At 39.9% G+C, this 72089-nt stretch overlaps 4 protein-coding genes and 1 long non-coding RNA gene across 5 annotated transcripts; 1 reads left to right on the top strand and 4 right to left on the bottom strand.

Moving 5' to 3' along the window:
• Positions 1-12128: 12128 nt before the first annotated feature.
• LOC143890866 (uncharacterized) lies at positions 12129-15819 on the bottom strand. The gene is made up of 2 exons (XM_077395547.1): positions 12428-15819; positions 12129-12315 (listed from the first exon to the last, which is right to left on the bottom strand). The coding sequence occupies exons 1-2, from the start codon at positions 15503-15505 to the stop codon at positions 12307-12309; spliced, it is 3087 nt and encodes a 1028-aa protein (XP_077251662.1). The 5' UTR covers positions 15506-15819; the 3' UTR covers positions 12129-12306.
• Positions 15820-24613: 8794 nt separating this feature from the next.
• LOC143889889 (ACT domain-containing protein ACR4-like) lies at positions 24614-28087 on the top strand. Its single transcript, XM_077394280.1, has 7 exons — positions 24614-24718; positions 24902-24947; positions 25083-25197; positions 25282-25349; positions 26216-26818; positions 27114-27218; positions 27497-28087. Exons 1-7 carry the CDS (start codon positions 24699-24701, stop codon positions 27839-27841), a joined length of 1302 nt encoding a protein of 433 aa, XP_077250395.1. The 5' UTR covers positions 24614-24698; the 3' UTR covers positions 27842-28087.
• An 8794-nt stretch (positions 28088-36881) lies between these two features.
• On the bottom strand, positions 36882-48553 carry LOC143891370 (uncharacterized). Its single transcript, XR_013255298.1, has 3 exons — positions 48445-48553; positions 37178-37232; positions 36882-37095 (listed from the first exon to the last, which is right to left on the bottom strand). It is a non-coding gene; the product is annotated as an uncharacterized LOC143891370 (long non-coding RNA).
• An 8709-nt stretch (positions 48554-57262) lies between these two features.
• LOC143890868 (protein transport protein Sec61 subunit gamma) lies at positions 57263-57640 on the bottom strand. Its single transcript, XM_077395549.1, has 2 exons — positions 57547-57640; positions 57263-57378 (listed from the first exon to the last, which is right to left on the bottom strand). The coding sequence occupies exons 1-2, from the start codon at positions 57638-57640 to the stop codon at positions 57263-57265; spliced, it is 210 nt and encodes a 69-aa protein (XP_077251664.1).
• Positions 57641-61118: 3478 nt separating this feature from the next.
• LOC143890867 (protein transport protein Sec61 subunit gamma) lies at positions 61119-61498 on the bottom strand. The gene is made up of 2 exons (XM_077395548.1): positions 61405-61498; positions 61119-61234 (listed from the first exon to the last, which is right to left on the bottom strand). The coding sequence occupies exons 1-2, from the start codon at positions 61496-61498 to the stop codon at positions 61119-61121; spliced, it is 210 nt and encodes a 69-aa protein (XP_077251663.1).
• Positions 61499-72089: the final 10591 nt, after the last annotated feature.

Raw genomic sequence — 72089 nt, forward strand, 5'->3', positions numbered from 1 at the left:
TCAGAACGGCCCAATTGGGTCGAAAGACGTGCTCACTAATCCCCGTAGGAGGACGAGCCCCAGAAACGGCTCCGGTAGAAGCACCACCGGACTTAGAAGAGCCACCGCCCTGAGCAAAGGGGCCTATTAGCTTCACCGTAGTCTTGGGCCTCTGGGATGGGGGAGGAGTGCCCTGTGACGGGGCCGGACTCCCCAGTACAGTCGCCTTTCTCTTCTGGCGCTCCTGTTGTGCCTGTGCAGCACCCTCCTGTGCCCGTGGCTGGGCTCCTTGTCTTATCTTCTCGACGGTCGATTGTTTCTTCATTTCTGCCAGACAAGCAAGCAGTCAGAAGCAAGCATATAAAAAATAAACAGATTGCATAGACAAGTCTAGCTACATACGTTCTGGAGTCGCGGCACTCACGCCCAGCCCGACCAGAATCGCCTCTTCAGAAAACTCCTTACAACGGATGAGGCCCGATTGCTCGATCTCCTTCCGCATCAAGGCGAATGTTATCCTGTCCTCACCTTCGAGGAGCGGCTTTCGACTCAGTTTTGAGGTATCTGGAGTGTCCCACGCTAGAGGGACGGACCAGGGCTCACTGGCCTCCTGATCCACAACATAGAAGAATCTATTCTTCCACGAGTGAATCGACGAAGGAATGCCAGTGATTATCTTCCGTTCAGGGCGCTGGCTAATGTAGATCCAGCCCCCTTCTTTATGCTTCTTCAGGTGTGCACAAGCACGGAACAGTGACAAAGTCACGCTCCTCTCTAACCGACCGTGGACGAGGTATAAAAACCCAACTAATAATCTCCATGAATTCGGAGCTACCTGGGCCGGGGCTAGTCCGTAGTATCGTAGCACCGCTGAGAAAAAGGGGTGCAACGGAAATCGGAGTCCTGCCCTCAGTGACTCCTCATAAATACAGAGGTCCTGGCTCTCGTTGCAGGCTCTGTCTCCCTCTATAGCTGCCCTCAGTTCAAATCTCGGGGGCACACAGTATTTATCCCTGATATCTCCCAGCATAGACCTGGTGAGGTAGTTCTCCTCGACTAGAGCTCGCAAGTTGTATTTTGGATCGGCATCCATCCGCGCTCTAGCAATCACCTCCACCGCCCGGCCAGGAAGGAATGTTGTGGACGCTTCAGCAACGTCGCTCTCAACACTCCCTCCTGCTCGCGGGAGACTGCCAGTCAAGGGTGGAGTGGCATTCAGATCTAAGAACACTTCATCCCTATCCCCTCCGTCGTCACTATCTACAAGGTCTATCCTATCAGACGCCCTAGCCACTACAGGCTCCTGAGGCATCCTAAACTCCGAACTACTGCTAGTGGAGGACCCCGTACCGGACTCGGAATTGGAAGTACTACCAGACATAGTAAAAGGAAGGGCTGAGAGGAATACCGGTTGTGGGACCCGATCCCGCGAGAGGGGTGGTGGCGCGAGCCGCCACGCACTATCTCTTGGTCTCTCGTACCCACGCGATTGGTGTGTGCCTTTTATTATTAATTTTAATTCATCTTTTATGTGAACTTGGGATCACTAAGGCAATCCGAATTCCACACAAAAAAGACTGACAGAGTCGCCACCTAGATGTGGGATCTAGGACCCATAATTAACCAGAAATCTAGACTCGCTACCTGGTTACAAGAATGGAAGGTATGGGGATTTATCCACCACATGCACCATTCCTGCCCGATAATCGGTCTTCAATTCCAAAAGTTAACTCTTTTAAATTCATTTTTAATGGCTCATTCAACTCTCTGTTAATGTGCTATCTATGTGACATGCATCCTATGATCTAATTTCAATGTGAATCCTAAATGTGTATCTTGATTTCTTAATTGGTTTGGATTCAATCTAAGTGAAAGTTCTCCTAAAATTTTAATTTCATGGAAAATCCTAAGTGATTTGATTGTTTCAACAGTTTTAAAAGTGATTAGCCCGAGTCCTCAGATGATCTGGTATTCATCCAAAGAAGCCTACGTATCCCCGCCTCCACGAGAATCAAGGCAACGTAGTTCTCCGCGCCTATTCTAAGCTAGGATGCCTAAGACACCTAGACTTCTATCCTAGACTCGATCTAAAAGACCGAACCGGTTATTAAAGTTTCTTGTACGATTATTTAAATTTCAGTGAATTGTGGATTTTATGACACCCTATATGCCCTAACTAAATGCAGATTAGCCCTAAGCTAATGCAGGTGGTTCTTACAACCTATGTGTGACTAGGCTGTATTTCTTAAGGAAAACCAAGGGTGGACTAGCGTATCATACTCTAGTCATCACTCGGCGATGTGGATCGCCGACTGACCGGACGGAGGCGCTCCTATAACTCTAGGACAGACCCCTAACTCTAAAACAAGCACACAACAAACAAACAATCAAATAACCTATCAAAAGAAAAACCCTAACTCTAAAACTCTCTATCTAGGAGAAACTCCTAACTCTAGAAGAAGATCTTTTGAAAACAAGATTTTAAAGGTTTTTTAAGAAGGTTTAAAATAGTTATTTACAAAAAAGTTTGGCTGGACTTGGGATGTAAATCCCAAGCTGCACTACGTACCTCGGAAGAGGATCAAGCCAACGTAGTTCGAAAACGAACTCTCAAACTACGCTTCTAAAAGAAACACTCACACTTCAGATTTTTTAAGGTTTTTTTATATTTTCAAATGTTTTTGATATTTTTAAAGTTTTCAAATGTTTTTGAGTTTTAAATTTCTAATGTTTTTGGATTTTAAAGCTTTTCCAATGCTCAGGACCTTTAGATGTTTTCAATCTTAAAGGGAACACGCAAGAACAACCACAAACTAGGGCAAAGCCCTAAATCCAAAAGGGGAAACCCCGAACAAACAACTAACGTCTCAAAGAGACGAACCATAACAAGAAAGATAGCGTCCCAAGAAGAGAGAAAACGATCCAAGATCCCAAGCAAGCAAAGCTCTAATAAGACTGAGTTAGCCTCTAATTAAAGCGAAGTAATCAACAACTCTAAAGGAGAAACTCCTAACTAAAAATATTAAAGAAGGGTACAAATGAGCAAATGAGTCAAAGACTCTCTAATACTACAACTTAGAGGAGGAATGAGTCAAAGACTCCCAAATAACGCCAACAGAAGAACCAATGAGTCAAAGACTTCCTAGTAGTACAACAAAAGAACGAATGAGTCAAAGACTCTCTAAAAGAAATGGAAACATGAGTCAAAGACTCCAATAACACCAACTAAATGATAGATGAGTCAAAGACTCTCTAAAAGAAAAGGAAACACGAATTTGCACATTTGGCAGAGGTAAAACACCCAGCCGGGCCGGACAGCTACCTAGCCCTAGGGTGCAACAAATGTGCAACCCAATACCCATAAGGGTAGGGGTATGAAGCCAAGCCGAGTAGGGCGTTCTTCCAAAACCAAACGGCGCACAAAGAGGACTAACGAGAGAATGAGACCGGGCGGGTCTCCCAAACACACACAAAGATGAAGGTGCTTTAGAGATTTTAAGATGATTTTCACTTAATTTTTATTTTTTTAATGGATTTTACCAATTTTTAACCATATGAGTGATTTTACAAGTGAAGCTGTTGCAAACGAACTCGAAATGAGTTGAAACTTCTCCACCAACAAGATATGATGAGATGTAATTTACTGGAAGATTTTTACAGATTTTTACATTAAACTCATATTTAATATGGATTTAAAAATTAATTAACCAGATTGCAAAAATAACACATAAACTACTAGAAATAGATATCTAAATTCCATGAAATTTCTACAGTAGTAAGAGATAAGTGAAAATAGCATGCTGTGAGATTTCCATGAATTTAGAAAACTATTTACTATCAGTTTCGGATTTTTCAAATTTCAAACCAGATTATGAATTAACACTACAGCTCATATGAAACAAGATCCAAATCACTTGAAAATTTTACAGAAGCAAGAAGTATAGAATTTAAGACTACTGTAAAACTTTGGAGAATTTTATCTGTGATTTGACGTCAGTAACAATTCTCCCAAAATCTGATAATTTTCAAAGAATGCGTAAAATAATATACCAAACAAAATCCAAAAATTCTCACAAATTCATGGTAGAATGTATCATTATCATATTATTTTCTCACGAAATTTCATTATTTTTGGAATCTGTTTAGTATATCGTTTAGTTTTCTTTGTTAAAAATCATGCAAAAATCCGAAAATATACCAAATAATTCTAAAAAAAATTCCGAGAACGGTGTACCTACCTGTGATCGAAATCCTCGCCGAATCCGAGAGCCGAAAAACTCAAAAATTCCGCCTCCGTGCGATCGCTTCCGCTTTCTTTCTCTTTTTGCTTCTTTTTTGTTTCTTTTTCTTCTTTTCTTGTTTCTTTTCTTTTTTTTTTCTTTTCAACCCCTCATAGCAACTTTGTTAGAACACATGATAGAAAAGAAATGAGTTCTCCCTTACTCACCCTCATTGAACCATTTATAGCAAAGGAATGGGAGGGTGGTGGCCACCATTGTGGACTTATTCCATGGTAGGTGGCCACCATTGTGGACATATTCCATGGTAGGTGGCCACCATTGTGGACATTGAATTTTGACATGTGTGTGGCCCCATGCATGTTTTTTAAAGTCCTTTTGAGTAGGTAAAAGATAATCCAAATGGGTCCCATATGTGACCAAATTCCCAATTGTGCATAAAATCATATGCCCCACTCCAAAGTATGATCGGAACCGTTCATTTGATGGGCGACAATGTGATTTAATTTGTGCTCCGCTAATCAATCCTATGGGCTGATCCAAGCCATCCAATAGATCAAAATGTGAATATGTTACCCCATTTTTAAATCACTCCCATTTGATGATCCGAACCGTCCATTTGATGGGCGACAATTGATGATCTTGACCGTTCAAATGGTGGGTCGCAATGTAAATTGGTTGTGCCCCCTTAAATCATTCCTCTATGACGATCCAGACCATCCAATTGATGGGTCCCCTACCTAAGTAGGTTGTGTCCTCCTAAATCATTTCAATGGGCTGATCCGAGTAACTCAACCTGATGATCGTAACAAAATTGGTTGTTAAAACGACTTCTCTGAGATCTTGACCGTTCTCTTGATGATCATCTTTAGGTGTTGGATCGAAGTAGGTTCAAAACTCATTTTTCACTAAAACAATGCGCGGGCCACCCTGTTTGATCCAAATCTAAACAAATGCTCAAGATGGGCCCATCAATCGGATCCAAATTCTCTCTTGCTCGAATTCTTGGGAATAATCTCTCTCAACACTTAACGGAAAAGTGCGAAACATGGCGGAAATGATTGGATGGGGTTTCGCCCAAGCATAGCGAACTTCGGTCCGATCAAAATGGGGTGTCTACAGATGCCCCTCTTTGGCAGAGCGTGTGTAACACGCGAATGGCAAAGCTGAACAGACGACACATTTTGACTGACCCAAAAGCAAAGCAAATTTTTGGGTTCTCGGTTTCTAAGGGTGGTATTCACAAGGGCACACAACAAAGTAACATTAAGAGACTCATAAACAACAAGCAAATGGGAGATAACCTCTCACCGACCCGTAACTCGGCAATCACGACATCTCAATGAGATGGCTTCTCTCTAATACTCACAACTCAACTATTTAAATCAATACGCAAAGACTCTTTTAAAGCAAACACAAACATACTCTGTTAAAATAAAGCTTTTAAGAAAACGAACCCAATGAAATTACCTCAAAGAAAGCAGACCACTATCGATGCAGACGTAAATCAACCCTTCAAACAATATCAAATCAAATTACTCAAAGAGTATGTAACACTCATAGAGTCTCAAATCAAACACTCAGAGAGCTTCAAACACATAGAAATCTTTATACTCAAAGAGCCTCAACTACCCGAAGAGTCTGTAGCACTCAAAGGGCCTTAACTACTCAAAGAGTCTCAAATTAACGCAAAACATTTATACTCAAAAAGTCTCAACTACCCGAAGAGTCTGTAACACTCAAAGGGCCTTAACTACTCAAAGAGTCTCAAATTAACGCAAAACATTTATACTAAAAAAAGGTCTCAACTACCCGAAGAGTCTGTAACACTCAAAGGATCTCAACTACTCAAAGAGTCTCAAATCAACAAAGATCATTTATACTCAAAAAGTCTCAACTACCCGAAGAGTCTATAACACTCAAAGGATCTCAACTACTCAAAGAGTCTCAAATACATCACAAAAACATTTATACTCAAAGAGTCTCAACTAACACTCAAAGGATCTCAACTACTCAAAGAGTCTCAAATCAACAAAGATCATTTATACTCAAAAAGTCTCAACTACCCGAAGAGTCTGTAACACTCGAAGGGTCTCAACTACTCAAAGAGTCTCAAATCATGGCGAAACATTTATACTCAAAGAGTCTCAACTACCCGAAGAGTCTGTAACACTCAAAGGGTCTCAACTACTCAAAGAGTCTCAAATCAACACAAAAAAAACATTTATGCTCAAAGAGTCTCAACTACCCGAAGAGTCTGTAACACTCAAAGGGTCTCAACTACTCAAAGAGTCTCAAATCAACACAAAAAACATTTATACTCAAAGAGCCTCAACTACCCGAAGAGTCTGCAACACTCGAAGGGTCTCAATTACTCAAAGAGTCTCAAATCAACACAAAACACATTTATACTCAAAGAGCCTCTACTACCCGAAGAGTCTGCAACACTCGAAGGGTCTCAACTACTCAAAGAGTCTCAAAACATTTATACTCAAAGAGTCTCAACTACCCGAAGAGTCTGTAACACTCGAAGGGTCTCAACTACTCAAAGAGTCTCAAATCAACACAAAACATTTATACTCAAAGAGTCTCAACTACCCGAAGAGTCTGTAACACTCGAAGGGTCTCAACTACTCAAAGAGTCTCACATCAACAAAGGAATTGCTAAATTATCTCATAAGATCCCAGATTTATATGCCCGTGGTGTAACACGGTTCCATATAAATCCAGATTTGTATGCCCGTCATGCAACACGGATCCATACAAACCCCCTCACAGGTATGCCTGACTCCCAACTTGTTAGGTAGGGACACACTGCGGACACTTAAAAAGTCCCAAATGCCACGCTCAAAGAGTCATTCTTCTTATTATTATTATTATTATTATTTTATTTTTTTTAGAGATTGAAGCTTTACCAAAGCAACACGAACCAAATACTCGACAGGAGAGCTTGAACCAAAAGAGCATGTTCAAACTCTCTAGTCTCTATTTGAGGAGAATGTCCATTTCAAATATCAATGTGTATTTGACATCTTTTATGACGTGAGTCATAGAAGATGCCCCTAGTATGATTACTTCCATAACAAAATTCATTTGGAGAGCAACACAAGAAAAATGGGCCAAAGGCTTTCATTAATGTACACTTGGGGTTACAAACTTTTCTGATGAACACTTGGGCTTATAAGGCTCTTAAAAATACAAGAACATGGTTCTGCTCAAAATCCTGCTTCATCACTGCCATCTGCTAACGTTGGAACTGGGCTAAAAGCCTATCAATCTTCCGAACTCTGCTCTACTTTGTACTTGTTCACAAAAGCCACAAATTCTCTGCTTCTCCTGAGAGTTCTGCTTTACCCTTTATTTTTCTTGCCACCCCGGCTTGGGGAGGGATTTTAACTAAACAGGATTCTGACAACTGACCTCGACTCAACAAGGAAACACTTTGACAAACCACGAACGAGACAACTGACGAACACACGACTCGAACATTAAGAGAGACTGAAATCTGCTTCTTAGTCTGATAAGATTTTTTTTTTTTTTTTAAAATGGTAAAAGTCAACCACTCTTGGAATCTTTTGAATACCGCGTTTAAAGGTACTTCAACCCCCTTTTTGGTATTTTCGTCATGGCTATTATCCCTTTAGATTGCTCGGTTTCAACCTCTCTAACTCAAAGAGTATCAGAAGAAGTCTTGATGGCGCTTACTTAGACTTTGAGAAGGTGCCAAAGAAGCTGAAAGTTAAGCTGGCTTTTAAAGCTCTGCCATCTCCTCATGAAGTCACTGCCATGACCAAATCGCCTTTTCAGGTTTTCGATTCGGCGGACCGCATGCCTTAATTTTTGCCTGGACTGTCTGCCCTTGCAGATTTTCCATCCAGCAGGCTCAGTACCCTGATTTTTGCCTAAGCCGCCCTTTCGGGTTTTCAGCTTAGCGGGTGAATGATTCTAACTTTTGCCTAGACCGCCCTTGCGGGTTTTCAGTCTAGCGGGTCTAAGACTCCATCATTTTTCTTTATTTCTGTTTCTCTACAAACCTGGGCCTGAGTACACTAGAAGGACTTTCGGGTAGGCTTAGGTTCAAACCGGTTAGAATTTGGTATGTTTGCATGTATTTTGACCGAATCTGGATCCTCCAGACTGCCTACGTATCCCCAAAGAAATTGGGAATCAGGTCACGTGTAGTTCGGACGTAAAATCTTTTATGACGAAAGTCATAAAAGATGCCCCTGGTTTAAGTTTAACAAATAAATTTTGACTTTCTTTCGGCTCAAAGGTTCTTTTAGCAAAAGGGGGTTTCATCATTCATTCTTTTCTAGGCCCAAAGGGTTTGCAAATAGTTTAAAATATTTGGGTATGGCTTGAAGCTTAAATCGTCCAAGGATGGCCTCCTAGTGTATTTAAGCATAATATTTCTTTAATTGATCCAGGTTTGTAGGTTCATTTAATTTTTCTCCATTTTCATTGAGGAGTCTTACGGCTTTTCCAGGCAGGACTTCATCAACAATGTAAGGACCAGACCAGTTTGGCCTGAATTTTCCTCTTGGGTCAAATACCGGTGCCCTGTAGGACTTCAATACAAGATCTCCAGGCTTCAAATCTCGGACACGAACCTTCTTATTGAAAGCTCTCTCAATCCGTCTCTGATATCCCTGGATATGATACAAGGCTCTCAGCCTCTTCTCATCTATCATCTGTAGCTCATTGTGTCTGGCCTTTGCCCATTCTGACTCTGGCAGATCGGCCTCCACCATCACTCTCAAAGAGGGGATTCTTAACTCAACAGGGAGAACAGCCTCCATTCCGTACACCAAAGAATACGGAGTCACGCCTGTTGAAGACCTGATCGATGTTCTATAAGCCCATAAGGCATAAGGAAGTTTGTTCGACCAGTCCTTATATGTCTCAGTCATCTTACTGATAATGACTTTGATGTTCTTATTTGCTGCTTCAACGGCCCCATTCGTCTGCGGCCTGTAAGGAGACGACTTGTGATGCCTTATCTTGAACTCTTCACACAGGTGTAACACCTCTTTCTTGAAATGTGATCCATTATCTGAAATCAACTCGTGAGGTACTCCGTATCTGCAAATTATATTGGTACGGATGAACTTCGCAACTGTGTTCGAAGTGATGGAAGCATAAGATGCAGCCTCTATCCACTTTGTGAAATAATCAATAGCCACCAGAATGTACTCATGTCCGCTCGAGGATCTCGGATAAATCTTCCCAATGATGTCTATTCCCCATACCGAAAACGGCCACGGCGAAGTCAGGGAGTGCAACTCCGAAGGAGGAACATGAATAAGATTCGCATAGACTTGACACTTATGGCATTTTTTTACAAATGCGAAGCAGTCTGTTTCCATTGTAGGCCAATAGAATCCAAGTCTAAGGATCTTTCTAGATAGCATCTTCCCGTTCATATGAGGTCCACAAACACCCTCATGAGTCTGCTCAATAAGCTCCGCAGCTTTATCTTCATCAACACAAAGGAGTTGTATGCCATCAAATGACCTTCTATACAGCTCTTCACCGCAAATGATGAAATTCGCAGATAACTTCTGGAGAGTTTTCCTTTCCTTGCTTGAAGCTTCCGGAGGATGACCCTTGCCTGAAATGAGGTTTCTGATATCTGTGTACCAAGGCTTCCCATCTGGACATCTAGCTGAAATCTCTATAGCATTTACGTGCGCAGGTGCCCATTGCAGTCTGATGGCTAACGGTTGAACTTCCATTGTAGCGGAGATATCTAACATCGAGGCCAAAGTGGCCAAAGCATCAGCAAAATGATTTCTGGTCCTTGATAAGTGAGTAAATGTGACGCTCTTGAATTTCTGGACTAGAGATTCCAAATACATATTATAAGGGATCAATCTATCTTCTCGAGTTTTCCATTGCCCATTAATCTGGTAAATGATCAGGATGGAATCCCCGAACACATCAATATCTTGAATCTGCAAAGCTAAGGCTGCTTCAAGTCCGGCAATACAGGCTTCGTACTCTGCCATGTTGTTGGTGCACTCGAACTGCAACTTGATGGAGATAGGAATGTATTCTTTCTTCGGGGAGACCAAGACTGCACCTACTCCTTGCCCACGACTGTTTACGGCTCCATCAAAGTACATTAACCACTTGGTGCTGAGAACCTCTTCTTCTTCGATATCCATAATTTCTTCATCAGGGAATTCGGCTTTTAGAACAGCATTCTCCTCAACTGGAGCATCGGCCAATTGTTCAGCTATAACCCGCCCCTTAACTGATTTCTGAGCGACATAAGTGATGTCGAACTCAGACAATAACAATAACCACCTTGCAGTCCTTCCTGTAAGGGCAGGTTTCTCAAACAAGTACTTTAGAGGGTCCATTCGTGAAAGCAGAAGAACCTTGTTTGAAAGCAAATAATGTCTAAGCCTCTGGGTTGCCCAAACTAATGCGAGACAAGTCTTCTCCAAAACAGTGTATTTTAATTCATACTCTAGCATCTTCTTGCTGATGTAGTAAATGGGTCTTTCTTTCTTAGACTCAAGATCCTGCTGAGCAAGCATGCAACCCATCGCTGTATCCGTGATAGATAAGTACAACAGCAACGGTTGGCCTGGAATAACTGGCGAAAGAACAGGGGGCAATGATAGGCATTGCTTAACCTTTTCAAAAGCCTCCTGGCACTCTTCATTCCACTTGTTCGAGGAATTCTTCTTCAGAAGCTTGAAAATGGGTTCACACGTCATCGTCAGATGTGCTATGAACCGTCTCAGATACTGAACTTTGCCAAGGAAACCTCGGATCTGCCTTTCTGTCGTCGGCGGCTGCATTTCTTGAATCGCCTTGATCTTTTGCGGGTCCACTTCGATCCCTCTTTCGCTGACCATAAACCCCAAGAGTTTTCCTGACGTAACGCCAAATACACATTTACTCGGGTTCAGACGAAGCTGATACTTCCTGATCCGCTCAAAAAACTTTCTCAGGGCAACAGTGTGCTCAGGCCGAGTCTTCCCCTTTACGATCATGTCATCAACGTAAACTTCAACCTCTTTGTGAATCATATCATGAAGAAGAGTCGTGGCAGCTCTTTGATATGTAGCACCAGCATTTTTCAAGCCAAACGGCATCACTCTATAGCAATATGTACCCCACTGAGTGATGAACGCTGTCTTCAACATGTCTTCAGGTGCCATTTTAATCTGATTGTACCCTGAGAATCCGTCCATAAAGGATAAAAGAGCATGTCCAGCAGTGTTATCCACCAGGAGATCAATGCTTGGAAGAGGAAAGTCATCTTTAGGACTTGCTTTGTTTAAATCTCTAAAATCAACACACATTCTGACTTTCCCGTCCTTTTTGGGCACCGGTACTATGTTAGCGAGCCATTCAGGATATTCCACCACCTGGATGAATTTTACTTCTAACAATTTCTTCACTTCTTCATAGACTTTCAACTCCCATTCTGTTTTGAGCTTTCGGAGTTTTTGCTTCTTTGGCTTAGCACCAAGGATTAAGGGTAATCTGTGCTGGACGATTTCCTCACTTAATCCTGGCATATCATCGTAAGACCAAGCAAAAACTTCTTTGAACTCTTTAAGCAGGGTGATCAATTCCTCACGTTCTTCAGGAGATAAAGTTTTGCCGATCTTTATTTCCTGAATTGAGGTTTCATCACCAATGTTCACAGTTTCAACTTCCTCATCAAGTGGTTTTGCTCGGCGACTCTCCTCCTGTTGGATCATATGTCTGATTTCAGGGGGAGTTTCGTCGGCATCCTCATCAGAGGGGGAGTCTTGATTGTTATTTTTAAGATTATCAGATTTTAGAGCAGATTCAGCAGATGAAATAGAGACAGGAATGTACTCAAAAGAAGAATCCTTCATTTCATTGGAATTTGAATCATATACATCAACAGACGAATTACCCTCATCGGGGGGTACAATGAACTTTGGACTCATTTTTACAGACTCGATGGAAATGTTGACACCTGCGTCAACTGACTCAGGACTATAAAAGGAAACAGCAACAGATGCTTTATTATGAACAGACTCCAACTCAATCTCGCTTGAAAAGGAAGAAACGTCGCCGATCTCAGGTGAATGGTCATCTATGGTACCTGCATCAAAAGACTCATTAGAAGATATAGACTCTGAATCAAACCCGGAGACTGACACGTATTTATGGACGACTGACTTTTCTGAAGGGATTCGTTTGTACTGGAAAATAACCTGGGGTAGGACTTGAGAAGTCCAGTTAGTCAGAGGTTCCTCAGCCGGGGTGATAAGACGAGTTGGGTCCAGTATCAGCGGGCTCCTGCCAATCACGGCCACAGTCTGTGACCCTTCTTGAAAAAGTGAATTCAGAAGACTCGGCTCTATGTGCTCTGTCCAATCAGCCTCAGACTCTGTCTCTACAATCTGCATACCCACTGGCTCATCTTCTAGCTCAAGATCGAAGAAAATCTCAAACCCCGGAAGCATCTGCCCTGTGCTCTCATCCAACCAAAACTCTGCAAAGCCACAGAAAGGAAAGGCTGCGCCTTCTTTTCGGAATCGGCCGTTCATTTTCAAATCAATGGGTGCCATTGGTAACCCCAAGCCCCGACGACGGTTTTCTGCCCATTTCAGCATCAACTGCTTCATCTCTACAATTTCCTTCTTTGTAGGCTTGTAACCCAGTCCGAACAAACCATTGAATGTTTTGAACACAGGAAACTCGGTCAAACCCTGATGATATTTGCCTAACCCGGCGCCTGGCATATAGCCCTGTCGGCGAATCATTCTGATGACATTCGAATTCGTACTGGTCAGGAAACAAATTTCCTCATTCAAAGCCTCTTTGAAAGTGATCGTAGTCACCTCTAGTGAAAACCCCGTCAAATTGATATCTTCGGATCTTTCCCCAGTTATGTCCGGAGTGATCTGCCCTATCTCGAGATCAGGATCCCCCTTTACCGTTATCACTCTGTTCCTGCGAATGAACTTCAGTTTTTGGTGGAGAGTAGACGGAACAACCCCGACCTTGTGCATCCAAGGACGGCCAAGCAACAGTAAGAATGAAGCTTTAATATCTAAGACTTGAAATTCTACCTCAAAGTCTTCTCCGCCAATCTGTATCTCAGTGACCAAAGTCCCGATTACATCTCGGCGAGTGCCATCATATGCTAGAATACCCTGCTCGGATGGAATAAAATTCTCAGGACTGAACCCCAGGGTTGCTGCGGTGCTTAATGGGCAAACATTCAGTGCAGAGCCGTTATCAACCAACACCTCTGGCACCTTCTTCTTGTTACAGAAGACTGTGATTTTAAGAGGCTTAGTATGGTCTCGGCCCTCAGGAGGTAAATCGTCATCAGCGAATGACAATGTTTTCGCAGCTCTGGCCATGGCTACGAGACTGACAAGCTCGTCAGGTGAGGTATTAACAGAAACTTGTGCTGCATTAAGCTCTTGAAGGACTAGCTTTCTGTGCTTCGATGAGGCCATTAGTAAACCCCATACCGAGATATTAGCCTGAGTCTTTTTCAGCTGCTTTAACAGGCTCTCATCTTCTTCGTCTGCGCTCACTTTATTCTGCCTCTGATTTTCTGAGTTTCTTGCAACCCCTGCCGGGTTTTCTACACTCAATTCTGGTGGTTTGAACACTCGCCCACCTCGGGTCATGTGACGCATCTCGTTACACTGATCATCCAGCAACAGCAGTTCGTCTTCGTCCGTTCTGAAAACATAAGGTGCATTACTGACATCCTCTTCAAAGTCCTCCATCCTTAGAACATAGGTGGCTTCCTTTGCTTCTTCCAGACCAACATTCTGAAGCGCATATGACTGGGCTGAAGATGACTCAGTGAGTTCAGCATCGTCAAACGACAGCACATAAGGTTCTTTTTCTCTGAATTCTCTGAGCTCTTCATCGTCAAACTTCAAAACATATGTTTTATCAGATGTAATAGCGCAAATGAGAGTAGAGGGATCAAGGATGGGCTCATCTACAAAGATAGCGTTTGTAGTGGGAGGAGCAACAGCACGGTGGTTGGGGAGAGGATTCTGAGTGATATTCGGCCTTTCAACTGCAAGCTCATCTTTATCGATCATGTTCTGAATCGCGTGCTTCAAGGCCAAACAGTTCTCAGTCATGTGTCCCGGGCCCCTGTGATATTCACAGTATTGATCCCTTCTCCAGTTTCCGGGCAGCGGATTAGGTACAGGTTTGACATCCGGAAGTCTGATCTTCTTGTCTCTGATCAACTTCTTAAGTATCATGGGCAGTGGAAATGGTAATGGGTCAAACTGCCTGAACTGCTTCGTCACCATTGGTCTAACAACTTCATCAACAGGCTTGGCCACTGGTCTGGTATAACTGACTGCTTGTACTTCCTTCGGTTGGATCATAGGCCTCTTCCCCTCTCGGACATCAGATAGCGTTTTGGCTCGGAGGCCCTTAGCAATAGCATCCTCGATCTGGGTGCCGGTCTTAATCAAATGATCGAAATTCTGATAGTGCTGCGGCGCCATGAAGTGAAAGTACTGCGGGGACAAGCTCTTGAGGACCAACTTTATCTGGTCTTCCTCTGACATTCTATGGCTCAGTTGGGCAGACTTGCGCCTCCAGCGCCTAATGAAAGATGTGAATGTCTCCTGAGGATTCTGCTTCAACAGCTTCAGATCTCTTTTAGTGACCTCGATCCCTTCCTCCATGGAGAATTGTTCTACGAATCGGTTAGAGATTTCTTCTAATGTCCTAATCTCTTCTGGTTTCAACCTCAAAAACCATCTTTTGGCTACCCCTATAAGAGACATAGGAAACAAATGAGCCATCTGCTCTCGACTTAAGCCATGCTGCTGGGAAAGAGTGATGAACCATCTGACGTGGTTTCTCGGACACCCAGTTCCATCATATTTGTCATAGTCTGGTGCCTTGAACTTAGGCGGGAATATGGCATTAGGGGACACCAGAAATTCAGAAATATCGAATCCCTTGGACGCTTGAACCTTCATGCTCTCAATGTCACGAGCCATCTTCTCATACTTATCGAACAACTCATTCTCCTTGTTAACCGGAGGGACAAAGTATTCCCCAGCATATTGCTCATCTTCTAGATCGATCTCTACGGGAGAGATGACTGGTCTGGTGAGGTTAGGAGATGTGGCCGGAGGAGGCTGAATGGTGGGATCTTTAGAAGTAGAGACCTTTTGAGTACTCTGGTCTTTTAGATGAGTCACCTCATCTTTCAACCCTGCTATATCTCGACACATATTTCTCAACATTTCCTGTATAGTTATCATGGGGTCCACTGGATCATTAGCCATTTGGTTGACTTCAAAAGAACCTGACAACTCTGGTGAAGATGGTAAAGGTGCTGTTGGTGACACAGTGGGATCAAAATGACGAACAAGTCTAGACACTGAGGTAGGTCTAGACCAGGTAGGTTTAGCTTGGGTGCCCTTTTTTGAAGCGATGGTTGCTATCTTTCAGAATCCTGATTGGAAGTTAACATACTAGATCAATAATCATGAGATAAAGATTCTGAACAAATAGAGAAAAGAGTAATCTTGAAATACATCAACGGGTATGTTAATTTGGAAAGAATCCTCAATCTATTCCTTAAGGTGTTCTTTGGGTATAACCGTTCTTCTTTTGGGAATGAAAGAGTCAGGAACGATAAACATCCTTAATCAAAATAAGTTTCGATCTCAACAACGATCATGCACTCAAAGAATACAGGTGAGATCAAACTTTTTCATCAATGATTTCGATATGATCCAGGGGTAAAAGATATATGATAAACATTGGATCAATCAATGGCTCAGATAATAGACCATGGCCATAAGAATGACAAAAGTAGGGTCAAGGACCAGATCTAAAATCTGAATGATGGATATCAACAACAAGATGAGATCAAGATGAGATGAGATAGCATAAGATTGCTTTCAACAGATGGATCATGAATGACTAATCCTATGAGATCTTTGGAAATGAATGGGATTTACATCCTAACCCCAAAGGAAAAGTTTTTTTAATCTTCGCACATTTTATCAGTGTTACCTGAAGGCATCAATCCTAACCCTAATCTAGCGGAGTGGAGAGAGGATCTCGACTCATGACTTTGTTTGTGTACTTAGGACCGATCGTATCCATTGGAAGATGGACTACGGCCTAATTTAGACACAAATGGGTAGGATATCCTAAACTAGGCTCACACACGTGATGCACATGTGTTCGTATACTACATGCATGTGTGGGTTAATCTAGGGGTAAGGCCAAGAGTTCCCTTAGCGCGAATCCATGTTCGATATACTGTACCAGTGTCCGGCGTATCAGTACGTGAACAAGAGATCCGTTTACGTACCATAAAGGTACTAGGCTAAGGGTGGAATGCTTCTCTAGCACAGAGGCACCAGGTGATGAAATCCTAGTCAACCATGCTAGATAACACTCCGGGTTCCTAAAATAGGACGTGTGTGCATGTGAGATGCAAGGGTTTAGATGCAAGTGATGTAAGTGTGTGCAATAAGTTCGCGCAATCTATGATGCCTTCAGATTTTGTTAGAATAAGTTTGAGTAAATGTGATGAGAAAATAAAGCATACAAACTAATCTAACAGGCATAAAAGAGATAGAGTTTTCATGAGCCAGTTAAAATAGATTCAAATGAGTTATCCTTTAGAATTGTAATGAAGTTAGGTTGTCCCCAGCAGAGTCGCCAGTCTGTGGGACCCGATCCCGCGAGAGGGGTGGTGGCGCGAGCCGCCACGCACTATCTCTTGGTCTCTCGTACCCACGCGATTGGTGTGTGCCTTTTATTATTAATTTTAATTCATCTTTTATGTGAACTTGGGATCACTAAGGCAATCCGAATTCCACACAAAAAAGACTGACAGAGTCGCCACCTAGATGTGGGATCTAGGACCCATAATTAACCAGAAATCTAGACTCGCTACCTGGTTACAAGAATGGAAGGTATGGGGATTTATCCACCACATGCACCATTCCTGCCCGATAATCGGTCTTCAATTCCAAAAGTTAACTCTTTTAAATTCATTTTTAATGGCTCATTCAACTCTCTGTTAATGTGCTATCTATGTGACATGCATCCTATGATCTAATTTCAATGTGAATCCTAAATGTGTATCTTGATTTCTTAATTGGTTTGGATTCAATCTAAGTGAAAGTTCTCCTAAAATTTTAATTTCATGGAAAATCCTAAGTGATTTGATTGTTTCAACAGTTTTAAAAGTGATTAGCCCGAGTCCTCAGATGATCTGGTATTCATCCAAAGAAGCCTACGTATCCCCGCCTCCACGAGAATCAAGGCAACGTAGTTCTCCGCGCCTATTCTAAGCTAGGATGCCTAAGACACCTAGACTTCTATCCTAGACTCGATCTAAAAGACCGAACCGGTTATTAAAGTTTCTTGTACGATTATTTAAATTTCAGTGAATTGTGGATTTTATGACACCCTATATGCCCTAACTAAATGCAGATTAGCCCTAAGCTAATGCAGGTGGTTCTTACAACCTATGTGTGACTAGGCTGTATTTCTTAAGGAAAACCAAGGGTGGACTAGCGTATCATACTCTAGTCATCACTCGGCGATGTGGATCGCCGACTGACCGGACGGAGGCGCTCCTATAACTCTAGGACAGACCCCTAACTCTAAAACAAGCACACAACAAACAAACAATCAAATAACCTATCAAAAGAAAAACCCTAACTCTAAAACTCTCTATCTAGGAGAAACTCCTAACTCTAGAAGAAGATCTTTTGAAAACAAGATTTTAAAGGTTTTTTAAGAAGGTTTAAAATAGTTATTTACAAAAAAGTTTGGCTGGACTTGGGATGTAAATCCCAAGCTGCACTACGTACCTCGGAAGAGGATCAAGCCAACGTAGTTCGAAAACGAACTCTCAAACTACGCTTCTAAAAGAAACACTCACACTTCAGATTTTTTAAGGTTTTTTTATATTTTCAAATGTTTTTGATATTTTTAAAGTTTTCAAATGTTTTTGAGTTTTAAATTTCTAATGTTTTTGGATTTTAAAGCTTTTCCAATGCTCAGGACCTTTAGATGTTTTCAATCTTAAAGGGAACACGCAAGAACAACCACAAACTAGGGCAAAGCCCTAAATCCAAAAGGGGAAACCCCGAACAAACAACTAACGTCTCAAAGAGACGAACCATAACAAGAAAGATAGCGTCCCAAGAAGAGAGAAAACGATCCAAGATCCCAAGCAAGCAAAGCTCTAATAAGACTGAGTTAGCCTCTAATTAAAGCGAAGTAATCAACAACTCTAAAGGAGAAACTCCTAACTAAAAATATTAAAGAAGGGTACAAATGAGCAAATGAGTCAAAGACTCTCTAATACTACAACTTAGAGGAGGAATGAGTCAAAGACTCCCAAATAACGCCAACAGAAGAACCAATGAGTCAAAGACTTCCTAGTAGTACAACAAAAGAACGAATGAGTCAAAGACTCTCTAAAAGAAATGGAAACATGAGTCAAAGACTCCAATAACACCAACTAAATGATAGATGAGTCAAAGACTCTCTAAAAGAAAAGGAAACACGAATTTGCACATTTGGCAGAGGTAAAACACCCAGCCGGGCCGGACAGCTACCTAGCCCTAGGGTGCAACAAATGTGCAACCCAATACCCATAAGGGTAGGGGTATGAAGCCAAGCCGAGTAGGGCGTTCTTCCAAAACCAAACGGCGCACAAAGAGGACTAACGAGAGAATGAGACCGGGCGGGTCTCCCAAACACACACAAAGATGAAGGTGCTTTAGAGATTTTAAGATGATTTTCACTTAATTTTTATTTTTTTAATGGATTTTACCAATTTTTAACCATATGAGTGATTTTACAAGTGAAGCTGTTGCAAACGAACTCGAAATGAGTTGAAACTTCTCCACCAACAAGATATGATGAGATGTAATTTACTGGAAGATTTTTACAGATTTTTACATTAAACTCATATTTAATATGGATTTAAAAATTAATTAACCAGATTGCAAAAATAACACATAAACTACTAGAAATAGATATCTAAATTCCATGAAATTTCTACAGTAGTAAGAGATAAGTGAAAATAGCATGCTGTGAGATTTCCATGAATTTAGAAAACTATTTACTATCAGTTTCGGATTTTTCAAATTTCAAACCAGATTATGAATTAACACTACAGCTCATATGAAACAAGATCCAAATCACTTGAAAATTTTACAGAAGCAAGAAGTATAGAATTTAAGACTACTGTAAAACTTTGGAGAATTTTATCTGTGATTTGACGTCAGTAACAATTCTCCCAAAATCTGATAATTTTCAAAGAATGCGTAAAATAATATACCAAACAAAATCCAAAAATTCTCACAAATTCATGGTAGAATGTATCATTATCATATTATTTTCTCACGAAATTTCATTATTTTTGGAATCTGTTTAGTATATCGTTTAGTTTTCTTTGTTAAAAATCATGCAAAAATCCGAAAATATACCAAATAATTCTAAAAAAAATTCCGAGAACGGTGTACCTACCTGTGATCGAAATCCTCGCCGAATCCGAGAGCCGAAAAACTCAAAAATTCCGCCTCCGTGCGATCGCTTCCGCTTTCTTTCTCTTTTTGCTTCTTTTTTGTTTCTTTTTCTTCTTTTCTTGTTTCTTTTCTTTTTTTTTTCTTTTCAACCCCTCATAGCAACTTTGTTAGAACACATGATAGAAAAGAAATGAGTTCTCCCTTACTCACCCTCATTGAACCATTTATAGCAAAGGAATGGGAGGGTGGTGGCCACCATTGTGGACTTATTCCATGGTAGGTGGCCACCATTGTGGACATATTCCATGGTAGGTGGCCACCATTGTGGACATTGAATTTTGACATGTGTGTGGCCCCATGCATGTTTTTTAAAGTCCTTTTGAGTAGGTAAAAGATAATCCAAATGGGTCCCATATGTGACCAAATTCCCAATTGTGCATAAAATCATATGCCCCACTCCAAAGTATGATCGGAACCGTTCATTTGATGGGCGACAATGTGATTTAATTTGTGCTCCGCTAATCAATCCTATGGGCTGATCCAAGCCATCCAATAGATCAAAATGTGAATATGTTACCCCATTTTTAAATCACTCCCATTTGATGATCCGAACCGTCCATTTGATGGGCGACAATTGATGATCTTGACCGTTCAAATGGTGGGTCGCAATGTAAATTGGTTGTGCCCCCTTAAATCATTCCTCTATGACGATCCAGACCATCCAATTGATGGGTCCCCTACCTAAGTAGGTTGTGTCCTCCTAAATCATTTCAATGGGCTGATCCGAGTAACTCAACCTGATGATCGTAACAAAATTGGTTGTTAAAACGACTTCTCTGAGATCTTGACCGTTCTCTTGATGATCATCTTTAGGTGTTGGATCGAAGTAGGTTCAAAACTCATTTTTCACTAAAACAATGCGCGGGCCACCCTGTTTGATCCAAATCTAAACAAATGCTCAAGATGGGCCCATCAATCGGATCCAAATTCTCTCTTGCTCGAATTCTTGGGAATAATCTCTCTCAACACTTAACGGAAAAGTGCGAAACATGGCGGAAATGATTGGATGGGGTTTCGCCCAAGCATAGCGAACTTCGGTCCGATCAAAATGGGGTGTCTACACCGGTGAGTGGAGCTCGTAAAGATCTTGGAACGCGACTGCGAGCTACGGGCTGCGAACTGCGATCTGCGATCTGCGGACTGCGAGTTGCGAACTGAGAAGTGGAAACTCCCAGAGCAAGAAGAGGAAAAAGATGAAAAGTAAAAAGTAAAAAGTGAAGGGGGGTAAACCTCCTTATATAGTTTTTAAGAGGCGGTGGGGCAATAAATGCGATGCACGCATCTCGAGGTCATCCGGATTGCGCCACGTGTCCCCTATTTATGACGGACACATTCTCCCACCATCAATACGATCAAGCACGCGCGTAAACATTCACGTCCCAAGAATGGATCTCCGCACTCCGCACTCCGCACTCCGCACTCCGCACTCCGCATTCAGTCCGGAAAAAACCGTACTGGATATAACGCGTTCTCACAAAACGACAAAAATCAGTCCAGTCCGCACCGAACTGGCCGCAAGACGACAAAACTCAGTCCGGAAAAAACCGTACTGGATATAACGCGTTCTCACAAAACGACAAAAATCAGTCCGGTCCGCACCGAACTGGCCGCAAGACGACAAAACTCAGTCCGGAAAAAACCGTACTGGATATAACGCGTTCTCACAAAACGACAAAAATCAGTCCGGTCCGCACCGAACTGGCCGCAAGACGACAAAACTCAGTCCGGAAAAAACCGTACTGGATATAACGCGTTCTCACAAAACGACAAAAATCAGTCCGGTCAGCACCGAACTGGCCGCAAGACGACAAAAAACAGTCCGGTAAAAACCGAACAGGATACGGTGCATTCTGAAACGCGTCAAGAGCCAGTCCGGTTGAAGCCGTACTCCGAACTGCGGACTGCTATCTCCGTACTGCGACCTCCGGACTGGATACGGCGCATTCTGAAAAGCGTCAAGAGCCAGTCCGGTTGAAGCCGTACTCCGAACTGCGGACTGCAATCTCCGATCTGCGATCTCCGTACTGCGACCTCCGGACTGGATACGGCGCATTCTGAAAAGCGTCAAGAGCCAGTCCGGTTGAAGCCGTACTCCGAACTGCGGACTGCGATCTCCGTACTGCGACCTCCGGACTGGATACGGCGCATTCTGAAAAGCGTCAAGAGCCAGTCCGGTTGAAGCCGTACTCCGAACTGCGGACTGCGATCTCCGATCTGCGATCTCCGTACGGCGACCTCCGGACTGGATACGGCGCATTCTAAAAAGCGTCAAGAGCCAGTCCGGTTGAAGCCGTACTCCGAACTGCGGACTGCGATCTCCGATCTGCGAGCTCCGGACTGCGAACTCCAGGCTCTCCATTTCACCTCCGAACAGCGTCCGCCCATCCGGAAAAACAACCGACTACACTTTCCCAAGTCCCTCCATGACTTGGAAAACTGGGGGGCAACTGATGGGGTGTGAAAACACCAGCCTCTTACAGGCTGCCACCTGTCCCAGAGTAGGTGAGATCTAGCCTCTCACAGGCTGCCACCTGTCCCAGAGTAGGTGAGATCCAGCCTCTCACAGGCTGCCACCTGTCCCAGAGTAGGTGAGATCCAGCCTCTCACAGGCTGCCACCTGTCCCAGAGTAGGTGAGATCCAGCCTCTCACAGACCACCACCTGTCCAGGACACCTCAACAGATCTTCCCTATAAATAGGGGACTAAAGCTCAGACTAATGGGTAATGCTAAAAACCCTCTTCTCCCTAAAAACTCTGACATTTCCCTTCACTCTTGCTCATACTGACTTGAGTGTCGAAGGACCTGTCCGGAGTAAAATCCGGTCTGGTCTTCTGACCTCGTTTGCCTTGTGCAGGACTAAGCACTCACCACAGGACTCATACTCAACCTCCCTCGTCACTCGCTCTCAGTTCTTACGCCACTGCTGTACCTGTTACCGATTTTTGGTCTAACAGGACCTATAAGGGGACCTAACAAATTGATTCACGCCACCGCATCAACCCTCAAATTTAGGAAAATATTTAAAAGTAATTTTTTTTAACACATGTCATATTCTCATTGCAAGTCCCCTGTTGGGTGGTACTCTCGGTCTTCATATCATTTTCCTTTCCCGAAAGTAACTCAAATCGGCAGTTCAAGTTTTATTTAGAGGGACCTTCAAATATAATGATATTCGTGTAGATAAGCCATAATTATATCTTTGCTCTGTAAATCGTGAGAATAGAAAAAAATCCTAGGAAAATTCTTTCCACAAGAAATGTTTTTCCTACAATCCAAATGGGTCCTTGGAGGGATCTCATCATAAATTGAAGGTCCCTCTAAGTAAAAATTGAATGGGGTTTGTTAAATTTATTTTTTGTGTAAATAAAGTAGGAAATTTTTTATACATATATCCTTTTCAAAACAGGGCCTTAGTGAACCCTAGAATTTTCTTTCAATGGATGGATTATTTTTTCATAATATTTTTTCCCGAAGATCCGAACGGCTCCTTACACATGCATGCACCAAATCCCCTAAACTCCACATGGGCGGCCATTTTATTTTAGTTTAAAGCACTTTCAAAAATAGAGCAAGTCAGAATGCATTTGTATTGTAATTAGTTCTACTTCGGTTTGGCTGGCATTACTCTTTTGTAAATTCTTTAAAGATGCACGAAGTGTGACACCTCCAATTGTCTTTCCATTTATGCCAATGGGACATGCACATGAAAATGACTCTCTTTCCATTTATGCCAATGGGACATGCACATGAAAATCTCTCTCTCTCTCTCTCTCTCTCTCTCTCTCTCTCTCTCTCTCTCTCTCGTGTGAAGAAGACTCTTAGATATCCCAAGATCTCCTTTGATATTTGCATGTTTATTCTAATAATTAGAACCCAACCCAGATGAGTCATAGATGCCATGAACCCCTCCCACACACACACATGTTCAGATATCCTGCTATTTATTAGGTATTGTCTATAGGTGTAGTTTGAAGGATTTGAATCATATGGGATCCTTTTGCTTTTTCCCTATATTTTAAATATTGTATCTAAGGATAGTGTTGGTGTGCTGTACTCTATTGTAATATCTTTTTCATCTTAATACACTGGTAGAGGTCTTGCCTAACCCAGCTTACCTACCAAAAAGAAGAAGATAAGTTTAGATTTTATAGGTTGAACAGAAAGGAAGTTAGGATGGATTCCCATATATAGCCTAGATGGAGATTCCACTCATACTAACAAGAGATTGAAACAAACAGAGATCCCATCACTAAGACTAATCATACTAGATTAGCGCACATATTAAATCACAAAAAGTAGCTTCCAAAACCCAAAGTTCCCATCACTAAGACTAATCAAACTAGATTTGGGCATATATTAAATCACAAAAGTAGCTTCCAAAAGCCAAAGACCCCATCACTAAGACTAATCATACTTGATTTGGGCATATATTAAATCAGAGAATGGAGGTTCCAAATGCCAAAGATCCCATCAGTAAGACCAGTCATACTAGATTAGGGCACATTTTAAATTTGATTAAGGAGCTTCCAAAAGCCTAAACACACCTAAAACTACAATGAGACCAAAGGACTAAACACCATCTCAACAAACACCAATTCCACATCATAGCATGGCCCACAAATAGGCACAAAACCTTAACCCTAGAATCCAAGAATGGGGACCACCCCATCCTCCTTTCCATGTCCCTCCAAAACCCACCTCCCCTTTCGACCAACTCAAGAGCCAAACAGCCCCACCATCACACACGCGCATATATACCAATACAGGTACCAATATCTCTACATAGTCAGAGAGAGATCAGTAGAAAAAAATAGAACAAAAGAAAAAAGAACAGAGAGAAAGTGTGTGTTTTCTATCGATTGCTGGTCTAGTTCTCCAGATGTCTATGATGAATATGAAAAGCTTGTTATGCGAATGAACCCACCAAGGTAGTTATTTGTTTGTTCCTTCATTTTCTTGAATTGGGTTTTGTTTTTATGGTCTGGGTTTTCTGGGTTCTTGTTGATTTGAAATGGGTTGGGGCTGTTTGTTTGTAATTCTCAAAATTGAAGTGTTTTGTGACATGGGTCTTATTTTTTGTGTTTTTCTTTTTGGTTTGATGGGCTTTGCAGGGTTACTGTAGATAATAGTTCAAGCAGGAAAGCAACTCTGGTTAAGGTAGTTTATGATTCATTGTGTGTGTTCTGGTGTTTGAATTTATGGGTTTTTTGGGTTCTGTGTTATGGGACATTTCTTATGATATTGTAACTGAAGAATCCTTTTTTTTTTTTTTTTTTTTTTTGAATTTTACAGGTTGATAGTGCTAATAAGCATGGGAGCTTATTAGAGGTTGTGCAGGTTTTGACTGATTTGAACCTTACCATTAGCAGGGCTTACATTTCTTCAGATGGAGAATGGTTTATGGATGGTAGGTTTCTGATTTCTCATAGTTCTTATTTTATTGGTGCTCTCTCTCACTCTCTGTTGATTCTTTATTTTCTCTCTCTTGCAGTGTTTCATGTTATAGACCAAGATGGCAATAAGGTAACAGATGGCGAAGTTATCGACCGCATTCAACAGGTAAAACTGTGTACTAATCCCTTGTTTTACTTGCTGAGAATCATCAGAAATTAAGAAGTTCTTATGAGAGATACCACCAAAGAAAAAATAAGGATGTCAGTCCATCTGAGAATAATCAGAAATTAGAAGGTTCTTATGAGAGATACCACCAAAGAAAAAATAAGAAATTCTAATGTAATAGTACTTGAGGATGTTAGTCCTCAATCAGAGATGGCTTATATTATACCACTGCTCCCTGTTTCTGGTAGCTGAGGACCTTTAATAAATGTTGGGGTCGAGTCTTCTCAAAGTGATGAAATCTATGATTTGGTTTTCCAAAGTAGCTAACGCAGCCCTTAGAAATTTAATTTACTATACGGTGTCTCTCATTGAGGTATATAGCCCCATAGAAGTAATGAGTTAGATGAATTATGAATTTCTTTTGCTGATTTTGGGGTTAACTATTGTGTTTTTTTCTCTGTTCTTTTTTAAAATTTTATTTAGCATTCTGTTGTTGGGACTGGGCTGATTTTGTGTTCTTTCACCTTGCAATGAAATCTTCTTAGCTATGTAAACATCCATGACGAATCTTTGAGCACCATTTGGTTGAGGCCTTATGTTGCTAATTTAATATCTTATAATCATTTTCTTATTTATGAGATTCAATACCAAGTGTGATTCCATTTAATTTGTAGTTGTTTTTTTGTGTTGAAGTTTCTCTCTTTTTTTAAATGGCCATGTTGAAGTTTCTATATTAAAAAATATGGCTGTCCTTGAGCTCGAAGCAGTGTAAGATTTGGTTGTTGTGTGAATGTGTGTTACTTCTTGTTTGAATACCCACCAAACGACTCTATGCTAAGGTAATTTAATTTTACACCTTATTGCAGTCATTGTCTACAAGAGCATTCGGTGTCCGATCTTTGAGAAGGTCCGTGGGTGTCCAGGCCGCTATTGAACATACAACAATTGAATTGATCGGAAGGGACCGACCCGGATTGCTTTCTGAGGTTTTCGCTGTTCTTGCAGACCTCAAATGCAATGTCGTAGCGTCAGAGGTTTGGACCCATAATTCAAGAATGGCATCGGTAGTTTATGTTACCGATGAGACCACCGGGTCACCAATTGATGATCCTGACCGTCTTTCTAAGATCAAACAACTCCTCCGCTATGTACTGAAAGGGGATAGAGATAAACTTGGTGCTAAGACAGCTGTTTCTATGGGTATGACTCATACGGAAAGGAGACTTCATCAAATGATGTATGCTGACCGTGACTATGATAGGAACAATTTGAATGGGCAAGAGACTACAAGTGAGCGGAGTAAACCTTTTGTGACGGTTGAGAATTGCATCGACAAAGGGTACTCTGTTGTGAATGTCCGGTGTAAGGACAGACCTAAACTGCTCTTTGATACTGTCTGCACTTTAACAGATATGCAGTATGTTGTCTTCCATGCGACTGTCATCGCTGAAGGACCAGAAGCTTATCAGGTTTCTTTTGTTACCTTATAAATAAGCTTACATTTTTATTATTGTTGCTGACTTTGAGCAAAATTGTGGAATTTTAAAGCTAAAATATAAATGCTAATGCAGAATTCCTAAGTACTGAATTTAGAATTCAATCTCAAATAACCAACATATTCTTTTATCTCAGTTATTCCCATATGCAAACATCATGAACAAGACAAAATCTGTTATAACTTTTACAATTCAGATGCTAATCTCATTCATGACTGTGAATTAATATGTTGTCTTTGGTGATTTTTGCTCTATTTATGCAATGTAGGAATACTTCATTAGACATATAGACGGTTGCCCTGTTAATTCCGAAGCAGAGATGGAGCGATTAATTCATTGTTTGGAAGCTGCTATCGAAAGGCGAACTTCAGAGGTATAAACAGTTAGCTGATTAGTTTAGGCTACTGATATTGGCACTACCATGTTCTAATAATTGCACAAACTCAGCTTGTCTTTTCTTTGTTAAAATGGCTTCTTAGAGCTTTTTGGGAACTGTAATATCCTTTGACAGCTGTGTAAACAAGAAATGACAAGCCGAGTTTGTGCAATTATTAAAATATGCTATTGGTGCCAACATCAGTAGCTGTAGTTTGCGCTGGCTTTTCTTATCAGTATTGGCTGGTGCTAACTTTTGTGTGGTGCATAATTCAGGGATTAAGACTCGAACTCTGTAGCGAAGATCGAGTTGGGCTTCTGTCTGATGTAACCCGAATATTTAGAGAAAACGGGCTCTCAGTCACTCGGGCCGAAGTCACTACGAGGGGATCACAAGCGGTAAATGTGTTCTATGTCACAGATGCAGCAGGAAATCCAGTCAGCAGCCAAACAATCGAGGCGGTTCGGAATGAAATTGGCGAGACTATACTCCATGTGAAAGATGATGCATATTCAAAGTCCCCCTCACAAGAAAGTGGCAAGTTCTCTCTTGGTAATCTTTTCAGGTCTAGATCAGAGAAGTTCCTCTACAACTTGGGTTTGATAAGATCCTACTCTTGAGGCCAGCATTACATTTCATGGATGCTTCTAATTTCTGTAAATATTACTGTAACCAGGCTTGCTCAAGCAGGCCTTTTAGTTATAGATATGGCAATGTAAGATCATATCTGAATCGTCCGTTCAACCTCACCTCGATCTTGGATCAATAGGCCTTAAATGTACTGTAATCGCCCTGTAATCCCATATGTAAGTAACCATTCAATTGACTTATATTGTCTGAGAACCTAATGGTTGCTGTGATTACAATTTGCGTCACTCGTTTGCTTATATATCTTATCTTCCATGGAAATGGTCTACCATGGAGTTTTTCACCTTTTTTAATTTATCTGGTACGAGTGTCTGAATCCAAAAGTAAAGATTCTTGGATTCGTCGAGATATTTTAATCAATTCTCAAAGTTTAATTTTTTTTGGATAATAAAAAGGTTATAGAGGGCGAGCCTTGGCGCAACGGTAAGGTTGCTCCATTGTGACCCGGTGGTCACGGATTCAAGTCATGGAGACATCCTCTCTGCAAAGCAGGGGTGTAAGGCTGTACATCTAGCCCCCAGACCCGCGATGGCGAGAGCCTCGTGCATTGGGCCACCCTTTTAATAGTAAGGTTATAAGAAAAACAAGGTTATAGCGTTCTATTTACGAATAAGAACTTACTATTTTGATGTATAAAACTCAAAAACATGCCGTAATTATAAAGTTGTGGAAAGTAATATTAAGAAAAAAAGAAGATAAAAGACATAGGGTCAAAGGAGAATCCTATAGTATTGGAATCCGACATCTCTCCGACACGGGTACTAAGCCCGTTCAAAAGAATCTGTGTCATATGGTCCTGACTTGATTGAAGAATAGTATTAAAGTTTGAAACATGCATATGTTAGGTGTAACATATGCATGTTTATAACAACACCCTATACCTTACAAGAACACCATCTAATGACATTAAGCGAATTGACTTCGGAGAAATTATATGATGTGTGGCCGTATAAACTTGTATTTTTTTCAAAAAGTATATAGTACGGCCACTCCATATGATGATGCAAACCGTCCAGTTGTTGGGTCACATTGTAAATAGGTTGCGCCCTTAAAATCATTTCCATAGGATGATCCTAACCCTCCGAGTACTTTCTGAAAAATACGGGATTACACCGCCGCACACATCATATAATTAATTTCTCGCAAAGAGGACTACTTGTGGTCAATTGGATTACTCCTGAGACAAAAACTCATTAATTTGAAAAATATGTTTGAATTTTGATGATCTTCGTTTCGCTTTCAAGAAAAAATTCTAGTCCTTTCATGGTGGGTCTCACATGGGCCCTCATGAACGGAATGTTCTTTTTATCAGTTGTTGGATTCACGTGGTGTAAGAACCCTTCTGAGTCAGCTTGATATGACAGTTGCACCCAAAAGTCATGACTGGGGCCCAGAAATTAGGTTTTACTTGGACCAATTGTTGAGTTGAGACCGAGTTTTGATGGGTCAACTCACCTAATTTACTCTCCTAATTTTCTGCAACACAATCATATAATTTGAATCTGTTTGAATGAATGGTATTGAAGCACCACCCTTGTTTTGATAGTCACACCCCTCATAATTACTATACACCAAAGCTTAGTGTATAACCCCTCTCAACCCACAATGGGTGCACGTGCCAATCAGTTAAAAGAACTCTTTTTGTTCACTTTTACCCATAACTTTTGTCCCATTGATTCCGTGGACATGTGCACCCATTATAAACGGACGGTAGAGATTGTGTATACACTGAGTTTCAGTGTAAATTTGAAAAAATATACTGTCTCAGAGATTCTCTTCCCAACTTGTACTCCCAAGTGGATGGGTTACGAGATAACGCCCTGTGTCAGAACATGGTGAACATAAATATCCTGACCTGGAAAATGACATTCTTGTCCTTTACAAGCCAGCCATTCTTACAAAACACAGAAGGTCATTTTCGTCATTTTAATTGGAAATGAAAATGTGCGTAAGCATGATCTGAACCCTTCATTCCGCATGGGATCAAGACCACATGGGTTGCTTCAGGATGTTCTCATGGTCTCGGTCTTGACCGAAATCCGAAATTTCGGTCCGATTTCGGTCAAGACTGAAACCGAAATGACCGAAACTCCAAATTGCCGAAACGTATAAAATTTCTGTCAAAATTTCCGAAATTTCAGTAATTTCTGTGAAAGTTTTGATCAAAGTCACTGAAATTTTGTTCGGTCGAAATTTCGTCCCAAAACAACGGTATTTCGAGCGCGTGTACCAAATTTCGACCAAACTTTTGGGATTTCGGCTGAAATTTCAGTTTCGGATAAGTCCGAAATTTAAAACCATGGATGTTCCACAAGATCAATGGTACCATGTGGGACCCACTTGTCAACATTGATCCTTGGCATTCTCTACCCAGTCTTTGTTTTTTTTTTTGGCTTACCAGTCAAATTGAAAGCCATTGATTAGACAGTTGTGATCAATCCACGTGATAGGGCCCACCAAATGAAGGGTCAAGATTAGAGTTATAGAGAATCAGCACGTGCTACGAGGAGGATTTGGATTTTGGAGTATCGGTGGCACGTGATTCTGTGGCCAACTTGGCTCTGCCTCTTTTTAATTTTTGACAGAAGAAAAGGGCAAAAAGATCAAAAGCGACACGATCCACTTGTTTATTGGCGGCGTTTGCTACGGTACAGATCATGCCACGTGGACATAGATGTACGGCTAGGAACAGCTCTGATGGAAAGCGACTGATCATGTGTATTTGTGAAACGGCGTGAAGAGACTCTCTTTCCGCCTCTCCGGTGTCGCGTGAGATTCTGTCGGTGGACTTTTTGGGACTCCAAAAAGTCGCCAAAAAAGTAGGGACTGATATCCGCATCCCCTTATTTTGATAATACCAGTACCCACTTATTCACTTTGATGTCCGTGCCATGGGTGATGATAAATTCACACCCCCTGTAAGATACTTCGCCCTCCTTAAAAGCGTTAAAAGTCTGCTACAGTTAACGTTTCAAGCGGTGCGAATTATCCTGCAGTGGGTGCGAATTTATCATCGTTCCAGTCCCATTAATAGTAATTATTTTTTTATGATTCGATTTGCTATTTTTAGTCAAACAAGTAAATGGTCTGAATCACACTACTAATCATTGCTCATTATAAACGATGCCGATTGAAAGTACATGTGGGACCCACTTGTTTGATGATCCTTTGTTGGGGCACTTTTACCTAGAAAATCTCCACCGGGGCAATCTTGACCGTTTTTAACTGAAAGGTAAAGAAAATAAAATAACAATTAATCCATAGTAGACTCAACAGCTGAATGGTTTGGATCAACATGTATGTGTGATCTTGTCATGGCCTACCAGATCAACGGTTTCGATCACCAAGCACCAACCACGTATGCCACGTGTCTTTCACATCAATTTTCAAACCCTCCTCAATGACTGTTTTAGATTTTGAGAACAATCGGTTCTCAAAATCCAAAACAAACAATGTCTAAATAGAAATTTGAGTCCAATAATTAGTTTTATAGAGAATCGGTTCTCAATTTTAGCCCAGATCTCGGATCAACTAGAAAGTTATTCAATGGTGTTGAATATGTTGTTGGAGAAAATTTGTCGGGGATGAATCTTGGTGAGATGTATAAGAAAATGAGATGCTTCAAGGCGCGTAATCACTTTCCTTGAGACGATATTCACCCTCACTAGTAGTGTGAAAGGGAACCACTAATTCGCTTCCAAGATATAATGGAGCCTAGTATTTTTTACGCCAATTGTTTATTGACGCTTTGTACTAAGCGGAAACAAACCCCAAATCGCCCTTTGAATTTGACAAGTATGCAAGATACTATTGTCTGTGTTTCTAGTATGACAGAACACTAGAGAGAAAATTTAAAATGGGTAAAAATGAATTTAGAAAGGCTTTTAAAGAGTAAAAAAAATGCTTTGGAATTTCTCAAATCCACTCTCTCAATCTGGAGTTTCGGATTCCACATAAAATGGGAAGTTTTTTTTATCTTTTTATATACATTTGTGCCTTTTCACATTGAAATGCACCCTTTGGTGTCATCCGATCATGAAGGTCTACTTATTTAACAGTTAGATCGTGCCAAATCGCATTTCTACAGTCCAGATCGATTCTAAAGTGACTGTTGGTATGTGTAAAACCTCCGTCCTCCCCCGTAACCACTAGATCATCGATATATAGTGCAGATTTCACCCAATCGGGTCTTGATCTTTGGGACACAATGCGATACAATTCAACGATCCATATCGCACCCGATCATCCACTAGTCGTTACCCACGATCCGATGAACCAGGTTGCACCCGCCCAAGCACCAGCCGTTGGCTATTTTCCCAAAGCACTTTTACACCTCTTTCCAAAAGCACCCAACTTTACAAACAAAATGTACTTTTCTTTTGTAAAACCTTTTCTAAATATTTTATTTTGAAAATACTCTAGCACATATGTTGGCGGTGGAGCAAGAAAAAGGGAGTGTAAAGCCCTAAAAATCACATGTGACTATATAATTCTAATGAAAGGACAGAAGTGTGTGACAGTTTGCATCGTCTAGTGGAGAACACAATAAAAGTTAATAATCAAATAACTCGAAGGATGATTCGAAATGGAGTGACATGTGCGTTTAAGATCTTATGTGGGCAATCATTGATCTAAGATCGACGGTCTAGATTGAAGAATGAGATTAAGTGTGAAATTACTGGAGTTACCCGTTTCCAAAGTGATCAGTTAAGGGTATAAGGGTAATCAGTGCATCTCATCCCTAACGAGATATTGATGATTAGTGTAACCCTAGATTCAATTGTATCCGTTGATTAAATAGATTAAGTCAACTACAGTTCTGTTGTGGGTGTGACTCTAGGAGATCTTTATCTATAAGTAAAGGGGTTGGTCTCTGCTGTCGTCTAACCTGTCATAAGGCGATCTCCCACACGAGAGGTCAGGCAAACTAGAAAGGCAGTAGAAGATCATCCCGTTCGGTCCACCACCATGAGAGATCGAGGTAAGTTTCACAATCTTTCTTTTGTATCCTAATACTTTGCATGGTAGATCCTTTTATTAATTTGTTATAATCAGGGAATATATAGATTGAACACTATGATCCTAAGCCTAACAGTGCACACATAGTCTCTTTCACAATTGGTTCAGACGGATTTCCAAACTATGCAGGTGTATCCAAAGTTAACTAGTTGAGAATTGACTTAAGGCAAGCTACACATGTGCATTTGCCATCTTGATCGATTCAGGTGGAGTCAAGACCAGGATAATTCGATGATGTGTGTTGTTGGTGGTTTCAAAATGCCAATGGATGTTTGAAGTGGCGGCAAAAATTGTAGCTGCCAATGAAAAATCTTTAGGGTGACAGAAAAACAAGACAAGATAGAGATTATTACAATTGGAGTCTTTTTCCCACGAAATTCGAGTAAGACTCCTTGCAGTACGGAGAGAGAACTTAGGATGATTTTGAGAGAGAGAAAGTTAGGAAGCTTAAGTTATAAAAGGTATTACATACCTTGTGCAAAGATAGAGGAGAAGCATAGGGAATGGACACATAGGTAGGGGTTCGCACCTACGTTAGGCTGCTCTCGGGTTTCATCTTTTGAGGTTGAGTGCATTGAGTGTGTGAGGATTAGATTAACGGATTGCCAATTATCTCTTTTAAATCCCCACAACTTGTGCATTTAACTCTTGTTGTCCACATCTAGTGGCTTATTCATGTCACCCTTTTAACTTTTTTTTTGAATGGCCTTGTTCATGTCACCCAACTCGCTTATTGCTATATTATAATCGATATCGTGATAGGCCGCATAAAGCCTGACTTCAACAAGTGTTACTAGAATAATTACACTTCAAGACTCTCTTATGTTCCTTCGAACCATCATTTTATCCAACACACTTCGAGTTCTTTTTGGTTGGGGTTCCACACAAAAGTAAATAGCCCCACATCGGATAAGTGAAATGGATGAGGAGGGATTATAAGGGAATGGGCACCCTCCCTCTAATGGCTAGCTTTTAGAGGTGAGTTCTACCTGGTTAAGTTCCTTATAAATGGTATCAGAGCTCAGGGCGTGGTAACCCCGCATGGAGGGGCAAGATTATCCACATTGCTTCCGTGTGGAGGGGGAGATTGTTGAGGTATCACGCAAAAGCAAATAGTCCCACATCAGATAAGTGAAGATTGTTGGGGTATCACGCAAAAGCAAATAGTCCCACATCAGATAAGTGAAAATAGATGGGGATGGGTTATAAGGGAATGGGCACCCTCTCTCTAACGGGTAGCTTTTAGGGGTCAGTTCTACCCGGTTAAATTCCTTAAATTTTTCTCCTTGCCTATATCATGGCATCTCTTCGTTTCTATCTTCCTCTTTGTTTTATTCCAAAAATCCCTGAACTTTGAAAATTTTCCAAAAAAAAACCTGTGTTTTATTCATTTTTATTTGTCATCTTTTTCTTTTATGCTTCTTAATCTCCTTTCAATTGCGATTATTTTCTTTTCAAATGGGTTCTTATGGTTGATGAAATTTATTAATATCAGATCTACTGTTAGATGTACTAAATAAGCATTGATAGATTATGTAAATTAGTGTTTGCTTATAATCACCTAATTCATCTTATTAACACGGCATCATTTGTCATTGAAGACCTGTTAAATTCATCCACCCTTTTGGGGCTTTTTTGGCAGCCTTGAAAAAATATTCCATAGAATATCTATGTTTTTTCTCATCCACCCTTTTGGTGTTTTCACTTTGAGACTTTATTGGCAATCTTACAAAAGTATTCCATGGAATATTTATGGGGGGGCAGCTGTAAAAGACGTAGACCTGGCAAAAAGTGCCCTGGACCCGCAGGTCAACCCAGCCCGCCCTTAATTTACATGTCTGGGTCACTAGACCCGGTGAAATTTGACCAGGCTCAGCCCAACCCGTCAAATCTGGGTTGGGCTGTGTAAACCCACGGGCGCCCGCAAAAACCCAAATGAATGATATTTTATATTGTGTAAGCCCTTACAGTCCCATATTTTTCAGAAAGTACTGTACGGACCACATCATAGGATGATCTAAACGGTCCATGTGATGGAACACAACGTAAATAGGCTGTGCCCGAAAAATCAGTTCCATAGAATGATCCTAGCCCTCCGATTTATAGAGGTTTCCATAAATAATAATATGCAATTCCTCCATAGATTAGAGGGCAATTCCTCCATAGATTAGAGGGCTAGGACCATCCTATGGAAATGATTTTTTGTGCACAACCTATTTACCTTGCGGCCCATCACATTGATGGTTTGGATCATACTATAGTGTGGGAATAAAAACAGCAAAAAAAAAAAACTGGGTGACCAGCGGGTCCAGCCGACCCATATGGGTGGGGTCTGGGTTCACAAAATAATGACCCGTAAGATTTCGGGTCATTTGTGAGCCGGCCCATACCACCCGGACCCGTACTGGTTGGGTGAAACCCTGCCCGGCCCACCCGTTTACCAGGTCTAATAAGGTGGGAGTGAGGGTAGAATGAAAAATGCCTAGAAAACAGGAAAACAAAATTTCAATTGTAAGTAGGTATTTTTTTTTCTCACTATTATTTTTACAAAGGGATTGCTGATGGTCTCACTACTCCCATCAACAAAAATTCAATTTCTCACTCCCACCATCTCAAGTCTCTCCCTAACTATGTTTTATACTTAAGAAACCTTGAATAGGTGGGAAAGAGGGGAGCATTAAAAAGACCTAGAAATCAGGAAAACAAAAATTCAATTTTAAGTAGGCATTTTTCTCCAATACTTTTTATCAAGGATGGCTGATGCTCTCTCTACTCCCACCAACTCAACTCTCTGCCTAACCATGTTTAATACCTACGTCCCTTTTTGTTCTGAACTTAGCTAGTTGAAAATTGTAACAGCCAAATAAGGGAAGCTCAAGATAGAGAATTATGTGTCTATCACAACAATGAGGTGTCAATATCAGTTTCTCAAATAATACAGAACTAAATTGGCAACTCTGGGACTTTTTTTTTTAACGGTGAAGAAATTTATTATAAGACGACAAAGCCCCAAGACCTAGATGGTCAAATATAGTAAAACAGAGACAGAACACCACAAAGACCAGGACGGCCCTGCATTCATGACCTTCATAGTTGATCTCCAATTGAGAATTTCAGTCTTTGTATGTCTCTATGCCCACATCATTTTGATACAATCCCTCTCTATAGTGGGTTAGAACTAAAAAAGATTTATAAAAAAAGGCTACTGATATTGGCACTACTATGTTTTAATAAGCGTAGCCTGTCTTTTCTTTTTAATTGCTATGATTTAGCGACTCTTTGAATTAATTCCTGACACGTGCAGTGCACGGCACGACACGCATGTCCACACTCCTTTGGGCACTTTTAAATATATTGCTTGGAATGTTAGAGTTTGCTGACTATGGTCCAAACATGACGTGCCTCTGTCCAGCAAAGGTGTCTACATCCAAACCAGCTTGCAAATATGTCAGCTTCTGTCCTCCCACATGCCTATGGTTGTTCTACAAGAATTTCTTTTTATGAAACCACTTGGGCCAAGTTTTGGAAGAAGCGATTATCGAAAATAGACAGCTCTCAAATGCAGAGTCAATCGATATCAATCAGGTTGGGAGTCCAGTAACCAAGCAATGCATTGGATCCACATGTAGTAACCACCCAATATAGATAGGCTGGTTTTTTACCTCACTAGAAAAAAATCAATGCAAACAATTAATTACAGTGGGTTGTTCCTCTTTTACTAGAATTGAACTAAATTTTATTTGCTGAAGAGTAATAATACACTTGTGTGTGTCCCATGTAAGCGCTTGCTAGTAAGAATAGAGTCACAAAAGAACTCGGTTTTTGATTCAGAGATTGACCTTGCTAGAGGACCATTCTTTGGGTCATACTTTAAAAAAACTGGGGTGTTTCTAACAATTTTCACAACATTTGAGTATTTGAAAATGGAGGTGCATTTTTCAGCTAAAATTTGGGGTTTCTTCATGGGTATTCCTTCTACAAACTAAAAGGGTGCACAAAAGTGGATTGAAATCTGACATCATAGTACATCTAAACAAGCTACAAAAATGAATTAAATGCTAGGATCCAAATCCAATAAATAAAAATCCAGTTCTTAAAAATAGTATGGATAGAGTTGGTTACCTTGACAGTGCAAATGAAAAATTGGCTTCCGTTGGTGTTGGGTCCCGCATTCGCCGTACTAGAACTCCGGGCCCCACATGAGCCACTGTAAAAATTCAGCAGTTCAGGATCAAATGCATTACGTAAACTGATACAGAAATAGGTGAATATGATAGAGATTAACTTACGCTTGAAGTTCTCATCTTTAAATGTACGGCCACATATACTTATACCACCGGTTCCCTGAAATCATAAAGAATATTCGCAGATTATTAAGAGATGGATCTCGATGTTTGTTTATCGCCACGCATTCACTGAACTGTCAAGACATGGAGTTGTAGTTGGAACCTTAGTTAAAAAAGGAACAGAAGGGAAGGTCTCATAGGTTTCAGTCATGAGATTAGTGACTAATGTCAAATCAAAATGCATTTTTGGCTCCTCAATTTTCTGTGAAGTATTCTCAGTGTAATCAGAGGCTAACTATTATCAAATGATAAAAACACAATAAGGGAATATCAGCAAAACCATGTTCTAATAATTGCACAGACCTAGCTTGTCTTTTCTTTTTTAATTGACGTGTGAAAGCCTTTTTGGGAATTGTAATGACCTTTGACAGCTCTTTAAATAATAAAACACAAGATGGGTTAGTGCAAATATCAAAACATGGTTGTGCTGATATCATTTCCCAATCATAAACATATCCATTAAGGACTAGTACGCATGTTGTCATTGTTGTGTATTCATCCTCTTTGTTTGCTCTTCATTCTGATAGAGCCAACACAAGATCTGGCAAACGTGCAAAGTATACTAAACAAAGCCATATTGGTCATGTTGTTTGGGAGCAAGCCAGTGATGTCATAAGAGCAAAAGGAGTGTGGATTTTCATCAATTCTCTTTGTTTCTAGAAGAATCTGACATGGGTGCAGCAAAAGTTTTAGATAACAACGGTTTTAGGCCCAGGGATGCTTGTCTATCCTAGCAACCACCTTGAGTTTTGTATTTTCTTGAGCAAATGATTTGGCACAAGTACCAGAACACTGAGACACATCTAATGACTTTGGCATTTAACTTTTCAAAATTAAAAGATTGGCAAGCATTAACTGAATTGTCAGGACACAGAGTTGTATTACTTGGTGTCAGTCATGAGATTAGTAACTAATGCCAAATGAAAATGCATTCAGGACTCGTGTATTTTCTGTGAAGTATTCTCAGTGTAAACAGAGGCTAACTACTATCATATGTTAAGGCAAAATCATAAAACATATTCATTAAGAAATAGCATTTATGGTGTGCAACCATCATCTTTGTTTGCTCTCCATTCCGATAAAGCCAATACCAGATCTGGTAAATGTATAAAGGATACTAAACAAAGCTACCTTAGTCATGTTATTTGGGAGCAAGCAAGTGAAGCCAAAAGAGCAAAAGTCTTTCTGTTAGTGAAGAAAGAAACAAAAGGGAGTGGATTTTCATGAGTTCTGTGTGTTTCTAGAAGAACCTGACATGGTGCAGCAACAGTTTTAGATACCAATCTCAATCATGTTTCTAGAAGAACCTGACATGGGTGCATCAACAGTTTTAGATACCAGCAGTTTTAAGCCAGGGGATGCTTGTCAAGTGGTAGAAACCACCTTGCGTTTTGTATTTTCTTGAGCAAATGACTTGGCACAAGAACCAGAACACTGAAATACATTTAATGACTTTAACATTTCAAAATTGAAATATAGAGTAAAATCTGAGAGGATAACATGATATAAAGAAATTGTTGCCCATTTATGCCTTCGTTTACGGTAAAACTATTTATGCCTTTTTTAAAGTAATGATTTTATCACGAAATCTATACCAGTTATCATAAAGAAAGCCAATGTATTTTAGAATAATTCTCAATAGTCCCTCACCAATCCTTGAACCCCATACATTAAGGCTAGAAACTCCCAATCTTGTCAATAAATTTTAATAAACAATTACATAATAATCATCATTCAAAAAAAAAAAGACAATTACATTATAATCCCAACCTATCAGATTTATAATTAAGGACAAATTTGTTTGAAAATGTTTGTTTACACTGCCTACCACTTTGCATGTGACTGACCATTTATCACTGGATGATCTGGATCGTCCATTTGGTGGGCCCTACCATGGATGGTCCATGTTACAAAAATGACAATGATCAAACCATCCGATCAGCTGGATCAATGGTCTACAAACATAAAATTAAAAACAAACAGAGTCAATGGAAGAGGTATATCGATTGACATTTCGGATTGTCTAAACTCTAAACAGAGTGAGTTGTGTATTGTACCATACTACCATCAGTGGTAGCGAACCCACCATATGGATGGTTCAGATCATCCAAACTTAGAAACAAGCACTGTAGGGCTGCTCTTCTTTTTGGCTGAGGGATTCAGAATTAGAATTACCCAACTATTCTTTGAAGAGTCACTCCCTGGGTTATGGACAAGGACCCAAGTGTAACCTTGATCTCAACGGATAAATCTTCAGCTACTAATGGATGGAAAGTGGTGGGCACCAATCCCCGACAAAAAGTCGTTCTATACTAATGTCCACAAGCCTCTTAGGTTATCTTTTAGCAAAATTGATTAATTAGATTATAATGCATGTGTGACATGCAATTAGTGAAGATTTTAATCATGTTCGGACTAAGATTGAATAATACTATAAAGTTCCACTAAGCATATTGATGGGGACCATCATAGGACTCATATTTTAATTTTTAGGTATATTTTAGGTGCCCTTTAAGCCCCTTAAGTTATAGGAAGGGTATCATGGTCTTTTCCCACCAATATCACTGGTTTCTTTCAGTTATGAGGATTTTAAATAGGCTCCACAAATGTATTACGGAAATTTCAAGTGGGACGAAAGTTTTTGAGTCATTAGAGAGTATTTTAGTCCAAAAGTGTTGGGTTTTTGTTTATGGTTTTATATATTTCTATTTCTCGTCTTCTTTTTATATATTGTAAGCCTCATAGAACTTTTCTTTTATCCATGATAGAATCAATAAATGAAAATGATGGTTCTTTGCTACTTTGCAAAATTGTGGGTGTGAAGCCTTCATCCAAAGGTGTGATGCCTTGATCATTCATAAGGTGCGAAGCCTCGAGATTGCTAGTGTGATTCTAGCATAATTTTCGTCATCTTTGGTGAGATGCCAAGAAAACTCTTGGCGTGATTCCAAGAGATAAGTATCTTGTTTTTTCAGTAGTTGAAATCAATATTTTCTCCTATTTTATCTCTTCTTTTCCTAGTTTCCTCTACAAAGACAATCTGTCCGGGAACCAAAAATATTCTTTCTCCTTGCCAAAAAACCCTCAAAACTCTAATTTTTCTTTTTGTTTTACCCATCCTATTTCAACCTAAATCCAGTGTCCCTTAATCTTGCCTAAAACCCTTGCATGTACCTTCCTAGCATACGTTCGCACCATTCAAAATCTATCATAAACCTAGTAGAAATATTTTCCAATTTAATCACAAATTTTAGGACCAGAACCCTAATTTTTACCATCCTTTTCACCCTTATTTTCAAATATATTTTCCCAGATTCTTAAATCATACATGTTTCCCAATATCTTTGACACTCAAACGCCTTCAAGAACGAGCGATAAACTCTTCAATTCATGGTTAAAATCAGCAGAAATAACCCCTTCCATAGATTCATCCTCCATTAGTTTGCTATCAGAGCGAAGTACTGGTCCTTCATTCGATCGTGTCAATATTATATGGAATGCGGTACGGAAACGAGTACAGGGTACGATGGTAGCCCGGTACACAATACAATGAGGGTAGCCTAAGTTGGTTCACAAATTGGAGCCGTGGGTCGATTTGGAGTGCAAATTCGGGTCGCTCTGGTTCTCTCTCTCTCTCTCGATCTCTCTCTCTCTCTCTATATATATATATATATATAGAGAGAGAGAGAGAGAGGAAAAGGATTGTACGCTCGAGCGTACCAAGCTTATGGTACGCTCAAGTGCCCAATCACATTGGTCCCACATTTTTTGTGGTGAACCAAAGCATTCATTTGCAAGGCCCTATCATAGATAGGGTGTGTACCAAAAATAAGCACCATTGAATCATCCTAGCCCCTCCAAAAGTGGAGGGCAAAAATGGGCATATTTGTGGACAAACAGTGTCTGTCCATTTTGACCTCCACAAATGGATGGGTTAGGATAATCCTATGGAGCTGATTTTTGGTACACACCCCATCTATGTAAGGGCCTTTCAAATGAATGCTTTGGATCATCCTAACAAAGTGGGCCCACATGTGATTGGGCACTTGAGCGTACCATAAGCTTGGTACACTCGAGCGTACAATCCTTTTCCTCATATATATATATATATATATATATATATATATATATATATATATATATATATATATAATTCGTATAATTTTACATGAATGTCATTCAATAGAACTGTTGGTCTACGTGAGAGAGAGAGAGAGAGAGAGAGAGAGAGAGAGAGAGACAAAGAGATGGAGAAGGGAGGCGTGAATAGGAGAGGACGAATTAGTTCTCCCCCCCCCCAACACACACGATTTCAATATATATATATATATATATATATATATTGTGATATACTATATAATGACAACAATAACCTTATTGCTTCTGACACTCCCCCTCAAGCTGGAATGTAAATATCGTACATTCCAAGCTTGTTACAAGAATCCTTCAATTTTACACACCCTAATGGTTTGGTAAACATGTCTAAAAGTTGATCTGCAGATCGAGTGAACACTGTATAAATTTCACCACTCTGAATTCGATGACGAATGAAGTGACCTCAATATGCCCGGTTCGCTAATGGAATACCAGATTTATTGCAATACGAATTGAAGCCCTATTATCACAATACAATTGTGCTGGAAATGTCGATGAGAATCCAATCTCTGATAAGGAGTGAAGCTAGATTAGCTCCCCACTCGTATAGGACATAGCCCTATACTCAGCCTCGGCACTCGACTTAGAAACAACATCTTGCTTTTTACTTCTTCATGACACCAAATCAAGGAAGTAGGATTCTTCCCTAAGAGCCTTCGATTCCCGCTTTCAATTCCCGCTTTAGATTCCCGCTCTGGCAACCTTGAGCAGGATTTTTCCCTGAGAGCATAGTTATAAATTTCGTTTTGTTTCGTCCGAAATGGACGAAACATTTCGTTTTGGAACGAAAACGAAACGAAATCTGCAAAATTTCGTTTCGTCCGAAATTTCGGTCATTTCGTTCGAAATTGACCGAAATTCCGGATTTCGGACGAAATGGACGAAATTTTGAATTTGGTCCGAAATTCAAAATAACGGCTAGTTTGACTGGATTTTGTGGAATTTACGACAATGCCTCTGGAACGGTTCTTTTTGGTTTTTGACCATTTTAACCTCAAAATGTGACCGTTTATAGCTGTTGGGAGGGTATTTTAGTCATTTTTAAATGCACAATCAAATAAAAACTCTATAAATAGCATTTTCCCTATCTTCTAATCCTCCACCTTCACATAAGTGATTTTCTTTCTTTCTCTCCTTTCTCTACTTTCACTTACATTATCTATTCTATTAAATTTCCTACAAGTCTACCCTCTTCTTCAACTCAATCCAAGTCTATTTTGGAGCAAAGGGAAGGCATACATTCAACTTACCACTACAAGAAGTCAAGAACTATTTCCAAAGGCTTATTTCAAGTGAGTGAAGGCTAATTTTTTCTTCTTCTCTTCAACTCAAGTTCAACCTCAAGGTTCTCTTTATTTCTTTCAATTTCCTTTCTTTTATTTTTTACTTCATTTGTCCCCTTCTACTTCATTTTTTTGTAATTTGTTTCAATTTTCTTTCTTCTAATTCATTTTTCCCCTTCTTCTACTTCATTTCAAAATGAGTGGGTCGGGCTCGGGACCTTCTGCAGGAGCATCCTCTATTGGTTCGGCACCCGCTAGATCGAATGACCCGGCATGGTCTTACGGTACATTGGTTCCAGGTCAAAAAAATAAAGTAACTTGCATATTCTGTGGCAAAGTCATATCGGGTGGAGGTATAACCCGCTTGAAAGAACATTTAGCGGTTGTTCCTGGTGAAGTAGCATCATGCAAAAAAGTGACTGAAGATGTAAAATATCGAATGAAGCAACTTTTAGATGCAAAGAAAAAAGAAATGGCTAGGATGAGCCTATCCAAAGCAGAGGTTGAGGTTTTTATGGCACACCAGACGAAGAAGAAGAGCAGGATGAAGAAGACATTGGCATACAATTGCCTCAAGTCTCTCAACGAAGAGGTAAGGAAGTTCTTGTAGGACCGAGTGGTACAAAAAGGAAGAAGAAGAGAATCACAGGAGGGATCAGGAATTTCTTTGCACCACGAACAACTCCTGGAGCCCAGCCAAGCATTAAAAGTGCTTTGGCTACTAAAGAAACAATAGATAGAGCAGACATGGCGGTTGGCATGCTTTGCTACGATGCCAATCTCCCTTTCAACGTTGCTAATTCACCTTTCTGGCAACCTATGTTTGATGCTGTGAATGCCGTGGGTTCGGGTTATAAGGCACCTACTTATCATGCTTTAAGGGGTCCCATTTTGAAGAATACAGTGGATGAGGTAAACAACTACTTGGAGGAGATTAAGATGTCATGGAGATACACTGGCTGTAGCATTATGGCAGATGGATGGACAGACACCAAACAACGTTCCCTAATCAACTTTTTGGTGTACTGCCCTAAAGGAGTCATATTCCTCAAATCCGTTGATGCGTCTGGCATAGTGAAGAATGCCGATGAATTATACAATATCTTTGCAAAGATTGTCGGAGAGGTGAATCCGGAATATGTGATGCAATTTGTAACTGACAGTGAGCCAAGTTACAAAGCTGCTGGGAAAAGACTAGAAGCCGCGTTTGGTACATTCTTCTGGACTCCGTGCGCAGCTCATTGCTTAGATCTCATCTTGGAGCATCTGTGCAAACCGACTGTATTTCCTCACATAGCAACCACAATTGAGAGGGCTCGGACGATTACAAAGTTCATCTACAACCATGGAAGCTTCTTGAATTTGATGAGGAAGAAGTTCACAGGTGGGAAGGAGTTGTGCCACCCTGCTGCAACCAGATTTGCTACAAATTTCATTAGCATACAAAGTCTGGTGTTGAATCGGAAAGCACTTCAGCAGATGTTTGTGTCTGATGAGTATAGTTCTAGTAGATTTGTCCAACACCCACTGAGTGAAGGGGTAGTTAGTACTGTGTTGGATAAATCTTTTTGGGACCAATGCAAGTACATTCAAAACATCAGCGAGCCTTTAGTAAGAGTGCTGTGTTAGGTAGATCGGCAGGACAAACCGGCGATGGGTTACCTATATGAGGCCATGGATAAGGCCAAAGAGAACATCAAGGAGAGGTTGAAGAGAAAATCATATTACAATCCCATCAGGAGGATCATCGACCAAAGATGGGATAGGCAACTCCACAATCCCCTCCATGCAGCAGGATATTTTCTTAACCCTGCTCTCTTTTTCACTCCTACCTTCTCTAGGCACAGTGAAGTAACCAGAGGCTTGTTGGCATGCATCACTCGACTGGTACCTGATGAAGGTACACAAGACCTCATCACCAATCAGATTGAGGATTATCGAGAGGCTAAGGGTATGTTTGGAATGAAGCTTGCAATCCGCAACCGAACGAAGTTGGGACCAGGTATATTTGAGTTGTTTGTTTAATTAAGTATAATTCATTTTAACTTTCAGTTTCTCAACAAATAATGTTTTATTATTTGTTACTTTCCAGTTGCATGGTGGAAACAATTTGGAGGTGACGTGGAAGAATTACAGACCTTTGTGATCAGAATCCTCAGTCAGACCTGCAGTGCGACTGGGTGTGAAAGGGATTGGAGCACCTTCGAACACATTCACTCTGCAAAGAGAAATAGGTTGGAGCACCAGAGATTAGATGACTTGGTGTTTGTCCATTACAATCTTAAGTTTCAAGAAAGGTATACAACGTAATATAATGTTTTCAACTCTAACCTCATCACTTTAAGCTTTTAAGTTTAACCTTTGACATTAAACTTAATGTTTTCCTTTTCAGGGACTTGTTGAGGAAATCATCTACCACTAGTGACCCTTTGAGCATAGACCATCTGGATGTCATGATGGATTGGGTTGCAGAAGAAGAAGATGTCATATTCACGCCGAAAGACATTGGGTGGGAAAGTCTTGAAGCACCTACTGCTGTGGTTGGGGCCGGGGACGACGACGACGACTTTCTCATGCCTCTTGAAGAAGATGTCCCTACTGGTGGTCCAGACAGCGGCGACGGCGACGACGACGACGAAGAAGACATTGAGTATGATCATCTGGGTTATGATGACTGAGAGTTGTTGCTACTAGCTATTGTCTATGTTTCACTTTCATGTATCTCTTTTTTTCTTTTTTTTTCTATGTATCAGACTATCAGTTGGACTTGTGCAAGACTATATATGTTTAAGTAATGAATATGCCTTTTAGGACACATATTTTGGACTATTTATTAGTTTTTCATCTTTTTCTATTGATTTTATATTTTTTTGAATTTTTCTCATATTTTTTAATATATTTTTTGTGTGAACGAAAAATTCGACCGAAATGCACTGAAATGACAAAAATCCCACCGAAATTTCATTTCGGTGGCCAAAACGAAATGGCGACCGAAACGGAATTTACAACTAAGCCTGGGAGCCTTCGATTCCCGCTTTCGATTCCCGCTCTGGCAACCTTGCACCAAATTACCTCCTACAAACGTGCAATATCCAGTAATTGATCTTCTGTCCGCAGGAGATCGCGCCCAGTCTGCATCAATGAATTCTTCTACCTTTTCATGTCCATATTTTCTAAAACAAAAAGCCTTTACCTAGAGTACCCTTCAAATATTTAATGATCTGAATGATAGCTGCCGGGTGGGAAGTACGTAGAGAACTCATTGTTAAAGTATAAAAGAATAAATTATGCCTTTTCCATCAGCTTAATCTTTTGGAGTAATAATTGGTTGTTTCACATGGTATCAGCTCAAAGGTCCTGAGTTCAAACCTCCTAGATGTCAAAAATCCACATGCATGCAATGGTCAACCCACAAGTGGGGCCACATGTGCCACGTGTAGGCCAACCCAAAGAAAGAGGGGCCACACGTGAGGGGGAGTGTTACAGTATAAAAGAATAAATAGCGCCTTTCTCCATAAGCTTAAGCTTTTGGAGCAACTGGTTGTTTCACACCCATGAAGCGACTAACCATACCCACTGCAAATAAAATATCTGGTTGGGTGACAGTCGGATTGATCAACTTACCAACCAGTCTTCTGTATCAACTAGGATCATTCAGCAACTCACCCTGATCAGGAAAAAGTTTAACATCTGGATCCATAAGAGTAGCTGGAGGTTTCACCCCATTGATCCAGTCTCTTCTAAAATGTCTAACACATATTTTCTTTGTGACAAAGAAAGGCCATGACGTGAGCATGCTACCTCAATACCAAGGAAATATTTGAGTTGACCGAAAGCTTTAGTGGGAAATTCCCCTTGGAGAAAGGATTTCAAATTTTGTATCCTAGATCTGTCATCTCCTGTAATTACAATGTCATCGACATACACTATCAGAAGGATATATCCAGCTGCAGACTTGTGACTGAACACGGAATGATTGGCGGCACACTACTTCAACCCAAAATGCAAAACCGCAGTACTAAACCTTCCAAACCAAGCCCTCGGTGATTGCTTCAGACCATAAATCACCTTTTGAAGACGGCATACTGAGGAGCACATCCCTCCTGAGCAACATACCCAGCAACATACCCAGGAGGTTGCTCCATATAAACTTCCTCAAAAAGATCACCGTGGAGGAAGGCATTCTTTACATCAAGCTGCGGAGGCCATCCACGATTAATAACTAGAGAGATCAATACCCGTACTGAAGAAATTTTGACGGCAGGAGAAAATATCTCCTGATAGTCGACGCCAAATGTTTGAGCGTACCCTTTAGCAACAAGGCGAGCTTTGAGACGCTCTACATTTGGATGATACTATGACAAAGACCCAATGACACCTAACAGATCGTGCTCCAGAAGTGAGAGGAACCAACTGCGTCATTTTATTTGAGGGAAGTGTAGACATCTTTGCATCCATGGCAGCCCGCCACCCAGGATGATTTAGAGCGTTTGTAACTAATTTAGGCAAAGTAACCGAAGACATGCTATGAACAAATGAACAAAAAGATGGTTAAAGATGCTCATAAGAAACAAACTTTTAAATGGGATGTGCAACAGTACGAGATCAAGTACGGGTTGCAATGGGTGAATCTCGAGTAGGAGAGCAAATATCTGAAGGAGGACAATCTGACTGCAAAACAGGATCAGTTGGCTGAGATGGTGCCTCATTCGTAGGAGTGGGCGGAGATGTTGTCTCATTCGTAGGAAAAACAACCTTTCGATATCCCCGAGTATAAGTTTGCACTTCAGACTCAGTAGTTTTCCCTGTAGGACCTGTTGCGGCGTCAGGGACAGCTATAGATATAGGTAGAGGAGGCAAAGGAGGACCCATCATGATAGGAACTGGCATACTGGGTATGTCAACGGATAAAGGAGAAGAATCAGTCGAATACGGTTGGTCCTCAAAAAATGTGACATCTGCAGAGACAAATATGGACTATAAACACTTCAACCTTTTTGGATACGAGAGTAACCTACAAAGATACACTTCTCTGCCCGAGGCTCCAACTTGTCAAGACCAAGAGACAAATTCTGAACAAAGCACGTACAACCAAAGACACGTGGCACTAATGGAAACAGATGTCCTAAAGGATACATGACGAAAAAAATGGTATTTTCCCATATAAAATAGAGGAAGGAAGACGGTTCCCTGGGTAGCATGCTGTAAGAGCTGCATCTCCCCAATGAATCTTAGGAACTTTCATCTGAAACATAATGGTGCGAGTCATATCAAGTAGGTAGTGAATTTTCCTTTCAGCAATACCATTCTGTTGCGACGTATATGCATATGACAGCTGATGAATAATACCACGAGATGCAAGAAAATCATGAACTCCATTATCCACAGAGAAATATTCCTTAGCATTATCAGTGCGTAAACAATTAATGGAACATTTAAACTGGTTAACCACTTCAAAATAAAAATTATGAAAGGCATTAAAGACTTGAGATCGATTTTTAAGTAAAAACAACCAAGTGGCACGAGAATAATCACCAATAAATATGATAAAATATTTAAAGCCATTTAATGAAGTAGTTCTAGAAGGACCCCAAACATCAGAATGTATAAGTTCAAAAGGACGAGACACTCGACTACTGATTCGAGAAGGGAAGTACACACGATGGTATTTTCCCAACTCACATGACTCGCAATGAAAAGACGGAACCGAATCTAAAACAAAAAGAAGTTTTCCTAAGCATGTCAGCAGGTGGGTGTCCAAAACGACAATACCACTGATAGGCATCAACTGAAGTGCGAAGTACGACACCAGCTCCGGTATGCTCAAGGTAATAGAGACAATCTCACGACCCAAGCCAATCCTTGTCCCAGTCTTCATGCCCTGAAAAACACAATAGGAAGAAAAAAAAAGGAAAAAAGAACAATTTAGAGATTTAGTTAATTGGCTAGCAGATAACAAGTTAAAAGGAAAAGATGGGATATAAAGAATAGAAGACAATTAAAGAACCGTTGAGGTGGAGACTACACTCATCTCAGATACAGGGGATATAGTTCCATCAGCTAAAGTAACAGTACGAGGGCCCATAGAAGGAAATTAAAAGAAATGACTGGAAGGAAGAGAGAATGTTAGGATCATGGTTTAAAGTTTCGACCAAAATCCGAAATTTCGGGTTTCAGTCGAGAACGAAATCGAAATCAATAATAGTTGAAATCGTCGTTTATTTCGGCCGAAATTTCGTCCGAAATTGAAGGGATTTCACCCAAAAAATCTGGATTTTGATAATTATTTAATCCCAAAATTTCAGCTGAAATTTCGATAATTTTGGTCTAAATTTTATAGGAGATAAAATAGACGTAATTTTATTTTGTAGGATTTTGGCCGAAATTTCAAAATTTCAGCTAGAATTTCGGTTTCGAAGAGGACTGAAACACATTCCAAAACTGAAATTTGAAACCTTGGTTAGGATTACCTGCAATATGGTGGGATGCTCCTGAATCAATGAGCTATGATCCAAAAGAAGTACCAAAGAGAAAACATGAGGGGCTACCTTTATGTGCAAACGTGGCAGCTGGCTGCTTCCCTTTGTCCCTAAGATGCACAAGTTCATCATATTCTCCAAGAGGGACTACCATGGTGTCAGGAGTCACAGATGGAGCAGCATAGGAGGAAAAACTATCAGAATCGGCAGCAGAAGCACTCGCAGGAAGCTCAGAATGTAAATCATAGCAATACTCAACACTATGTCCATCCATACGACAGTGAGTACAATAACTAGACCCACGTCCACAACCTCCACCATCTCGGCCTCCCCCTAACTCACGGCCACAACCACGAACAGGTCTAAAACAACCACTACCACATCCACGATCAGTCCCAGCATATGTCAAATGAGCAGACCCATCCACCATAGGGTCACTATGCCGAACTACTCTCATAAGTTGAACCTAAGAGAAGACATCTGCAAGGGTGGGAATCGAACTAGAACTGACGATTTGTTCTCGGAGTTGGAGATAGTCAAGCCCCAATGAATCCAGAAACCGAACAACTTGTAACTCTTCGTGATGCTTTTTAAGAACGACGGGATCAATGGTAAAGGGCAACAATAAATCATGCCCTTCACATAGCGCAAGGTAATCACTATAATGGGTTCCCACCGGCTTGTCTCCTCGCTAAAGTTTAGACCATTCTGAAAAACGATCACATATACGTGTCAAATTATCCACCCCAGAATACATCATAGCCGTCTGCTCCCAAATTTCTTTCAAGGACTGAAGGTACATCAAGGAAGTAGCAATATTGGGTTCCATACAACCCCAAAGAAAAGAGCGGATCACAGCATCATCTTCACGCCACTGATAATATGTCAAATCAGTGGTACTGGAGATGCGCACTTTTGAAAACTGATTTTCCGACATCCAAGTAAATAAGTGTAGATAGTCATTTTACACGGGGGATAATTTGTCCCATCCAGCTTTATGAAAGTCATCTGAAGGGGAGGTTCGACATGGGAATAACTAGACTGGGCAGTGTACGACACATAACGGACCTCATCAACCTTGATATCAACAGTTTTCTGAGAGGGGTGCTCCACAGATTCCATAATAAGTCACACAAACACTAAGACCACTAACAAATCATCCAACCTCAACAAAGCACAACAACAACTCACCAACAACACCAAAGCACCACAAAGAAGCTCCAACAAATCAAACAACAATAACACACTCACCAACAACCATCACCACAACATCATCAACAAAAGTCACCATCAATCACAACAACTATCAACAACCATCAACACCAACGAACCGACAACACATGTATCAAACTAACCATCGCAAACTACCAACATCCGCGTGCGAAGGCATCAACAATCAGTTCTGGGGCAAGTAAGATGGTGAAGGAAACACTCAACATATGATGAAAAACAAAAAAGAGAATACTAACCAATGGCCCGGAACCAATCGCAAGAGAATCGAGAAGAGAGAAACGAGTTTAGATCATGAAAAAGGAGAGAAAGAGGATTGTCAACACATGTAGCAAACTAACCATCACAAACTACCAACATCCGCGTGCGAAGGCATCAACAATCAGTTCTGGGGCAAGTAAGATGGTGAAGGAAACACTCAACATATGATGAAAAACAAAAAAGAGAATACTGAGCAATGGCCCAGAACCAATCGCAAGAGAAACGAGAAGAGAGAAACAAGTTTAGATCATGAAAAAGGAGAGAGAGGATTGTTCTAAGGAAGATTTGTGTTATGGATATGATTAAAACTGAATAAGAGTCTAGAAGAGCATAGACAAAGTAGGATAGGGTGGGTATATAACAGATTAGGGTTGGGATAAGCCAAAAAGGATGGGAGTCGGCGGCTAGGGTCGGGGTTAGGGTTTGGGCAAGATGGGTGGGGCGATTGGGTTGGGGTTGGGGTTGGGTTGAGGAGGTTTTGGATGAAGGTTGGGAGGGAACAAGAATTAGGGTTAGGGTTTAATCAAAAAAGCCAAAACTAGTTGTTTATGGTTTAAGGAGAGAAAAAAAGATGAAGGTTGGTACCTTTACGGATGAAGAGGACCTTCAACCTTTCGTTCTAATACCATGTTGGTCTACATGATATAGAGAGAGAGAGAGAGAGAGAGAGAGTTAACATGAGAGACAGAAAGAGAAATGGAAAAAGAGGGAGGAGTGAATGGGAGAGAATGAATTAGTTCTCTCCCCTCCACACGATTTCAATATATATATATATATATATATATATATATATATATATACAATGACAATATTACCCTTGTTGCTTCTATGTACTACATACATTTAATAAACAAAATAAAAAACCTAATGTATAACATTCATATTTATTCAAAATGAAAATTGTAGTTTCAATCCAACCTAAATATATAAAATTTGAAGATCTCCAAATATCACTAAATTAAGTACCAGCATATATTGCATTCTCAATCTTAACGGTGTGTTCAATTGCTCAATTCTTGCTGAAAGGAATTGGATTATCACCCCGAATCCGCGGAAAATAGCTTAAAATGACCATTTTGTTGCATGGAGACAAAAAGCGTGTATGCTACGTGTTTTCCGACTTACCCGACGTGGCAAATCTGTTTCCGCCTTTTGAAATCTGAGAAAGTTAGTCGGATTTGAGCCTTGGAAAGCGCTTATCGTGAGGCGGAAAAAAAGCGAAAAAAGCGGCGTCTACTGTTTCGAGAAAACCCTCCCAACTTCATCTTCTTCCACCATGTTCTAGCTGTACTCTACATAACTCCGTCAAAGATCAACAGGTAAATCTCCTCCCTCTATCCTTTTTCTCTCTCTTTCTATTTTTTTGGTCTTATATATGTGTTTTTCCTTCTTCTATCTTGGAAACCCTCTTTTTTCATTTTTTTTTGTTGGAAACCCTAGTTTTTTTGTTCGATCTGTGTTGTAAACCATCTATTTTACATTTTTTTGTTTGACACCCTCGTTTTTGCTGTAAACCCTCTTTTTGCCATTTCTTTTTAATATTTTTGTTGGAAACCCTCGTTTTTGGGTTCGATCTATAATGAAAACCCTCTTTTTTGCCATTTCTTTTCATGGTGTTGGATCTGTGTTTGAAACCCTCTTTTGGAAGTCCTTATTATGTGTTCCAACAGTGTTGGAAACCCTCTTTTTTTTTCTCCATTTCAGTTTATTGGCTTGGATTTAAGGGTTCGGATTTAGGCATTTGGGTTTATTTGATCTGATTTATTGTCTGTGAGCAAAGTCTTTTATCTTGTTTGCTTCTCCAACAGTGGTAGTGAATGTTAAGTTTGGTTGTGGTGGTGAAGGTCTGATATGTTGGTTGAGGTATTGAATGTAGTGAATGTTATATTTGATTTTTTTCAATTCTGATGGTGAATGTAGGTGAATGTTATGAAATGGTGGCTATGTTGGTTCATATTTTGTTGTTGAGCCACTTGTTGGGGATTGAGTATTGTGGCAGTTTTTAGGGTATTGGGTGTCGTTTTTTTTCGGATCTGACTTGGCTTGGGACTTGGATCTAATTTTTTCGAATCTTATGTTTTAGGCTTTTGAATCTGGTTTGCTTTCTTTGCTTTGCAGGTGGTCACCCTCTCATTTGATTTTCATTGTCAAGAACTCTTCCATCATTTCCAAGGTAATCAATACTCACAGTTTTTTTTTTCTAGTTCTATTTAGTTAAACATATTTAGGTAGATGTGGTTGTGTTGTTTGGATGGATGGATGGTTTATGGAGGGGTTGTTTATGGAGGGATGGGTTATGGATGGATGGTTTATGGAGTGGTTGTTTATGGATGGATGGTTTGTGGAGGGATGGTATATGCATGGTTAGATGGTTTATGGAGGGAGTGTGAATGGGTGGATTGATGGTTTATGGAGGAAGTGTTTATTCTGATTGTGTTGTTTTTTATTGTGTTGATTGTGCTGTTTGTGATTGTGTTTAAGATGTCTTGTTTTTTATTGTGTTGTCTTTTCCATTGAGTTAATGACTTATTACTTAGAGTAGGATGCCTCGTCGTCCTACAAGGAGGAAGAAAGAGTTGACGCGAAGAGATGAGTTGAAGCGTAGGAAAGAGCTAATTGGGCGGGCAGTCGCACTACTAATGGTTGGTGCAGCTGCTATGTTAGTACTTTGTAAAGAGTACTATGAACAGTATCTTCTCAGAGCTCCCTATGAAAGCAATTACTTCACGTGTCGTACGTTCATTACTCATGTCATCGATTCAGATGAATATTGTCATAACTTGCTACGGATGAACGTCCGCTGCTTTCGTCAATTTGTCGAAATATTTAAACGCGCTGAAACCCTGGAAGATACAATCATTGTAAAGTGGAGGAGCAAGTTGCAATCTCCTTGCATATTGTAGCACATAATCAGAGGGCTCGGACTATTAGAGCATGTGCTAGACATTCAGGGGCAACTGTTTCTACGTATTTCAACAAAGTACTTAAGGCAATTTTGAGTATGCAAGATTTCTTCATCAAACCACTGACAGGTGAGACACCATCGCAGATTGAGGAGAATCCAAGGTGGATACCATATTTCAAGGATTGCATCGGTGCAATAGACGGGACACACATACGTGCTAAAGTCCAAATTGATCAAAAACCTAGCTACTTTTGCCGTAAGCATTTTGTATCTCAAAATGTTTTGGTGGTCTATGACTTTGACCTAAAATTCACGTATGTCCTAGCCGGATGGGAGGGTTCGACATCCAACTCAAGAGCATTAGCGGATGCATTCACAAGGGCTGACAAGATTCCACTTATTCCAGGTACAATGTATATGACGTAGTTCCATTGTAGTTAACAAGTTTCCACTAATTACTAGTTACTGATATAGAATCTATTTTTATTTGTAGGAAAGTTTTACCTCGCCGATGGCGGCTACCCTCTCTTGCAACATCTCATCACCCCGCATCGTAAGACAGCATACCACCTAAATGAGTTTGGAGGGCGGCATCCACGGACTAGTCATGAGTTGTTCAATCATAGACACTCGTCGTGTCGAAATGTTATTGAGCGCACATTTGGCGTCTTGAAGAAGCGTTTTAATATTTTTAATGAAGAACCGATGTACAATTTCAAGAAGCAGATTGACATCTTCTTAGCATGTTGTTACATTCATAATCATATTCGGCGTTTCATGCCTAATGATTCAATGGTAGAAGCTGTGGACAACTTTCTAGCAGCACGACTCTTGGTGGAAGATGAGGACATACACGAGATCATCCTGAATCAAGGGATGATGACAAAAGAGCAGGAGAGGAAATTAGAGACACAATTACCACACAGATATGGAATGATTTCAGTAGACGTCATCGACGTTAGGGGATGATACTTTCATGTTTGTTATGTTTGTAGTTGTGTGACTATGTTATGTTGGTTCATATTTGGTTATGGTGGTTGTATCTTTGTTTTGATCTTTAGTTATGTTGGTCGTTACTTTATTTTGAACTTTTATGTTGGTTGTAACTTTGTTTTGAACTTTTATGTTGGTTATAACTTTGTTATGTTATATGGTTGTTTGACTATTTGGTTATCTTGGTTATATGACTTTTTTACTCCATATATGTGGTTTTAATCAGAATGACAACTGCTCCACAAGACAATCGGAGGAAGGGGAAGAATGTTCTATGGAATGATCAAATAGATAAGGTGCAGGTAGATACCCTCATAGTTCAAATCGCGGAGGGTTACAAAATCCCAAATGGTTTTAAAGAACCCGCTTAGGGGGCGTAACTTGCTTTATTTGTGGTAAAGAACATATTCTGTGCTGTTTTTTTCCGTTTCCTGACAACTGAATGCACATTCATGTTGTTTCTTAGCTGTTTCTTTTCTGTTTCCTAGCAACTGAAGTCTCATTTGAGTATAACTGGTCTTCTTTTGGGAATGAAGAATCAGGAACGATAAACATCCCTAATCAAAATAAGTTTCGATCTCAGCAATGATCATGCACTCAAAGGATATAGGTAAGATCAAACTTTTTCATCAATGATTTCGATATGATCAGGGGTAAAAGATATATGATAAACATGGATCAATGAAAAATCAATGGCTCAGATAATAGACCATGGCCATAAGAATGACAAAAGTAGGGTCAAGGACCAGATCTAAAATCTGAATGATGGATATCAACAACTGTACGATCAAGATGAGATCAAGATGAGATGAGATAGCATAAGATTGCTTTTAACAGATGGATCATGAATGACTAATCCTATGAGATCTTTGGAAATGAATGGGATTTACATCCTAACCCCAAAGGAAAAGTTTTTTAATCTTCGCACATTTTATCAGTGTTACCTGAAGGCATCAACCCTAACTCTAATCTAGCGGAGTGGAGAGAGGATCTCGACTCATGACTTTGTTTGTGTACCTAGGACCGATCGTAGCCATTGGAAGATGGACTACAGCCTAATCTAGACACAAATGGGTAGGATATCCTAAACTAGGCTCATACACACAATTGGGTAAGATATCCTATACTGGGCTCACACACGTGATGCACATGTGTTCGTATACTACATGCATGTGTGGGTTAATCTAGGGGTAAGGCCAAGAGTTCCCTTAGCGCGAATCCATGTTCGATATACTGTACCAGTGTCCGGCGTATCAGTACGTGAACAAGAGATCCGTTTACGTACCATAAAGGTACTAGGCTAAGGGTGGAATGTTTCTCTAGCACAGAGGCACCAGGTGATGAAATCCAAGTCAACCATGCTAGATAACACTCCGGGTTCCTAAAATAGGACGTGTGTGCATGTGAGATGCAGGGGTTTAGATGAAAGTGATGTAAGTGTGTGCAATAAGTTCGCGCAATCTATGATGCCTTCAGGTTTTGTTAGATTAAGTTTGAGTAAATGTGATGAGAAAATAAAGCATACAAACTAATCTAACAAGCATAAAAGAGATAGAGTTTTCATGAGCCAGTTGAAATAGATTCAAATGAGTTATCCTTTGGAATTGTAATGAAGTTAGGTAATCCCCAGCAGAGTCGCCAGTCTCGGTGTGTTCTTTCTTGTCTTGCACTTTCATTATTGTTTTTGGTTTGACGTTTCATTTTGCTTTCAATTATATTTGCACTAACCAAATATTTAATTAAGTGAAGAAAAATTCCAATTAGGGTTCATAGGTAATTTTTTTAAAATGGCTAATTTAGTGTTAAAATCAATTCACCCCCCTCTTGAGTATTTCACTTTCCAGTAGTCGATTAGGACAAGTCAACTTGGGAAATGCTCACAAAATCTGAGGATTGTTGGTTGTCTACTTCACTTCTTTGTTTGATTATAAACATCCTTTCAAATCCCATAACATATCACCTCAAATACATGCAACATATCACCTCAAATACATGCATATCGCCGCAAACATCCAAACGGTTTAGATCATTAAACAAGTGGTTCAAACATATGCTTCTGCCACCATTATTTTTCTTTTAAAAACTAGGCATAATGTCTCCTCTAACTATCTTATAATTCTGCAAGACTGTGCCGATGGTTTTCGTCTATTCGTAATGGAGAATATTTCAGTTTTGCATCCATTATTTAGCCATGAGTCCCTCCTAGGCTACAATAAATGGATATTACCCCTCATTCCTAATCCATTCCAAAACAGGTTCGCTCATGCTAAAGGGAGCAACCACAATTAGCGATTGGTCCACTAATTCATGCAAGGAAACTTGCATGTGGGTTTCCCTTCAGTATCTAATAACCTTGCTTTAATGCGTCCATAATTGAACTCTATAGACTAATTCTAAAAATACTATCTTAACACGTGCATCCCGCACAGGCATTCAGCTAATTTCAACAATTTCATAAAATAAAATAAAATTCCAAACAGCTTCAAAATTTGATTATCAATTAAAATTGCTAATCATGTGATAACCCAAATCTTCCAATCAGCTACAATAGTGGTAATATTTCTACATTCTCATCCTTGAACTAAAAAAAAAAAAATGAAATAATGACAGAATTCCTCACATGCATGCCAATATTTCAACAACAGTTAAAAATAAATGAATGAGAAAAGTAATCGTCCATTCAAAAAAGAAAAGAAAAGTTAGGGTTATTTGGGATCCTTACCTAGACAGAACCTACGATGATATTGTTGATTGGAATAAAGATCAGCTTCACGAAAAACCCTACAAATCCCATCACAACGAACCCGATCGCAGTACGAAACGCAACTTTCGTGAATTCTACACCGTATTGAGCGATTTCAAAACCAAATCGAGGAGGGAAAAAATAAAAAGATTAACGAGAGATTTTAAATTTCGAAGATCCACATGATATTTCGAAGATTTGATCAAAAAATTCAAAAAAAAAAAGAATAATCGATAGAAAGAGCGATCGGACTGTAATTTTACCTTTCCGATCTGGTTTGTGGCATCTCTTGACGAGGCGGTAGCTGTCCTTGGCGAATTCTCTCAAAGGATCGACTACTGAATCTATGGCATCCATTTTCAGAAGGAGGAGAAGAAACCCTAGATCTGAGAGGAGAAGGAGAAATTTGAGAATTGTATGACTATGTAAAGAAAGAAGCCTTATGTTGACGCGTTTTATAGTAGTTTGACGCTATTTACCACAAACTCCCTACTTTTTTCACTTATTTAAGAGAAACTCCCTTTGATTTTTCTGACTAGATGACTCAGTATGAGACATTATATCAAGAGAGATGATAAATTCGCTTTCTCTGTAGGATAGTTTGCACCACTTTAGGCGTTAAAGTCTGCCACATTCCCTCCTTTACAGTGGTGCGAATTATCCCACAGTGGGTGCGAATTTATCACCACCTATATCAAACGTTGCGTTGGATTATCGAAATACGTATCCTAAATTCGAATTTATCACCACCTATATCAAACGTTACGTTGGATTATCGAAATACGTATCCTAAATTCCTAATCCGATTCGTATTTCTATTACCTTAACACGAACGGGGAAAAAATAAATTAGTTATTTTAATTTTTAAAAAAAATAGGAAGTCTAAACTGAAGGGAACCCTCGCAAAAAAGAGGTGAAAGGGCTCCCCCAATGGCTGCAAATCACCATCATGTTTGACTTTTCGGCAATTATTAATGCATGATGGGGATGTGCAGCCAATGGGAGAGCCTTTCACCTCTTTTTTGCAAGGGCTCCCTTCAGTCTAGAATTCCTCTAAAAAAAATTCATTAATTTTTTTTTTCTCAGTTGGGCAAAATAAAAATATCATGTATTGGGTCTAGGGGTGCAACTTGGGTCGGGTTGCATAGGGTTGCAGCCAACCCTAGCCCAACCCGAGATAGCATTCCCTCAATCCTAACTCGACCTAACTTGGACCTCAGGTCGAGGATGGTCAACCATCTAACCTGTATTTTATTTTTTTTCCAAATCGAGCCAGGTTTGAGTTGGGTTGGGTTTGGATTCTCCTAGGGCAAACAGAATAGTACAAGAAAAAACAAAGCACAGAGAAAATCACAATTAAATTAGAGGACGGAGGCTGGGTTCAAGTTGGGTCGGGTTGCCAAGGCCTCAACCCTAACCCAACCCGAAATTAAATCGGGTTGGCTTTTCCCAACCCAACATAAGGAAATGCCAACCCAAGCAAGTTAAAACCGTCTGTTTCGAGTTGAGTTTGACCCAAGTTGCACCCTTAATTGGGGCAAGAAAGGATGACCCTAAGCCGTTTGGATACGTGGATTTTAGAATCTAGGATTTCTTCAAAATTGTAGATAAGATGCAAGAGAGGAAGCGGACCATCCGTCGTTTTCTGATTCCTTGCCCTTCTTCCGTCAGTGAGAGAGCAACAGATCATCCCATGTTTCCATGTTTTAGAAATCGCAGGATGTGGGAGACATTTCAAAAACCTGGATTTCTTACCTAAAATCCAAGAAACGCTGTCGGAAGAGCACACAGCAGCTTGATGGTGAACCCTCTTGTACATTGCTTTCAACCTAAAACCTGGATTTTAAAATCCGCGTATCCAAATGGCCCCAATATGGAAGCAATGGTTGGATGAGAGTTGTGCTACGATGACAACTCATCATATATATCAATATTGGACGGTTGAGGGGCACAAAATTGGATGATCTTAACCATTCATTTTTTAAGAATGGACTTTCAAGGAGGTTTCTCTACCGTGCCATTCATTTTACACAGAACATATTGGACGGTTAGGATCATCCTACTGAAAAAAAATTTGAGCCGAGGAGGAACAAATGAATGGTTTAGATCATCAAATTATGTGAGCCCCACTCTCACAAGTCGAGTGAAGCGTAAAAAAATACAGATAAAAACTAGGGCACAGGTCTCTCTCTCTGCCCTTAAACGGAAAAGAGAGAAGAGGAGCAGCAAACAATTCTCTTCCAAGGGAAACTGGAGGGAAAATACAGTAGAAAATGGAAAACCCATTACCTCAGTTGCATCAATTTCATTCTTGATACATTTATATGTTTGAAACCCATGAAAGATTTTGTTAATTATTTGTCTTTTCCATATTAAAACTCATGGATTTTGGTCTTGATCTTCTTCCAACAATGGGCAGCTTTTCATGAACAAAACATCTTTTTGGGTGCAATGGATCATTGAAGAGCAATCAAGGATCTACAAAGAACATCAAGCTTTCAAGAAGAAGCCAAGCTATTCAATCTTCACTTCTTGTATAGGTGGCTAGGGCATTCCTTTTTTAATTCCCTAGAGAACAACCGCTTAGAACTCGGCGGAGAAGGAGAGTCTTTGTAAAGGTGTAAGGGCATCCTCATTTAATATCCCTTGGAAGTGTAACCGCCTCGGAGCCGGGCATCGTGGAGGTCTCCAATAGTGGAAATCCTTAAGGACGATCTTAAGAAGAGTGGAGTAGGGCTTTGCCCGAACCACTATACATCGGTGTGTTCTTTCTTATCTTGCACTTTCATTATTGTTTTTGGTTTGACGTTTCATTTTGCTTTCAATTATATTTGCACTAACCAAATATTTAATTAAGTGAAGAAAAATTCCAATTAGGGTTCATAGGTAATTTTTTTAAAATGGCTAATTTAGTGTTAAAATCAATTCACCCCCCTCTTGAGTATTTCACTTTCCAGTAGTCGATTAGGACAAGTCAACTTGGGAAATGCTCACAAAATCTGAGGATTGTTGGTTGTCTACTTCACTTCTTTGTTTGATTATAAACATCCTTTCAAATCCCATAACATATCACCTCAAATACATGCAACATATCACCTCAAATACATGCATATCGCCGCAAACATCCAAACGGTTTAGATCATTAAACAAGTGGTTCAAACATATGCTTCTGCCACCATTATTTTTCTTTTAAAAACTAGGCATAATGTCTCCTCTAACTATCTTATAATTCTGCAAGACTGTGCCGATGGTTTTCGTCTATTCGTAATGGAGAATATTTCAGTTTTGCATCCATTATTTAGCCATGAGTCCCTCCTAGGCTACAATAAATGGATATTACCCCTCATTCCTAACCCATTCCAAAACAGGTTCGCTCATGCCAAAGGGAGCAACCACAATTAGCGATTGGTCCACTAATTCATGCAAGGAAACTTGCATGTGGGTTTCCCTTCAGTATCTAATAACCTTGCTTTAATGCGTCCATAATTGAACTCTATAGACTAATTCTAAAAATACTATCTTAACACGTGCATCCCGCACAGGCATTCAGCTAATTTCAACAATTTCATAAAATAAAATAAAATTCCAAACAGCTTCAAAATTTGATTATCAATTAAAATTGCTAATCATGTGATAACCCAAATCTTCCAATCAGCTACAATAGTGGTAATATTTCTACATTCTCATCCTTGAACTAAAAAAAAAAAAATGAAATAATGACAGAATTCCTCACATGCATGCCAATATTTCAACAACAGTTAAAAATAAATGAATGAGAAAAGTAATCGTCCATTCAAAAAAGAAAAGAAAAGTTAGGGTTATTTGGGATCCTTACCTAGACAGAACCTACGATGATATTGTTGATTGGAATAAAGATCAGCTTCACGAAAAACCCTACAAATCCCATCACAACGAACCCGATCGCAGTACGAAACGCAACTTTCGTGAATTCTACACCGTATTGAGCGATTTCAAAACCAAATCGATGAGGGAAAAAAATAAAAAGATTAACGAGAGATTTTAAATTTCGAAGATCCACATGATATTTCGAAGATTTGATCAAAAAATTCAAAAAAAAAAAAGAATAATCGATAGAAAGAGCGATCGGACTGTAATTTTACCTTTCCGATCTGGTTTGTGGCATCTCTTGACGAGGCGGTAGCTGTCCTTGGCGAATTCTCTCAAAGGATCGACCACTGAATCTATGGCATCCATTTTCAGAAGGAGGAGAAGAAACCCTAGATCTGAGAGGAGAAGGAGAAATTTGAGAATTGTATGACTATGTAAAGAAAGAAGCCTTATGTTGACGCGTTTTATAGTAGTTTGACGCTATTTACCACAAACTCCCTACTTTTTTCACTTATTTAAGAGAAACTCCCTTTAATTTTTCTGACTAGATGACTCAGTATGAGACATTATATCAAGAGAGATGATAAATTCGCTTTCTCTGTAGGATAGTTTGCACCACTTTAGGCGTTAAAGTCTGCCACATTCCCTCCTTTACAGTGGTGCGAATTATCCCACAGAGGGTGCGAATTTATCACCACCTATATCAAACGTTGCGTTGGTGTGGGACCCGATCCCGCGAGAGGGGTGTGGGGCGCGAGCCGCCACGCACTATCTCTTGGTCTCTCGTACCCACGCGATTGGCGTGTGCCTTTTATTATTGATTTTAATTCATCTTTTATGTGAACTTGGGATCACTAAGGCAATCCGAATTCCACACAAAAGAGACTGACAGAGTCGCCACCTAGATGTGGGATCTAGGACCCATAATTAACCAGAAATCTAGACTCGCTACCTGGTTACAAGAATGGAAGGTATGGGGATTTATCCACCACATGCATCATTCCTGCCCGATAATCGGTCTTCAATTCCAAAAGTTAACTCTTTTAAATTCATTTTAAATGGCTCATTCAACTCTCTGTTAATGTGCGAACTACGTGACATGCACCCTATGATCTAATTTCTGATATGCAAACACATGCAAGCTATAGCTAAAGGTATAGGATCAGTATTAGAAAGTAAGAAAACACATCAAAATATACGATGACTACATAACAAATCCTAAGACTCTAAATTATTAGCCTGAGTCCTCGGATGGTCTGGTATTCATCCAAAGAAGCCTACGTATCCCCGCCTCCACGAGAATCAAGGCAACGTAGTTCTTCGCGCCTATTCTAAGCTAGGATGCCTAAGACACCTAGACTTCTATCCTAGACTCGATCTAAAAGACCGAACCGGTTATTAAAGTTTCTTGTACGATTATTTAAATTTCAGTGAATTATGGATTTTATGACACCCATATGCCCTAACTAAATGCAGATTAGCCCTAAGCTAATGCAGGTGGTTCTTACAATCTATGTGTGACTAGGCTGTATTTCCTAAGAAAAACCAAGGGTGGACTAGCGTATCCTACTCTAGTCATCACTCGGCGATGTGGATCGCCGACTGACCGGACGGAGGCGCTCCTATAACTCTAGGACAGACCCCTAACTCTAAAACAAGCACACAGCAAACAAACAATCAAATAACCTATCAAAAAAAAATCCTAACTCTAAAACTCTCTATCTAGGAGAAACTCCTAACTCTAGAGGAAGATCTTTTGAAAACAAGATTTTAAAGGTTTTTGAAGAAGGTTTAAAACAGTTATTTACAAAAAAGTTTGGCTGGACTTGGGATATAAATCCCAAGCTGCACTACGTACCTCGGAAGAGGATCAAGCCAACGTAGTTCGAAACGAACTCTCCTAATTGTTATTTCTAAAACACTCAACACTTTTGGCTTTTTAGAGGTTTTCAAATGTTTTTGAGTTTTAAATTTCCAATGTTTTTGGATTTTAAAGCTTTTCCAATGCTCAGGACCTTTAGATGAATTCACTCTTACAGAGAACAAACAAGCATAACCATAAACTAGGGCAAAGCCCTAAAGTAAAAAGGGGAAACCCCAAACAAGCAACTAACGCCTCAAAGTGACGAACCACAACAAGAAAGATAGCGTCCCAAGAAGAGTGAAAACGATCCAAGATCCCAAGCAAGCAAAGCTTTAATAAGACTGAGTTAGCCTCTAATCAAAGCGAAGTAATCAACAACTCTAAAGGAGAAACTCCGAACTAACAACACTAAAGAGGGGAACAAATGAGTCAGAGACTCTCTAATACTACAACTTAGAGGAGGAATGAGTCAAAGACTCCCAAATAACGCCAACAAAAGAACCAATGAGTCAAAGACTTCCTAGTAATACAACAAAAGAACGAATGAGTCAAAGACTCTCTAAAAGAAATGGAAACATGAGTCAAAGACTCCAATAACACCAACTAAAGGATAGATGAGTCAAAGACTCTCTAAAAGAAAAGGAAACACGAATTTGCACATTTGGCAGAGGTAAAACACCCAGCCTGGCCGGACAGCTACCTAGCCCTAGGGTGCAACAAATGTGCAACCCAATACCCATAAGGGTAGGGGTATGGAGCCAAGCCGAGTAGGGCGTTCTTCCAAAACCAAACGGCGCACAAAGAGGACTAACGAGAGAATGAGACCGGGCGGGTCTCCCAAACACACACAAAGATGAAGGTGCTTTAGAGATTTTAAGATGATTTTCAATTAATTTCAATTTTTTAATGGATTTTACCAATTTTTAACCATATGAGTGATTTTACAAGTGAAACTGTTACAAACGAATTCGAAATGATTTGAAATTTCTGTAGCAAGAAGATGTGATAGAATGTAGCTTCCTGGAAGATTTTTACAGATTTTTTACATTAAACTCATATTTAATTTCGATTTAACAACTAATTGACCAGATTGCAAAATAACACAGAAACTACTAGAAATAGAAATCTAAATTCCATGAAATTTCTACAGTAGTAAGAGATAAGGGAAAATAGCATGCTGTGAGATTTCCATGAATTTAGAAAACTATTTACTATCAGTTTCGGATTTTTCAAATTTTAAACCAGATTATGAATTAACACTACAGCTCATATGAAACAAGATCCAAATCACTTGAAAATTTTACAGAAGCAAGAAGTATAGAATTTAAGACTACTGTAAAAATTTGGAGAATTTTATCTGTGATTTGACGTCAGTAACAATTCTCCCAAAATCTGATAATTTTCAAAGAATGCGTAAAATAATACACCAAACAAAATCCAAAAATTCTCACAAATTCATGGTAGAATGTATCATTATCATATTATTTTCCCACGAAATTTCATTATTTTTGGAATCTGTTTAGTATATCTTTTAGTTTTCTTCGTTAAAAATCATGCAAAAATCCGAAAATATACCAAATAATTCTGAAAAATTCCGAAAACAGTGTACCTACCTGTGATGAGTTCCTTGCCGAATCCAAAAGCCGAAAAACTCGAAAATCCCGCCTATGTGCGATCGCTTCCGCTTTTCTTCCTCTTGATCTTTTTTTTTCTTCTTTGCTCTCCTCACTTTGAATGGGGAGAGAGAGAGAGAGAGAGAGAGAGAGATGGTTTTTTTTCTAAGAGAGGGGTTCTTCCCTTTCTTCTCCTCCTTTGGATGGTGGGATGAGAGGGTATTTATAGGAGAATGGGATAGGAGGTTAGGTGAGGTTAGGTGAGGTTAGGTAAGGTTAGGTGAGGTTAGGTAAGGTTATGTGAGGTTAGGTGGTTAGGTGAGGTTAGGTGAGGTTTGGATGGTTAGGATGAGAGGAGAGGTTAGGTGAGGTTTGGAGGGTTAGGATGAGAGGAGAGGTTAGGTGGTTTTGGATGGTTAGACCCAGGTCAAGATCTGCCATTGATCTAACGATTTACGGAAATCGGGTCTCGGAATGGAATCAGGGTCCGGGCTATGAAGTGACCCTAGCTTATTTTGTCCCGATTGATGATCCGTAAAGTCAGATCAAGATATTAATGACCTAAAACATATAAATCAATGATAGAGGGGGTTCTCACATGGATTTAACACACTAAATTCACCAATCAGGGTATTTTTTAATTTTTCGGATCTAAACAATGTGGGCCCCCCGGTTGATTCGAATTTAGACAAATGTTCAATGCGGGCCCACCAAACGGGTCCAAATTCTCCCTTGGTCGGATTCTTATGAATAATCTCTTCTCAACACTTAGCGGAAAAATGCGAAACACGACGAAAATGATTGAACGGGATTTCGCCCAAGCATAGCGAACTTGGGTCCGGTCAAAATGGGGTGTCTACAGATGCCCCTCTTTGGCAGAGCGTGTGTAACACGCGAATGACAAAGCTGAACAGACGACACATTTTGACTGACCCAAAAGCAAAACAAATTTTTGGTTTTTTTTTTTTTTTTCAGCTTCAAAATGATATTCACAAAGATAAAACTCTACCAACAATAGAGAGATAGCCTCTCACTAACTCTTAACTCGGCAACTAAGACATCTCAAAGAGATAGTCTCTCCCTAATACTCATGACTCAACTATCTAAACTAGTTAATAAGAAAACGAACGAACGATTACAACAACACAAACACTTTTTTTTTTTTTTATCAGGCTAAGCCAAAGCAAACATAACAATTGCTCTAAGAGCACCAACCAACCAAACAAACAAATCATTCCAATCACTCCACGAGTTTTCACCTTTTTTTTTAGAAACCACGTTGCGATTTGTCTAAGACAAGTATAATTCGAAACACTCAAAGAGTTTTTTTTTTTTTTCTTTTTTAGAAACCTGCAAAAATAGGCCAAAGACCAATGTATCAAAACTCGTCCAAAACAAGTTCAAAACCAAACACTCAAAGAGTTTTTTTTTTTTTTATATCATGCGGATCAGTCTAAGACTTGACCAATTTATTAGGGTATTCGAATATTTGAGCTAAACTCAAACATCTTAATACCAAAGGCGAGACTAAGTCTCAAGCCTAGCGATAGTTATACAGATCATTGCTGAAAATAAATCTGTGTAACTATCCGAGTAATTCTGACTCCACTCTTTCAAGGTAGCGAATCACTCTGGATCACGCGGTTCTGCTAAACAGTTCCACATAAACCCAAATTTGTATGTCCTGCTAAACAGTCCCATACAAACCTCTTCGCAGATACGCATGACTCCTAACACGTTAGGAAGCTGCACATTGCGGAACGATGATTAGGCAAGTCACTACGTGACATTGCACTACTAATCATCAGGGTACAAAGTACCCAGGCGAAGGAAGGAAAAACCAATCTGCGTAACGCTGGATCGGAAATATTTTCCTTATTGCAACCCACAAAAAGACCGAAGAAAATTCCAAACCGTGTAACTCAGGTTTGATAATTTCGAACTCTGTTAAAATCTCGTCGATCAGTCTAAAACTTTCTCGACCACTTATTAGGGTACTCGACTATTCGAGCCAAACTCAAATTTCTAATACCCGAGGCGAGACTAAGTCTCAAGCCTAGCGATAGTTATACAGATCATTGCTGAAAATAAATCTGTTTAACTATCCAAGTAATTCTGACTCCTCTCTTTCAAGGTAGCGAATCACTCCGGATCACGCGGTTCTGCTAAACAGTTCCACGTAAACCCAAATTTGTATGTCCTGCTAAACAGTCCCATACAAACTTCTTCGCAGATACACATGACTCCTAACACATTAGGAAGCTGCACATTGCGGAACGATGATTAGGTAAGTCACTACTTGACATTACAATACTAATCATCAGGGTACTAAATACCCGGGAGAAGGAAGAAAAGACTAATCCGTGTAACACAGGATCAAAAAAAATTTCCCTATAAAAATCCTCAAAAAGACCAAACCGCGTAACGCAAATTCGGTAATTTTTCTCTCTTTTTTTTTTAAAACCCCTCAAAAGGGACTAAACCGTGTAACACAGGTTTAGTAATTTTTCCTTATAAAACATTTTCAACAACAAGTCAAATGAACCATCAGATAGTGCAACACTAAATCCGATGATTTCTTATTCTATTAAAACACTTTTCAAAACACTTTGAAGAAAAGACCAGATCGTGTAACACATATTCTGCTAATCTCTATCTTTATTAAGAAGCTCTTCAGAACAAAAGAAGAAAAACCAGATCGTGGAACACGGAATCTGTTAATTTCTATCTTTATTAAAAACCTTCAAAAGGAATGAAGAATTTACCATCTTTGATCGATTTCACTAATGGGCCAGTCATCTCTTACCGAGAATAACTAGGAGCGCATGATCATGTCTATTGCAATTGTGGGCCATAGGATGCTGCAATGCACTGAGCGCAAAGCATGGGCAGTGGGCTGTAGGGACTCAAACAGGTGCGATCATGATCACAAGATCATGACCGGGGACGCATAACAACGGTCAAGAGGGTAATCTGAATTGCAGATTCGCGATCATTCGTGATCTAACGGTCAAGTAACCGCTCCAATCCAATCTAGACTATAGACTCGTGCAAGGACACGATCTAAATGTGATTTGAACTGTTGAGTCATGATCAGGTGATCTAATGGTCAAATTTCAGCTCGTATGAATTTATTCTTTCCTTTTTCTCTGGTAATCTGCTTTTTGCTGAAACAGAAACCAGTTTCTTCAAAAACGTGCATAATCAGAAGGTCTTCAGGTCTGTTTCAGTTTGTGCATAGCGTGTACAGACATCAATACACTTATTGGGCTTCATTGTATCTTGGGGAAAAATTCATGGAAACCATGTGCACATCAATCGTGAAGTGGTGGGGGCAAATACTTTCTTTAGTGGCTGTAGTAATGTGCCTTGAGGCAACCTTTTTCTTGGTGTCTCTGCCTAATCATTCCCCATCCCCTATTGATTCATCAATAATCTTAAGAAAATATATTGTTGCTTCATGGCATTATTTTCAATTCGACAAATATGTCGAGAATTTTTCAAACTTGAACGATTTGACAAAGGCAATTTCAAATGATGGAAAAAGATGCTTCAGATTATTCTTGTGAAACAACCAGTTACTCCAAAAGCTGAAGCTATTGGAGAAGGCCTTATTTATTCTTTTATACTTTTAACACTCCCCCTCACGTGTGGCCCCTCTTTCTTTGGGTTGGCCTACACGTGGCACATGTGGCCCCACTTTAGGGTTGACCATTGCATGTGGATTTTTAACATCAAGGAGGTTTGAACTCAGGACCTTTGCTCTGATATCAAGTGAAACGACCAGTTACTCCAAAAGCTCAAGCTATTGGAGAAGGCCTTATTTATTCTTTTATTCTTTAACAATTCTCACCACCCTCAAGGTGGTTCACGTTCTTACTACCTCCAAGCCAGTAGAACATGAAGAAGAAACAATTGTAGAAGCTTGTGCAAGGATGAAGTGGGAACATGATGACTACATCTACAAAGGACACATTCTAAATGCAGTTTATAATTCATTATTTGACCTATATCAAAGCATAGGATCTGCAAACGAGATTTGGAATGCAATAGAGGCAAAATACATATCAATAGATGCTAAGAGCAAAAATACCAAAGCAGGAGTTAATGCTAAGTTAGAGTTATGGAGAACTACTTTGGAATCCAAAGTTTTAGTGAGTAGAACTAAGACAGAGTATATGGAGAGCAACTTTAGTAATGTAAGGTGATGGGGCGTGGATGTAATAAATATGACTGGACAGGAGGTACCTAAGAGGGATATCTTTTGCTATCTTGTTTCAATCCTACATATGGAAGGAAAGATTGAAGAGGATGTTAACCATAGAATAAGAGTAGGTTGGTTGAAGAGGAAGCATGCTTCAGGAGTTCTGTGCGACCGTAAAATGCCTACCAAGTTGAAGGGAAAGTTTTATAAGACAGTTGTAAGGCCAGCCATGCTGTACGGCTCAAAATGTTGGGCCACCAAGAAGAAGTATTTGCATAAGATGAGTGTAGCGGAGATGCGAATGCTTAGATGGATGTGAGGCCACACAAGGTTAGATAGAATTAAAAATGAAGACATCTGTAAAAAGGTGGGGTGGCACCAATTGAGGAGAAGATGAGAGAGAACCGCTTAAGATGGTTTGGGCATATTCAACGTAGGGCTTTGGATCCTCCAGTGAGAAGAAGTGACTCGTGCCAAGTTGATGGAGTAAAAAGAGGAAGGGGCAGACCGATAACAACTAGGGTAGAAACAGTGAGGAAAGACTTGATGGCTAGGAACATAATAGAAAATATGACCTCGGATAGGAGACAATGGAAGAAAATGATCCATGTAGACGAACCCAACTAGTGTCAAGATTAGACTTACTCAATTTGAGCCGGGTAGACTCTTTCACCTTCTTCATGAAAATTTCTAAAGGATTCATTAGCCGACCCCAACTAGTTTGGGACAAAGGCTTAGTTGAGATTGAGTTGAGTTGAGTTGAGTTGAGATGCAGGGAGCAAAAAATTTATTATAAGTAGATTTTAAAATTATCAGGTGACTGCTTGTAAGGCAGTTCTTGATTAACTTCACGAGCTGAAGCACACAATTAGTCAAATCCATATGCAAAATATTAATATTGATAATACCTTCATAGTACCCTCAATTATTGATGAACTTTTACCTACTTGGAAAGACTTTAAAAAAATCTTAAACACAAGGAGGAACTGTCTCTCGAAGAATTGGTTCAATACTTCCAAGCTGAAGAAGAATCAATGCTTCGAGGCATTGAAGAAGAGAATGACTGTCTTGCCTCCAACATCTATATGGTGGAAAATATTAAACGTCCTAAACAAGCTTTCCAATCATAGAAAGGCAATCGGAAGAGGAGCCATCATTTAGAAAAGAGTTCAAATAAGAACAAGAAAAAGAAAGGTTCTTCTTTCCACGGTGGTAACCTGGGCACTACAAAATTTAGTGTTGACTTCTTAAGAAGTACGAAGAAGCACAAGGAAACCGAGAAAAATTTGTAGCCATGATATATGAGGTAAATGTTCTCGAAGATGGCGTTGCTTAGTGGAATGCTCATCCATGAGGAGACATTACTGCAAAGACAATAGTTTATTTTTGACTTATGAGTTGATTGAGGGTGACAACGTTCTCTACATGGGCAACTTGTCAACTACAACAATCAAAGGAAAAGGAAAGGTGAAACTTGAGTCCACATTAGGAAAATTCCTCACTCTTACCAACGTCTATCATGTACTGAAGTTAAGAAGAATATAGTATCTAGTAGCATTCTTAATAAGAGTGAGTTTAAACTTGTTTTTGAATCAAACAAGTTTATTTTGTCTGACGATGGTACATTTGTTGGGAAAGGGTATGTATGAGAGCCTGTTCAAGCTTAATATTAATAAAGTGAATCTTTTTGCGTATTTTGTTGATTTTGTTTCTTGTGGCATGGTTGCTTATGACATACTAGTATTAAGAAAACGAATGATATGGTTAAATTAAATTTGATTCCTAAGTATGACAAGTACATTGTTGAAAAGTATAAAACATGCATGAAAACTAAAATTGTTATAAAACCTTTCCCAAAAATAGAAAGAACTTTGTTACGACACTTTGTACATAGTGATGTTTGTGATATTCATAATACTCATACTTGGTGTGGAAAAAAGTACTCTGTTACTTTTATTGATGACTCTTCTACGTATTGTTACATTTATGGTCTTGTCAGTTTATTTGCTTCAAATTTTTTGGGTGTGAGGCAAGGCGGGATATGTCCTCTTCGTGTAATCGTTTTTTATATTGATCATCAATAACATTATGAGTCCGACCCGGGTATCCAGCTAAGTTCCAGGTTAAAAAAATTAGGTCATCTTCGTTTCTTGAGTTTGTCCATTCTGATGGGTAGGATTTTGCATAGTTGCTTCTCTCTATTGTTCTCAGTTTTATACTATCTTTGTTGATGATTATACTCATATGCATGAATTTTTTTTTCTTAAACGTAAATTGGATGTGTAATCTACTTTCTCTCATTTTTCACACCTTTGCCGGTGAGATTATGGCTCTCCTATCATTCATATAAGCAGTGATGAAGGAGGGAAAAACACCTCTAGGCATTTAGCATATTCTATCTCACTGTTTTTCTTTTTCATTTTTTTTGGAAATGGCATTTAGCATATTCTGTCTCACTGTCGGTATCCAACAACAGTTCTCTTGTCCTATATCCATCATAGAATGGAGTTGTTGGGAGGAAGCATCAACACATCATCGGGATTTCCTTGTCTATATTGTTTCACTTTGAAGTTCCGCAACATATATGGACATAGGCCCTCCGCGCAGTTGTTACATTTGCTAGTATAAACACAAGCATACTCTAACAGATCAGGTGGTCAAGTCGAGTGAACCGTCCTCATTTGTAGAAACAGTAGCTAGTGATAAGTGGATGAATTCATCCAAGAAGAGTGGCTGTTCTCTACAAGAATGATACATGGTCATCATAGCTAGGCCTGTAGATAAATATCTAGTGTGTTGTATTGTAAACAGGTAGAAAGAGAGACTTACAGCCAGTGGTTATAATCAGCAGCATGGATTAGATTTTGATGAGACCTTCAGCCCATTAATATGACTACAATGAAACTCGTATTGCTTTGGCTAATGTATTTGGTTGGAACCTCTTTCAGATGGATGTTAAATACATCATCCGAGATTAAATACACCTTCCTCCATGGATGTTTAAAGAAGAGCTTTACATGTAACAGCTAGAGGGTATTAAGGCACAAAATAATAATAATAAAAAAAAAAAATGGGTATCCAGACTCAAGAAAACCATCTATGAACTAAAGCACCAAGATCTTGGTTTGATAGGTTTAGTCAAACTCTTAAGATACTACAAGAGTATTTAACATAAATTCACTCTTCACTAGGCATAAACAGTCAGGTATGATGCAGTTCTAGTCTATGTGGATGATAATATAATTTGCTGGTAGGGATAACTGTGAGATTCAGAGG

Source organism: Tasmannia lanceolata, unplaced genomic scaffold (genome assembly GCF_043159265.1).
Source record: "Tasmannia lanceolata isolate RefF3 unplaced genomic scaffold, GAP_Taslan_0.1 ptg000013l, whole genome shotgun sequence".
NCBI classification, from domain to species: Eukaryota; Viridiplantae; Streptophyta; class Magnoliopsida; order Canellales; family Winteraceae; genus Tasmannia; species Tasmannia lanceolata.

What these genes read in the sequence shown, in the direction of transcription:
- LOC143890868 (XM_077395549.1), bottom strand. Translation starts at nt 57,640, where the DNA reads ATGGATGCCATAGATTCAGTAGTCGATCCTTTGAGAGAATTCGCCAAG. An exon ending in CCACAAACCAGATCGGAAAG is followed by an intron (nt 57,379 to 57,546) that starts GTAAAATTACAG and finishes AATACGGTGTAG; the next exon opens with AATTCACGAAAGTTGCGTTT.
- LOC143890866 (XM_077395547.1), bottom strand. Translation starts at nt 15,505, where the DNA reads ATGGCTAATGATCCAGTGGACCCCATGATAACTATACAGGAAATGTTG.
- LOC143889889 (XM_077394280.1), top strand. Translation starts at nt 24,699, where the DNA reads ATGCGAATGAACCCACCAAG. An exon ending in TGGAGAATGGTTTATGGATG is followed by an intron (nt 25,198 to 25,281) that starts GTAGGTTTCTGA and finishes TCTCTCTTGCAG; the next exon opens with TGTTTCATGTTATAGACCAA. An exon ending in TCGAAAGGCGAACTTCAGAG is followed by an intron (nt 27,219 to 27,496) that starts GTATAAACAGTT and finishes TGCATAATTCAG; the next exon opens with GGATTAAGACTCGAACTCTG.
- LOC143890867 (XM_077395548.1), bottom strand. Translation starts at nt 61,498, where the DNA reads ATGGATGCCATAGATTCAGTGGTCGATCCTTTGAGAGAATTCGCCAAG. An exon ending in CCACAAACCAGATCGGAAAG is followed by an intron (nt 61,235 to 61,404) that starts GTAAAATTACAG and finishes AATACGGTGTAG; the next exon opens with AATTCACGAAAGTTGCGTTT.